The sequence below is a fragment of the Poeciliopsis prolifica genome, unplaced genomic scaffold (assembly GCF_027474105.1).
Source record: "Poeciliopsis prolifica strain line A6 unplaced genomic scaffold, Auburn_PproV2 SCAFFOLD162, whole genome shotgun sequence".
Taxonomy (NCBI): Eukaryota; Metazoa; Chordata; class Actinopteri; order Cyprinodontiformes; family Poeciliidae; genus Poeciliopsis; species Poeciliopsis prolifica.
Genome location: NW_026562537.1, coordinates 103,837 through 175,925, shown reverse-complemented (window position 1 = coordinate 175,925; position 72,089 = coordinate 103,837). Strand labels below are relative to the sequence as shown.

The 72,089-nt window shown below is 38.7% G+C and overlaps 3 pseudogenes; all 3 read left to right on the top strand.

Moving 5' to 3' along the window:
- The window catches only part of LOC129356253 (nucleolar protein 4-like), a 65,753-nt pseudogene extending 34,188 nt beyond the window's left edge, over positions 1-31,565 (top strand).
- A 7,542-nt stretch (positions 31,566-39,107) lies between these two features.
- LOC129356257 (tyrosine-protein kinase SRK3-like) lies at positions 39,108-57,596 on the top strand (annotated as a pseudogene).
- A 1,966-nt stretch (positions 57,597-59,562) lies between these two features.
- Positions 59,563-68,596, top strand: LOC129356258 (protein-tyrosine kinase 6-like; annotated as a pseudogene).
- Positions 68,597-72,089: the final 3,493 nt, after the last annotated feature.

Here is a 72,089-nt window from a genome sequence, read left to right as displayed (position 1 = left end):
CAGAACTGGATCCGGCCGTTTTACTGGGGAAATCTGGGAGCACGCACACACACACACACACACACACACACACACACACACACACACACACACACACACACACACACACACACACACACACACACACACACACACACACACACACTCTGGTTTGTTTAAATCAGAAAGCAGAGCGACGTTTTGGCTCCTTTTAAAAACGTGGTTTTGAGTTGAAAACGTGTTTTCTGATATTTTATTAAAATAAATGTAGAATTATTAGGAATTTTGACATCTGCTGGTTTAAATCAGTGATACTTCAGATCCGCTCCATCGGGGTGTCCAAACTTTTTAACCTGGGCCAAAATTATTGAGTCAAAACAACGAGTGGGCTAAGAAAACTAAAGTCAGGCAAACAAAAAAGTCAATTTTATTCTTTTTTTTTTTGTGGATGTACAAACAGGCCTGATGATGATAAATTTTGCTGCATGAGAAATTCTCCCAGAAATTATGCCAATAAATGATAATATTGTTTTGAGACCATTTTCCAATGTTATAGTAATAATGGCAGAACTGGAAAATAAATAAAACAAATAAAATGAAGTTTGAAGTCTCAGGAATAACCAGACTGAAAAGTTTTACTATTCCGTTTTTGGTAGAAAGTGAAAAACAACAAATCAAAATTAAATGTAAAAAATGGTAAAATAAATTTTAATTTACCGTTTGACTTCCTGTTTTATTGTGGCAGGCTTATGAATTTATAATGACTTCCTGTTTTATTGAGGCAGGCTTGTAGATTTATAAGCCATTATAAATCCATAACTTTGTTTTTTGTTGGAACAAATTTCAAATGTGTTTGGGTTTATTTGAACAACTTTATTCTCTGCATAGCAACAGGATTTGAGTCACTGTCTTTCAAAATGCTGCCTATTGTTTACCAAGGTTACAAAATAAAATAAAATCTGATTTTGAATGTAGGAAAGTCGACTTTTCAGAAAAACGTCTCAGTATAAACGTGAATTTGATAGATTTGTGTTGTACTTAAAATTATATTAGTGATAATTTGACCATTATTTCAAATAAAAACTCTCCACCTGCACCAACCATCTTTCATCAACTGCACTTGGGGCCCAAAGAAAAACCCTCTGAGGGCCACTAATGGCCCCTGGACCACAGTTTGGAGACCCCTGTGCTGTGTGATCATTGGTGATTATTAACATTTGAAAGCCTGAGGCAGGGGCTGCTCATGTAGATGTTACTGTGTAAATACGGTAGAGTTGGTTTTTTAAATCACTTTGTAGCTTAATGCCGTTTGAAAACTGGTTTATATTTGTCATTTTCTTGATTTTTGAACATTTAGATTTAGAGAATTGACTAACCTGCAATAATTTAAGAAATACTTTCTGTGTTGAATACGTCCTGTACAAGAACTGTTGAGTTTCTCTCTATTCTGGGAAAAAACCAACATTAATCCTCCTGAAGTCACACGCCTGCCTTGTCCCTGTCAGTAAATGTTTCAGCCGGCGGTAAAGTCGGCGGCGCCTCGGTCGCGTGCCGTAGAGACGTTTAGAGGCGGCAGCGCTGCGGCTGACCGGCGGTGAGAAGGAGCTGCTGGCTCTGCTGTTGGTAGTATTTGAGCAGGGAATTAAGAGTAGATTAGAGCGAGCTCTGATTGATCAGCTGTCAGAGTTGATTCATGCTCTCTCGGAAAAGTCTGAGAGCTGGTTAAAATGCCACACCGAGTTCCCGGGATCGCTCTCCGGCTTCCTTGCTTTCAGCCTCACAGAAAATACAAACTACAAATTAAAGCCTGACTAAAATTTGATTTTCATCTGACAAACCAACACAGAAGGCGTGAAGCTGCGCAAACCACAAAGAGCTAATCATAAACTTTAGTTCTGCTAAAGCTAAAGCGCTAAATTTAATTCAGATTATCTCTACTGTTACGTTTCACATTCTCTATAATGCATTTAGATATTTTATTTATGTTCTCATCTTTTCCTTTTCCATGTTTTAGTTTGTTTCTGTTTGTTTCTTATTTAACGTAAGAATCAGCTCTGCAGATACTGTTTCGCCAAAGCACTGAAACGCCAAATGAAAATGTAGCTGCGCCAGTAGCGCATTAGTGGACGTTTCCCCACCAACGATGATCACAAACTGCAATAAATTTTTTAAATTTTTTTTCTGTTTTTTACATTATAAATCTCAAAAACTTGTTTTCATTTGAGTTTTCCACCCTAAAAATACAGGCAGAGATAAAATGTATTTGATAAAAGCATATCCATGTGTTAAAATGGCCTAGCCAAAGTTCGGACCAACATTCAATAGAGTTTGTGTCAAGACATCAGATGCACACAGGGTTTCATTCCAATGTAACCGAGATTGAGATAATTTACACAAAATATAAACTTTAGTTTAATTCTCCAGATGTTCAAAAGCTAAGCTTTATTTCTGATTTTTATTTTACTTTAGTATTTTTCTTCTACTTCGCTGCTTTGTGTTTGATATGAAATTTAAGCAGCTTCTTACATGAAAAACCTCCTGTGTGAGTAATACTTACTTTTTCCTGTTTCTGTAAATACAATCAGACAAAAGAACAAATGAGTCCTTTGTGTCACAAAGAGCGAGGTGAGAAATTTAAATCACAAACCGATCCACCTCTCACCTGAGGATGTCACACTGGAATGATCCGTTTCCTCCGAAGCTCAGTGAGAAGCAGATATAGCATCGTTTCTTTAACACGTCCTTGTTTTCTGAAAACGCTCCGCCGCTGGTAGAGCAGAAGTTTTCCTCTGAATGAAGGCGATTTGAAGCGACAGTTCGCTGATATCCTGTCTGCTGGTTCAGCCATGTTGGCTGATTCACCGACAATCAGAGGAAGTCCTGTTCACCACAACTGAGTCACTGCTGAATCAGCGCAGGTAGAAGGACGAACCTGCTCAAACTCCTCCAACGTCTGATGTTTGTGTTCAGAATATGAGATCATCTACAAGTGTTTGAATCTTTTTATGAATTACAAAATATTTTTGTTTTCCCTTAGGATTAATAAAGTAATTTTGATTTTGAATTTTGCTTGAATTCAAATTAAATTGACTTGAACTTTTTTTGTTTTTCTGTAACAGAAAACTGGGAATAAAAATGAAAATAAATGTTTGATATTTTTTGCTTCTGTGAAACATTCAGTTTTCTGAATGTTCCCATTCAGTAAAAGTTGGACTCAACACCTCACAGCTTCTTTTTCCAGGCTTAGCATCCAACTGTGACTGAAGTAAAACATTTATAAATACCTGTTTCAATTCTTCCTGAGCTGCATGGAGTCTCAGCGTCTTTTTTCTGTGTTAATGAGTTTCTGCAGCTTCACTGAGAGGAGTCAGAAATCTCACTCTGTCGTATTAGCTAACTCATGTTTTGGGTAAAAGCTTTCGTCTGGTTCTGAGTTGCATAAAGTGATGGAAAATTGCTTCACATCCTTCCCAGAAATCCCCTTTTCCCCATAAAACGGTTTAATTTTGTTTTTCCCGACAGCAGTGAAAGTATTTCCCTGGAATCTGGGTTCAATTAAAGTCGCTTCCATCGATTCTGTTAAAGTGATTTTAATCCAAATTATAGTGGGGATCATTTCTGAAGTGTTTGTTTGGCAATAATATGAACACAGAGTCCGACTGGTTTCAAACAACGTTACCATTTACCACAATTCATTTAATATTTATTTTTTAATTTATTACATTTTTCTTTGGGATCAATAAAGTATTTTTGAATTAACATCCTTTGGCGTACATCCTTAACAAAATTAAGAAAATATTGTGTTTCATTTAAAAGTTTACATTTATGAGTGTAACATTTCACAAAAAGAATTGACACATTTTTTTACCTAAAAAAATTTGCATCCTTTCTGGGAATTATAAAAAGAAAACATTTTCCTGAAATAACCTTCATAATACAGTTTTTAATAAACCTGCTAATGTTCTTTCAGCACTAAAATAAATATTTGTCACCAATACTGCAATCAATATTAATGTTCCTTTATTTCCTGTTGTCTTCTTTGTCGTTTCCTCCAGTAGTAACTTCCTGTTGTTGGTCATGTGACTCGTGATGTGGAATTTTTTTTTCCATTGCAGTTTTGTGAAATACACTAAACCACTACATTATTGCATAAAAAGCTTTCATCAAAAGACTTGCTTCATCAAAATTATCGTGTTTCCTTTCAACAAATGTATTTTTTAAAGGCAGCTATAGAAGCTGATGCTTGAATGAAGCTAAAATGAGAAGAAAACGTGTTGATTCTGAGCGTTTGTTTTCTCCGTTTGTTTTTCAGGATGACAGTTCACTGAGCAGTGAGGAGGAGGCAGAGATGAGCGAGCCCGCGTGGCTAGCAGCTGATCTGGGCACGGTGTCGGACCTGAGCCCGGCCAGCCGCATGGAGAGGATCCGCCACAGCCCCCAGAACATCCACAGCAAGGACGACGACGGTAGGAACCGCAGAGAATATGGATTTAATTCAGCAAAATTAAAAGATTTGATTGATAGGAGCTGGAAGTGCAGATGTGTGTTGGTGTTTCTGGTGGTTTTTGAGTTAAAATGTTTAGAGTTGACTAGAATTTTCCAAATTTCCAAGTTAGTGTTGGAGTTCAGGTAATAATCCTGGTCAGGTTTATTACCTGACTGATGCAATGAATGTGAGAAAAACTACTGAATTCAATGTTTGGACAGTTTGTGTGCATCTTTATTTTATTATTATTGCCTTCAACTGTTCAAAATGTATTTCCTTTCAATCTGAAATGGATTCACATACAGTAGCTACGTTTTTACTACAGCTGGCACTGGAACAGAACAGCAACGGACTGCATGCAAAGGCAAAACAACAAACGATTTTTCCCCCAAATTAGAGGTTCATCAATAAACCTGCCCTGATTTTCTTAATTTTGGGAGATTGTTACATGTTTTGGGAGATTGTTACATGTTTTGGGACTGGCCGATTCTTACATGTGTGTTATTTATATAGACATGAAGTTTGTCAGAATTTATTTGTTCTTTGATTTTGTTTTGTTTAGTCAAAACGTTATTTTCTCCAGATAATTTACAGGTGTATCAACTTCTGCTCTGCTGTTGGTGGTTACCAAGCAACCAGTAACTGACAGCTCCTCCCCCTTTTCCTGTTGCCGTCGGTAACCAGGTGGCTAATGTTAGCTACCAACTTGGATATTTTATATAGCACAGCAGACGGTGCATGCACACATTCACCAGCATGGTACTGTAAACCTGATGACCTCCTGTTTTCAGCAGAACAATGATAAATGAGCAAGAATGTCGGTTCAGTCAGACTGACGATTTGAAGACGTCGGTGTTGAAGGTTGCCTGAGATGAAACCGTCTGTGAAATCAATCAGGAACTCGCATTGCTTTTTAGATAAATCAGAGTGAGAGGAACGTCCTGGTTCTCCTTGGATGGCTTCACCAAACTGGACAGGAAGTTTGTTGTGCTAGCACTTAGCATTCGTCAACAAGGCTCATCACAGTAATACATTTTGGTGGTCAATAAATTATTCCAGAAATTATTGCCATAGGACAATTTTTTTGTTTTCTGAGAATATCATGGCATTAATAAATCAATTAATCAGATGGTAAAATAAAGCGAGCTTAATTATTTCTATTTGCATTATTTATTGCTTTTCTCTTTCTACCAAAAATGGATGATAAAAGTCTCCAGTCTGGCGCTTTGGTCTCAACTAACCTTTTTTGAAGGACAATTTTAAAAAAATGGTCCTTCTGTCTTACAAAGACTTTATAATTCATATTGTCTGTTGTTTTATTTATTTCTTTTGGACATTTAAAATGGCTTTCAGTGTAAAACTTTTCCTGATGTTGTAATCTACCGTATTTTCAGGGACTATAACTCACAGTATTTTTCACAGTTTGGTCGGGGGAGCGACTTATAATCCAGAAAATACGGTAGTTGTCATACCGTTGAAAATTGGTAGCAAAGCACTGGGTACCTTTAATGTTTACATATTATACATACATTTAATATTTAGCACTATGTTGATAACTTGACAGCTAAAACCAATGCTAGTCGTTGTCAGTGAACCGTATTTTCACATCCAGCTCAAATTATGCTAGCTTGACTATGACAACCATAATATGTAGATGTGCTGTGGAATACTGTGAGTCGGTTGAGTCGGTCCAGTTAAAAAAAGAAAGGCAACCTAAACAGCAACTCTGACAGATCATCCGTGGAGCAGGTGTTTAAATTAGCTAATAGCTATTAGCAACAGCAGCTAATCTACCACAGCGATCACTTATTCATAATCTCCAAATAAACATCGAGCCTGAAAATGTAGCACTGCGATGGACTGAATGTTTCGTTCTTTGTGTGGAAAATGTTTGAGTGTTTTTTGTGTTGAATCCTGAAACATAAAGTGGCGTTGTTGTCAGTTGCTATGGCAACGGGTCTGCATGTAGTGACACAAAATGAGAAAAATGAAGAAATGAGTGGTTTTCAGTTATTTTTCAATGTTTTTTCTGGATTTTTTATCCTTTGCTGTGGCGCACTAAGTTAATGCCGACGTCTCCAGGTTTAATTTTGCTAACAGATAGTTTTGTAGTAGCAGCCTGGCTGTAATGGAGGCAAGTAAGAGTCGTGTTTTTGTTCTCCGGCGTTGAACTCAGGCGTTAAACAGTGACATGCAGGGGTCTTTGTGTTTTCATGCTTTTCTTGATTTGAACCCCGCCAGAGGAAAAGTGACTTTAATAATTGAGCTGCCGGCTCCACATGCTCTGAGGTTGAGATGCTTCTCTATCTTCAGGACTTCCTTAATTATTAACACCCTCCTTCACTGAGCCGGACCTGTAGTCCGGTGTGTGTGTTGGTGTGTGTTCATGGGAGTTCGGTCTTTAGGAGCAATTAGCCGCCTCCCTTGCAGTGGAGTGGTCCGTTCTCCTGCCTGACTGTAATGATGTCTGGAGCAGCCGGAGCTTCAGACCTCTGCACCTTTTACAACATTCAGCTAAACGCAACCAGCTCTGAAATCAGCAGGAGCTCAGCCCTTTAAATGCTCTCCAGTGCAGTGGCAGAATAAAATGAGGCGCAGGGCAGAGTTTTTCCCTGTTGTTCTGCAATATGAAGCTTTTTGTGGAAAATGACCTAATGGAGTTTGCAGCAGCTGCAATTTTCTCAACCCATTATTATCACTCTTGCTCTCTCGGCCTGAGAGCAATGAGTTCAGGTCACTTATCAGTGGATTCTGGGAAACGGAGAAGCTGCTATTTATAGTTCACGATAGATGATGATGGAAGTTAAATATTGCTGCTGAACAAAATCTGTGTCGTCCTTTGGAGTCAAATTACTGGGGTCTTTGAGATCTTTGCATGTGAATTTAGGTTCTGGTCACTTTGGCGTCTGCTGGACATGCAACACTTTCAGAAACCAGTTTTTTATTCAAATGGCTTAAAGATTCTGTTTCGATGATAAGACTGACAGGAGGAGGAGAAAATGGAAACAAATAGAAAATTTATGTAGAAACAAAAGAAAAAATTTCAATCTAAGTTTTCTCTGAACTCATTTATTGAAGCGTTTCATGTTGTTTATATTTGGAAATTTTGCACATGTGCACAAGAAACCGCAGTTCTTTTTCTTGATTCCTGCAGTGGAAGAATTTCATTAAAAGGAAACCTGGAGCTGAAGGTATTATTAATTTAGAGCAATGTGCCACAGAAAAGGGAAAATAAAGCAGAAAAAAACATTAAAGAATAACTCAAAAACACTCATATTCTTCTTATTTCTCACGCTCTGCGTCTGCAACGCTTCATGCAAACCCGCTGCCACAGCAACGCACTGACAACGTCACCATATGTATCAATAGTCATTGTTGTTGAGTCGTTTTTTTCATGATCTTGTGTTGCGCTGCGTCTTCTTTATAGATTTATATAAACATTAACGTATTTTCATGTTCATCCTTATTATTTAGTTTATTTTATATTTAGTCATATTAAAATTACTTACAATACCACACTTGTACATAGATTTTTTTATACACATATTTTATGGTTATATTTGTTTTTACTAATATTTGACACTTCGGATAAAGTATCTTGTAAACAAATGAACATTTTATTCAATAAATAAATGTCGCCACTCCAGAGTGAAAGGAGCTCTGATGAAGAAAATGCTAAAACAAGATTTGAGCTGGTTGTAAACTCCCTCCTCTGTTTCTGTTCAACACGCCCAGTTGGTGTGTTTTCATTGAGACTTTGGGAGTGTGTGTACATTTCCACGGAGAGGTTCTGAGACCTTGGCAGGTCTGTGTGTTTTATTGCTTTATGGTTTTGGATGATTGAAGGTGTGCAAAGGTTGGCTCCATAAAAAGGGCTTCAGCCTGAAATTTGTACCCTTGGTTGTTGACTTCCACCTCCACTGGGACACAACGTCCCACACCAGTAGCAGGTCCGTTAAAAATCACCAAAGTTCCTCAGAATGGGTCACAAAACAGTTTGTCACAAAAAAACACCAACATTGTTCTTTTTACTTTTCGTTTGGTTTTGTAAAAATCTCTGGCAATGTTTCTTTTTAGTGTTAGTGTTTCGGACCAGATTGTCTGACTTCTTACTTCTTGAATTTTACCTTGGGACACCTTGTCAGTTTCGTTGACTTTCAGTTGAATAAAGTTCAACATCTGTGTTGAAGTTTGTTTTTCTTCAAATAGTAAAAGGTTTATATCCATGCTCTTATTTGAAGTCGGGGAAGAAAGTTTCCTCTCTTCACATTCTCTTTGGTTTCCCAAAAATTTGACCAACAAAAGCAAAATAAAAGACAGACAGGAGAAGACCAAATATAAACATAAATGCAATAAGTAAAGGCATTATAGAGCATAGAAATCACTCTGCAAAAAGTAGATTGGTGCTTGAGGGTTGTGAATTTTCAATGGTAGATTTAATGTTTAGCTGAGCTAAGTGCGCTAAATGTTTTCAAAGTTAGCTTCACCATTAGCATATTAGCAGCTACTTCACTGCTAAAATCTTCTTCATAATAACTAAAACTCTTTATTTAGAACTACAGAAGGTAATTTTTAAAAAGAATATATATTTTTTTAAACTCACCATGTTGTGACTGTTTGAGTTAATCTGTGAATTGATCGATCAGAACCAGGAGGAGGGGCTTAGTGCTGCCAATCAAACTCATGTACTCGTTGCTAAATGTGCTAATGGTGGAGTAGCATCGATGGCTTTCCCAACTAGCCTGAGCTTTCACAACAGGCTATGCGAGCGCCAGGGGAGCAGAAACCAAGTGTGATTGACAGCGCTAAAACCCGCCTCCTGGCTCTGATGGGTTGTTTCAAAAAGCTGGGATCAATGAAGAAGAGCTCAATTTTTTCACAGATTATCAGTCATGACTTAATGACAATTTCAACAAATATATAAAAATCTATTTTTTATAAAAGGTATAAACTGCAGCCTTCAGGTAATTTATGATCCAGGAAATGTTTTTTCATTTCCAATGTTTTGTGTGGATTGAAGTTTCTGTCTGTCCAGTTATTCAGGTTCAGCTCTGAAATTTTAGCCATGGATATAAAACATGTTTGAAAGAAAATGAGTTGACAACTGAGTGAAAACAAACATATCAGAATTAGAACAACTGTAATAAAAAAAAGGGCAAAACCATTAAGAACAGAGATTTCCCCTGAAGGAGATGGAGATCAGACAGATGTTCATCCCAAACAACCCAGATGCTTTATCTCCAACAGTCCTCCATGTTTGTCTCCCTCCACTGCACTCACTTCCTGTCTCCTCCATGTCCTCGGGTGTTTCTCTGCCCTTTCCTTTCCTTTGAATACGCAGCGTTTTGATCTCCTACTATTTAAGTCTCGTTTTATTGGAGATACCTGGAACTGTTTGGATCTAAATTCAGAATACAATAAAGAGTCACAGCAGACACACCCAGAGGACAGCCGTTTGGTTTTACAACAGTCCGTGGCCTTGTCTCTGTGGACAAATAGGAGGGACGTACTTTCATAACCTCGAATGAATGAGTGTCTTTCTACACCAACTAACAACAGATCCTGCTGTTGAGCCTTTTTACGTTCTGAATGGTTTCTGTTATCAAAGTTTGTCTGAAGAGTACGATCTATTGGACAGAAAAACAATCCGACTGTAGCACAGCGTCATCACTAGCTGCGGATAATTGCGCAAATTGAAATTACAAAAATAAATTCCCTTAATGTAAAGACGGCAGTTTTGAAAAAACTTGTTTTTTGACAAAAGTTTCGCCGCTTTGATGTTACTACTGGTGGAAACCACAAAGAAGAAGACAACAGGATTATGGTTTATCACGTGAACAAACTTATTATCTGATTTTAATTTCCTTCCTTATTTAATGGAAACACTGCCATTACAAAATTGTTTATTCAACATCATCAGATTATTTTAGATTTATGCACATTTGTAGCGCAGCTAGAAATGTAAACACTTATATGAGATATGTTGATAATTCAGCCATGGTACTAGCGCTCACCATCTACCAGCCAATCAGAAGAGACACCGTCTTAGTCAGGTGTTGGAGAAACAAGCCCCGCCTACTTGGGAAATTGTTGTCGGCCATTTTAAGAGTTGTGGATTCAACACGTTTGAATGATATAAACTTTTTATGAACTGAGAGAACTCTGGTGGAGCCAGCTGCACATTGTTGGACAACAAACAAAAATAAACCACAATGAAGACCACATCCTGTCATTGTCGTCTTTGGCGTTTTCGTCAGTAGTAATCCACCTGTTGATCACATGATTCGTGATCAATGGAAAACACCCTCGCATCCCAGCGCTAAATGTTTATAGAAAAACTGGACTTTTCTAAAATGGCTGAGTTTCAATCAAGCAAATTTATTTCCATATTTTCAATTTGCGCAATTTTATGGTCAGTGGAAACCCAGCTGGTTGACAACATGCAGGAAAGTAAGGAAGCTAGAAACAGCCAGGAGTACTTTCTATGCAAAACAAAACAAAGAGAGAATAAAAGGTTAATGATCCTATAACTGCAATTCATCTGCACATGGTAACAGAGTGAGGAAACGATGGCTGATACATAATTATCACTTAATCTATAAACACTTTATAAACCATTGTTTATTATTCATTAAGTAAGTAAACGTTAGATAAAAAGCATAGTTGAACAGATTTGGCTCAATATCTGAAAGAATCCAGTAGATTTAGGCGCCTTCTCACAGTTATTAATGATTTATAAAGTGTTTAGAGATTAATTAATAACATATCTATTGACTATTTATTATAAGGGTTACTTCCCTTATAATAAATAGTTATGGTCACCCTGCAGCAAACTAACAGTAAAGTATTAAAAGTGGGCATGGGTCAAATCTGGGAGATTTTTCTGTATCTTCCTCATTTTCAATGTGAGAAATTTTGTATTTTCTACCGACTGTTGGGTTTTTCAACAAGGTTTGACAAATTATTGTTTTAAGACTGAAGGTGGAAGAGTTTATTGCTGGTGTGTGGGCGGATGTAAATGAAGCTGCGATCCTTTCTGCTAAACTCAACGCATCTGCTGCTAAAAAACAAACTAAAGCAAAAAAAGAGGCTGTTTTTCATTTTTATTTGCTGTTTTTGTTCTTATTGTTCAGAACATTTCAGTTAAAAGGTGTAAAATGTGTTTTTTTACATAAACCTCATGAGCAGCTGGTATTAATCCAACACCACGAGAGTCAAATGTCTTGCAGCCATTAGTCTGTAGTTAAGAGGCTGAAATATACCATGTATAATGTCTGTCTTTGTTCTGCGAAATGTTCTCAGTTCCCTTCATATGGTTGTCAAGGAAACCTTTCCTTCCTCCTTCACTCCTCTACATGAAAATGATGTGTAATTATTCATATTCAGGTAAAGTGTATAGTTTCCTGCAGGTTGATACTCTGATCAATGTCCTGTAGTTTGAGATTAATGTGAAAACGTCTCGGATACTGCTGAGATGACATCGGATCTCTGGACTGATTCTCCAGTCTGAACTGTTCGTTCGACAGCAAAAAACGGGAATTTCTTTGTTTCAGCTTCTCATTGGAGTGAACAGAAGTCGCACCGGGTACCGCAAGGCTCAGTCCTCGGACCCCACAGTATATTACATTTACAATTCCAGCAGATACATCTCTGAGTTTCAAGTGTTGAACATTTTCAACTTGTTGAGCTTAGAAAATTCCAAAAATTGTAAGTTTTCAATATTTTTTATAGAAAATATCTGAGATTAATCCCAATTTTTACATTTGATGAAAATTTACTCTTTTTCCAAACTCAGAAATTTCAACGTTTTTGTTTTGTTTTGTTTGTTTTGTAGAAATTTATTTCTGTTATCTACAATGGTCCTAATGCACTATCATAGAAAAGCGTCTGGTTTTCTAGTTTGAACTTGATTGAAAACTTTATCATCAGCAACAAGAACAGGATTTCAATCTTTCAAAACGTTTTCTAAATAAATTAAATAACAGCTGATTTGGTTGCATCATTTCAGTCTCTGAATAAACAGGATTTTACCTTTTGCCTCCATCTGTGGGTCAAACTGCAACTCATGAAGTTGAGTTGCAGTTGAGGGCCGCACAAAATCAGTGCGGGGCCACTAATGGCCCCCGCACTGCACTTTGGTCACCCTGTTTAAGTTTTTTTTCTTTTTTTCTTTTTTTGACCTTCCGACTCAATTTTGGCCCAAGTGACAAAAAGTTTGTACACCCCTGCTGTTGTAGATCTAGTTAGCTGTTAGCATGTTAGCTAGCTGCTGGTTCTGGACTCAGATTCAGATGATGCAGAGATGCCGCCGCATCATAAGTCAGAGCTGACATTGAGAGGGAGAGTGCGTGTGTGCTCCAGCAGAGTTGGGTTTTATGCAAATGCGCGTGTGTGTAGGAGTGGTGCATGGAGCGAGGTCGAGGGAGAGAGCCGCTCCATAGTCTGGGTCTTTGTGCTCCTCAAGCAGTCTGTGTGAGTGGGAGGCTGGCAGGGAGGGGCTGCCAGCATTATCTTTCACCTCTCAAGGCCGCAGACGGAGCCGCAAGAGATAAAACACACACACACACACACACACACACACACACACACACACACCCACACACACACCCACACACACACACAGACACACACACACACACACACAGACACACACACACACACACACAGACGGTTCAGCAAGGGGCTGAGATGGACTGGAAAGAGCAAAGTGAGAGGTGGGGGAGAAAGGTGTGAGGAAGAGGAGCTGAGATGAATGGATGCTGGAAGAGGAAAACCAGCAGAAACAGAAACTTATTCTCCATGTTTCAGCCTCTGGTTCTGCTCCTAAGAGCTGCTTTTCCATTCATTTCTGTCTATATTATTCTAATGTGGAAAAAGACACAATTTTGCGACAACGGAGTTTAAATTAAACAAGAAATTAAATAAAAATCTCATGTGAATAAGCAAGTTTAATAAGTTATTAAAAATCACAGCAGCGACGGATGCATACGAGATTTGTTCATACGTCCGCCGTGATCATCAGCGTTATAGTAGTAGTTTTCATTTTTCCATACATTGGTTGCTTTATTGATGCAGGATTAAACATAAGTGAAATTATAGTGTTTCTGTAAACACCGATTCATTACTGGATACTCAACAGAAAACATAATTTACTGTTGAACAACCAACTGACTCGCCGTCTCATTCAGTTGGGAAAAAGACGCCAAGCGTTGTAAATCTAACAGCGAGAGATATGGAAAGCCATCCAGCTCAAATATAAGTGAATTTTAACATGTAGAACAATTTGCCTGCTCGTTTTTAAATTAAATAAGAAATTAAATATCTTCAGCTGTGAGTAAGTGGAAAGTATCACTTTGCAGCTGACACACATTCTGCCTGAGGAAAATTCACTTGTTTTATCCGCAGGCATAAAACCTGAAATTATTAATGTTCTTCAGTTACTGAAATATTTACACTGTTTCAAAGCACCATGATGTTTGTTTCATTTTAATGGGAGCTTTCAGTCTGTTAACCTCTGCTGTGTTTTGTTTAATCATCATGGTTTATTTAGGACGATGTGGTTTTGTCAGTTTTATGAATCAAACTGAATATCTGGTGGTGTCAGCTGAGATTGTTTCTGGAGTTTAATTCAGAAGATCTGACGAGTTGAAGAGAGAATCCAGCTGCAGGGTGGAGGGAAAATCTCAGCTCTGAGACATGAAAACAGAGGCTGAACAGGAGCAATCTGAGGGGAATATTAGAGAAAACTGCAGGTCAGCAGGAAACGCACCAGGAATCCCTGCAAACTGAGTTAGCATAGCGCTAGTTTCACTAAAACAGTTGTTCTATTTTCAGATCTGAACATCCTGGGAAAAATCTCTAAAATAAATCGTGAATCTTAACTTCAAACTTGATTCAATTGAAAAATTTACTGCATGTTAGGAATTACTTGAGTTTTGGGGGGATTCCAGTAAAACACCTTGTTGCCATCATGGTGCGCATCACTAGCAGTGGAGGAGATGCTCATGCTAATCTGTTGATAGCGGAGCTGATTTATTGTTCAGAGGAAGCGCACTCAGCTTCCCCTGAATGAATTTTTTCTGATCAATTCAAACGCTAACATGGCTGTTTTGTAAACTTTCAGTTGACAAAAGTTAAACGTTGAAGTTTTTGTTATCGACCATTAAGAATCCTTTAAGTCGTTATATGTTTATATTCAGGATCTTATTTTGAAGTCTGTTTTCACAGCAGTTCTGGTTCCTGTTTACATTTTCCTAATAATTTCAAATTTCAGAAACCAATTAAACATGGACAGTAGAGAACATAAACATAAATATGTTATCTAAAGATATAATAGATTATGAAAATTCTAAAATAAAATGAAATTAATGCTTGAAGGGCAGATATAAAATGAAATCACTAGTAGTGCTTTAGTCTCATCTTCTGCTAAATGGTTTAGTGCTTTTACATTAATTGAACTGATGTTTATGTTTATTTCTTTAGGGTTAGCATTGCTAACTCTTTAGCTAGCAGTACCCACCATTGGTTACTAGTATTACTAATTGAGCTGCATATTGTTTTGTCTGTTTTGTTTTTAAACCTGAAGGAAGGGGTAGTTTTTGTGTTTCTCTACTTTTACATCGGCGTCTCCTCTCCAAGTCAGTGAGATGTGCAGAACAGATGGCACTTTATCTGAATATCCCTGTGAAAACCACACACACCCTGCGTCCCCTGCAGTGTGTGCAAAGTAGGTCACAAGGCCAACGCTGACCATTACTGCCTCTGGACTGCGATGAGCAGCTTAGCTCACTGCAGCGACTCGCAGACAAACCAACAGGAAGTCAAGGAGATCATGAGGGAATCGGTACGCAGATCGGCATGATATCAGCGCTGACACGCCTTCACTGCATTCACACAGGAATATACAGAAACCAACCCGCTCTGTCCAAAAGGCACAGAGAGAAAATATCAGCGAGTCTGGGGGAAAATACTCCTGAATAAAATGAAGGAAAATGGGTAAGTGGCTGGAGAAACGAAGCAGAGCCAGAAGGCAGAGGGGAACAAGAGGAGCATAAAAAATTGGACGACTGCAGGAAGAAGGAGTGTCTTTATGCTCTTGTGAGACATCATGTGATTCCTCCCACCCTAAAGATGTCCAAAAAGCCCCTAAAAATTACCCTCATTCTGCATGAGCTGCCTTCTCTCACTGCTGCTCAGCAAAGCGTTCATTCAGAGTTGATCTAATTCATTTAAATATATTAAGTAATGCAGTTTTTTGTTGAAGAGCCTTAATAAAAGCAGAAAATGCCTTCAGTTTGGGTAAATGATGTGATACTCGTGTATTAACAGTCGTCTTCCTGCAGAAACTCAGATGCCTCTGACATAATGTTATCTGATGAGTACAGTGCACAACAATGAGTCAAGGCTTTTAGCAGGGAAAGCTACACCCACTGAGCCCTGCCCCCTCTGCATCACTGCATGCACCGCTCCAACCTTCCCCCTCCTCATCCTCACTCACGTTTTGGTTTCTTTTGTCCCGCTTCTTCCTCTGGCTCTCATCTCTGGTCCTCCGTCAGTAAACGCCAGGTTCCTCTCCGCTCCCTTCCTCTAAAACTGTAAATCTGACACAGATTCTCTCACAAGTTGGTAACATTTACTAGGAGTGGGAATATTGTATCATTAGGAAGATGATAAAATATCATTCTGCCAATGATATTTTAGCATTTAATCAAATTACTGTTTATTGGATTGAAATTTGTTCCATTCAATTAATTAATAAAGTTCTTCTCGTGTTGTAGTTTGGCCTCCGTCCAGCAGAGGCCGCCAGTAGTCATTCTTAAGCAGAACCAGTTGCTAAGTAAATTAAAGATGACCATCTGAATCCCAGAACAAGAAAGAGAAACATGTGGGTGAAAAATTCACTTTATGCTGTTTTATGTTTTGTACGATGCAAAATTTGGGTCGTTGTTGGTAGAAAGAAAAATGAAAAGGAGGAATAAATGTCCGACAAAATAACTAGAAAAAATTTTGGAAATTTCTGAGTGTCACTACTCTAGAAATCAAAGATTAGGGAGAAAAAAACCCAGAAATTTCAAAATTAATCCACAAAATTTTCTAGAAAACAAACAAAAAATAGTGACAACTGTTCTTTGCTCTCAGCTGGGTTGCATTGTTTCTAAAAATATAAACTTAATGCCAGTTATTAAAACAACAAAATACTAAAATCTTGACTGAAATTAATTAAAAGTGAGGAGACCTGCTATCTGCATACAGTGACAGTTGGTTTTTCTGTGCTCTGTTGGGTTGCACAGTAAACATGTAACATTTTACACACTGCTTCCCAAAATTATCCGGCGTAAAATACAAATAACTGTAGAAAAAAAAAAGTTGAACATTTTGATTTTTGTTCTTTAGTTGTTTTTTTTGAAAGAAATGTGAAATGTTTAGATGTCTGCCTCCTTCGTCTTGCAGATTTTACTTTTGTTTCTCCATGGGAGCGTCGAGCAGCAGCTCGGTGTGTCAGTCCACCTGCTGAGGCCTAAACATGATGGACAGCAGGAAATCAGGAAGAGATGTGGGTGAAAGGCCAGAGTGGGATGGAGTGTGAGGGAGAAACATTAACGCTAAGAGCCAGAGAGTGTGGCGTGAGACGAAACTGTAAATGACAGATGAGTGTGTGTGTGTGTGTGTGTGTGTGGTGTGTGTGTGTGTGTGTGTGTGTGTGTGTGTGTGTGTGTGTGTGTGTTGTCCCGTTGGCATAATGACGCTCGCGTTGTGCTCGTCTCTTCCTACTAGCTCGTTGATTGACTGCATTGCTCTGTTATCTCTGTATTCAAGCATGACTCAACCTCCTCGACAGTGAAAAACAAATAAAATAAACTCCTAAGAAACGATGCAGGAATCCCGTCTGGTCCGACCCCTGACCCTCGCTGGGGTTCAGTTAGTAGCCAAGGTTGTTCTGTCATTTGTCATCCAAAACTTTGGGTGAAACCAAAAATCGTCCTGAATTCATATTCTGAAACGTATTAGATGATTAACTGCTTGGACTCCAAATATTGGAAATATTGATGTAACCATTTATGTATGTTACTGGAACGGACGTCGCATGACAACTGTGTTCCTGCTTGCTTCGCATTGAGTCTGGAAAATGACACAATTATGGAAATAATCTGAGAATAAACACAATGATTTATTGCTGTCAACATTACACAACTAGATAATAAGATGCAAGTTGTCACATTTCAATGGTTAATGTTTTTGTTTTTAAATTGGCAAAGAAGAGGAAAGTAGCTCAGTTATGCTAGCTTGACTTTGACAACCTTAACATTTAGATGTTCTGTGGAATTCAGTGAGTTTCGGTTCACTTAAAAAAAGGAAGTCAATAGATCAGAGTTCAAATTATTTAATCAACCTCCACTGAGTTCAGGCGATCGCCTTTTAATAATCAATAAATAAACATCAAGCCTGAAAGCATAAAACACGCAAAGGACCGAATGTTCTGTTCTTTGTGTGGGAAACATTTGCGAGTGTTTTGATGTTGATGTTCCTGATAATGAACGTAATCTGTTGCCACAGCAACGGATAAAGCCGACGCAGACGGCGCTAAAAAAGCAGAAAATGAGTAGTTTTGAGTTTTCTTTCACCTGCTGTTTCATGGTATTTTGACTCTGGTTGTGGTGCAACGCAGCCTGTAATTTCTGAAAGTTCAATAAACGGGAAAAACGGACAAGTTGCTTCATTCGTTCATAAAACGTCACGATGCTCAGAACAGTCCTCAAACTGGATGAAATATTTCCTGGAGTGTATTGCAAAGTATGGCTGCCACAGCTGCAGTTCATTAAATTAATCAACTGTTGATTAAATTAATAACTGTGTAAAAAACAAACAAACTCATAATTACTTCAAAAATGTTACTAGATTTTTCACCAACTGCAGTTGCAGTCCGGTTACCCATGAGATATCTGCTGATCCACTGTTTACTATATTAGCTGGGCACCATTAGCAGGCGCTAACACCGTCGGCAGGAGTTCATACCCAATCAAAACATTATCGGGAGATAATGAAGCGCCACATGTTTTCATTTAAATTGATAAAAAACCAACAGTATTTTTACTGTGTTGATTCATCTGAAATAAATGTTTCTCAAATAAAGTCTGTTGTTGCTAATTGAGAATTCCTTCAGTGTTCGGACACAAACTGGGGTTTAGTTTGGCTTTGACTCGATGGGCCCAAACATTCAGCGCGCGCGTGTGTGTGAGTGTGTGTGTGTGTGTGTGTGTGTGTGTGTGTGTGTGTTGTGTGTGTGTGTGTGTGTGTGTGTGTGTGTGTGTGTGTGTGTGTGTGTGTGTGTGTGTGTGTGTGTGCGGTACCTACAGGGAAGTGTTGTCTTGGGAACAAAGCTTACTGAGCTCAGGGCTAATTTGAATATGTGTGTGGGGGGTTCAGGGTGAGCAGGCAGTGGCAGTCTGTGACAGCAGCGTCTTTGTTGACTGTACCATCTTCCTATTTGACCTTCTACTCAACCCATCCCCTAACACTGAACAAGTCCTGTCCCCGCACACACACACACACACACACATAAAACCTACAGAGACCTTGTTTGTTCTCAGATGTTCTGGACCTCCCATCTTTCAGACATGTTTTATTAACTTGTCACAAAGAATTGTCCTTAAATGTTTTATATAATTAACTCTCCTAATTTCCATTTTGAGATCGGAATTTAGAAAGAGTCCAATTTTATTCAATGGGAAATTGGAATTAATTCTGATATTTTCATAAAAACTGCAACAAAAACAGGAACCTCTGCAGTTTTACTGGCATCATGGTGCATAATGAGTCTCTTCAGCATCATCTTCACCGGTTCTTTAGCTCTTGGTTTGGAGTTGCTAGCAAAATCATGTTCGGTCTCCCAACTGAACATGATGGATGTTCAGTTCCCAGAGTGCTAACACGAGATGAATGTTGCAGCTTCAACCATGTTCAAACTGTCTTGGCTGATTTATTTGGTTTTTTTCTCTCACTAGCGCGAGGCGTAGCTAGACCATCTGTGGTCCTACAAACCTCAGTTTGGTTGAAGTGAACTGTGGTGCGGTTTAAATATGAAAGACAAGCGGACCACAGACAGAAAGTGGACTACAGTGCAGGGAATTCTGGGTAAATACAACCGAAACCAAACGCTTTAGCATCGCGCTAGCAGGAAAAAAAGCTCGTCATCTTTTGTCGACAGGAGAAATCCTCCAACTGCTAAAATCCGATGCCCCTCCATTTTTGTTTACATTTTGTTAGGAATGAAGTTGTGCTCAGTGTCTTCGTCTGAGATGTTAATGTCATTTTCGTCAGTGGTTTTTGGTACAGCGCCCCTGCAGGTGAGGAGGGGAACAGGTTGCTCAAAGTGTTTGGTTGGTTTGACTCTGAAAATGAAATAATTGTTGCAACTTTGATTCCCAATTCAACCGAATCTGCGGGACCACCGTAGGTGAAAACACGGTCAGTTCAGTTGTTGCTGTGTGAGGCGTTTCCTCCTCCTGTTGATGATGATGAGCAACTCAAACATCAGCGTGTGAATGTTGGACATCCGTAGACCGGGATGCGTCTGGTTCTGTTGGTGCCAGCTGGTCCTGTCAGACAGGGGCTCGCCGTCGGGAGGAGGAGGGGCAACGCGCTCACTGTGTGGGGGGTGATCGTGGGGTTGCTCTGACGATGCCAGGAACAACTCAAGCCTTCGCTGGGTGTGGCGGCGTCCGCCGTGACCCATCAACACAATCAGTGGTCAACGCTGCCCAGCTAGCCGCTCCCTCACATGGTGGTGAGGACGTTAGCATCTGCTGCGGCTAGCTGCGGTTAGCCTCACACTGCCTGCAGATAGCAGAGCTTCAGTTGAAATATGATGGAGGACAAGCCATTCGCGCTCCCTCACCTCCATCCAGCCCTGAACCGCTCTTCTTCCTGCCACTTTCTGAATCACTTTTCCCTTTTGTTTTCCTCACGTTTTTTTTGAGTCTGTTTGGACTCTTTTCATTTCCTCCACTTCTTTCTTCTGCATCTCTATTATCTGCTCAGATTGATCTGTCCTCCATTTTCCTCTCATTGCCCACAGGGCTGGACAATAAATCAACAAAATGTTCTGCTAATCAGTGTTAATAGATAATATAATAGATAATATATCCATAATTTAACTGATCCAGAACCACACAGCATTCTGGAACATGCAGCCTTGCAACAACCTGCTGGGCGAACCAGCAGTTTCAAGCTTCACAACCAGAGTTTCCCCCGGTGTATTATAGGCCTGGCGGCCCGCCATGCTGCACTCGCCCCACCGCCAGGCGAAGCCTTTCTTGTTCGTTTTGCTTGAAAAAAAAAAGAAAAATTGTTAATTTTTTTTTCTTTTCTTTTTAAGCCAGATTGCAAGCATCTGTTGCTCTAAGCGTTTTCACCGACTAAGGAAAGGAGATCGGGCTTTTTCTGTTGTTGCTCCTAATTTATGGAACAATTTGCCTTTTCAGATTAGATCTGCTAGCAGCCTGGATCATTTTAAATCGCTTCTCAAAGCTCATTTTTATTCGTTGGCTTTTAACTGAAGCAATTTTTTGATATTCTGTTTTATCTACTTGTGTTACTGTTGTTCCTGTGCAGCACTTTGGTGCAGTTTTATACCTGTTTTAAAGTGCTATATAAATAAATTTGACATTGACATTGACATTGACATTTATAGGCGGACCAATCACACCGCTGCGCTGCGCGCCTCCTTTCACTCAAACTGGACGCAGTGACCTCTATGGACATTTACATCGACCCGATGAGGAATTATGTTTCTTTCCAGAGTTCTAGGTCGCGGTAGGAGTTCAAACCCCACTGCATTAGCTCCGGCTGTGCAGCTCTACGTGAACTCCTGGAAAACTTGTAGTCGCGCCTTTGACTCCATCTGACTCCACCCAAATCTGTCCAAAGTCTCTACCAGAAGCTTGTCACCTTAAAATTCTTCGAACTGCTGATGGACTTATAAGTAAAACATTTAATCAGTGTAAATTATTTTTAAACCTCATATTTCCCCTTCTTCTTGTGGCAGTGAAATAGAGTCGTTGAATTATTTGTTTACGTTTGTGTGTATTTTGACTTCAGCTGATAGAAAATGGCTGGTTTTCGAGTGTTTCCTGCTGCAGATCAGCTGTTTGCTGTTATTCTTACACCAGAGATGGAAAAGGCTTCCAGCATGTTCAGCTGATTCATGTTTTATCTGCTGATATCTGAGAGCGAAGAGGCCAAGGTAACATGAAGAAAAGCCGACTAATAACACACCGACCTACATTGTTTATCCGTAATTGCCTCACATATTTTGCTGTGGCTCGGCGGGAGGCGGGATGTTCTGTTTTCTGAGCCACAAAGGGACGTGGGATTGCTGTGGCGTCGGAGGTCAGAGAGAAGCAGAGCGCCAACAGAGGCAGGTCGCTGAAGGTTGATGGCTTATAGAAAGTGAAAGGAGAGGAAGCGCCACACCCGTCCAGAAACGCACCGCGTAGACGCAGCACAGAATACGTCCTGGTGCAGTCTGAGTCCTGAGGGGACGTTTGAATCAACTTAGCAGGAATTAGACAGGCCCCGTTTCTTCAACACTGCTTCTCTCTCAGAGCCAGATAAATAATCGTAAATAAGCACCAGCATGATGAAGATGCTGAGTCTCCCTCATGTCGTTTTAGGTTCTCTGCTCCCTTCCCCTTCTTCCTCTTCATCCTCTTCCTCCAACCCGCCAGCCATGACCCCCCATCCTCTTCATCCTCCTCCTCCTCCTCCCACCCTTCTGATGACCTCTTTTCTTCTGCCTCAGTACCTTCCGTACTTCTACTTCCCTTCACTAATAAACAAAACCAATTTATTTCACAAAGCTAAAAAAGCAGTGAAGAAATAATAAGACTTTTATTCTAATTAATCTCCAACATAAGTTAGTCTCATGTGACGTCACACTTCCCTGAACTTTGTAACGGACAGCCATCTTGGTAGGCAGTGAAGGACTGTAGAACTGGGTGGGGTAGAACTGGGTGGGGTAAAACTGGGTGGTGTAGAACTGGGTGGGGTAGAACTGGGTGGTGTAGAACTGGGTGGGGTAGAACTGGGTGGTGTAGAACTGGGTGGGTAAAACTGGGTGGGGTAAAACTGGGTGGGGTAAAACTGGGTGGTGTAGAACTGGGTGGGGTAAAACTGGGTGGGGTAAAACTGGCTGGGGTAGAACTGGGTGGTGTTCTCTGTCTTCTTGGTATTAGTCAGAACTTCAGCAGCAGCGTTCTAGATCAGTAATCGATGCGTCTAAATTAAATGCATGGATGAGTTTCTCTGAGACTTTAGTCCTCAAATCTTGGAAATGTTCTTCAGGTGACAGAAGGCCGACTTTGTAACTGTCTTTATGTGAATCTGAAGGTTAAGATCCAGTTTTCGGGCCTGATAACTGAGTTTAGATCATTCCTCTTTAGGTTCAAAGATAATAACCTCAGCTTTGTTTCTGTTCATCTGGAGAAAGTTGCGTCTCATCCACACATTACTGGAACTAGAACTGATGTCCAGCATGTGTGGGGTCTGCAGAGATGTCAGCTGTCCTTTTTCTGATGGACATTTAGATTTTGGGAAGTTCTTTTATCTTGTAATGGGAAACTCAGCAGCTGAAAATGTAGCAAATGTTGTGATTTTTGGTTGCCAATCGAACCGGGTCTGCCGCACCTTTAAGATGCCATTGGAGAGTTTTATGTCTTTTTTTTGCTCCTCTAAGTTGAATTTCCGACTCTGTTTCCACCTTCAGATGATTCATCGTCAGAAAGCGGCAGCGGTAACGGCCTACCTGCCCTGACTCCGCCCTGCTCTGCTGTGACGGACGGCGCCATCGTTAGGGAAACCGAGGTCGTTAACGGCGGCGGCTCGGCGCCGCTGGACTTCAGCAGGCCGACCTCTTCTTCCTCGTCGTCAGAGGACCAGCAGGCGGGGAACCTGAGCGAACGCCTGCCGCTGCCTACCTCACACCTTCCCATCACTGTGTCGGCCGCCGCCGCCGCGCTGCTCGGCGCGCTGCACCCCAACGCGCCCGAGGAGCTGCGCAGGAAGTACCCGCTGGCCGCCAAGCCGCCGCATCCGGCGCTGCCGCACGCGCACAGCACACACACACCGACACACGCCGCCGAGCTGCGACTGGACCGGGACGGCCGGGACTACGGCAACAAGGTGAGACCACAAACCTGACCTGCTGGGAGCCGAGGGAGGAGTTAGCTCTGAACGCAGCACACAAAATGATTTAGATGGAGCTACAAAAAAGAATTCACTTACAAATCTTTTTTCAAACTTTTTTTAGTTTCAGTTTTTTTATTTTAGAACAAACTTTATGGCCTCAGTTTAGCTCCGTACCTCTGGCTCATCTACATGTAAAAGTAATGTTAACTCCTGTGTGTCTGTATCTATCATGTTGCTGCACAAAAGCTTTTTGGTGTTTTCAGAGATTATCAAAATTTTTTCTTCAGGATATTACAGTCAGAATTAAAAAAATAAAAATGAAAATCAGTGGCCCTAATCTTCTTCCATACAGGAAAAACTATGATTCTTTATTGTTTTAAAGATTTTTTGTTTACAATCATTTCTACTGGGAATTTTTATAACTAGAAAAAAATTAATTCTAATTAATAATAATAGTAGTAATAATCATAATAAAATAATAATAACTAATAATTTTCTTGAGCAGCTTTTTGCATATTCCCACTGCTCTTTTGATAATTTCTTTTGTGATAAAATTTAAATATTTGGGGTTTGAAAGCCTCCAAACCATCACCCTCATCTTCTGCCCTTTTCAAAGATTTCTAATCTGAGATAAAAAATTATTTCAATTATCAATTATTCAGATGAATTTTTAAAAATTGAAAAATTCTGCAGATTTTTCATTTAGCCACCTAAACTTTTTTGACATAATACTAAAAGTAAATACTAAACCTGAGCTAAGATTTTGTTATTTCCATCTTGTTGCTGTTTCCTGGAGATGAAATGGTTGGAAAATCTCATATTATTTTTCACTATATTTATTCTTACTGAAAAATACAACACATTACAGCAACTGCAGCTTTTTCTAAGAAAAGACAGACATTGTAGTACAAAAGCATAAAAATAAAGTAAAAGAGTTTTTTCTGTTTTTATACAATTTAATTTGTTTTTTTGCTCTCTGCGGTGAACAGAAGAGAATCTCTTTGAAAGAAAGTCATTTCTCCTTTATTCAGACTGGAAAAGCCGTAATCTGTCGGAGCTTTTTGCCGGTTAATTAATAAGGACACCCACGTTGCCTCGTTCTCTATTAAAACCCAGAATTATCCCAGAGAAATAAAAAGCAGGAGCTTCTCGGCTTTGTACTGCAGCTGAAAGCCGAACAATGAACTCCGGCCTTGGAGGCGCAGAGTTTCTCCGGGCCCGGTTCGGACCCAGTTCGGACCCGGTTAAGACCCGGTTCAGACCCGGTTCAGACCCGGTTCAGACCAGGTTCAGACCCGGTTCAGACCCGGTTCAGACCCGGTTCAGACCCGGTTCAGACCCGGTTCGGACCCGGTTCAGACCCTGTTCAGACCCGGTTCAGACCCGGTTCAGACCCTGTTCAGACCCGGTTCAGACCCGGTTCAGAACAGGTTCTGACCCAGTTCGGACCCGGTTCAGACCAGGTTCAGACCAGGTTCAGACCCGGTTCAGACCCGGTTCAGACCCGGTTCAGACCCTGTTCAGACCCAGTTCAGACCAGGTTCAGACCAGGTTCAGACCCGGTTCAGACCAGGTTCGGATGCAGTGCAGCGGCTTCACGTTTCTCTCATTTAGAGCCGCCGCTACGGAGCAACAACACGTTTCGCTGCGTTGTGGAGGCGTTAAGTTCACTTTTAGTGTTGCTCTGTTTTTCTCCTGACTTTAAATTTGTTTATGACTTTATATTCACTAAACATCAGGGGGGTTCAAAGTGTGGCGCATGGGCTATTTGTTTCACCTGATCTAATTTTTTCTAGGGCCCCAGAATTTAAAGGGAAAATATTTTATAAAATCAACTTTTTTTTCAACTTTACATTGTGTTATAAAACAAACCTTTGATTCTTATATGCATGTTTGAGAAATCCTGTAATCTCCATGGCAACCGAGCCCCGCCTTCAAGGCGCAGCTCCTCTCCCACTTAGCTCCTACAGACTAGCCAGCAGCAATTAGCAAACTGCTGGTGGAACTGCTGAGCTCATCATAGAAGCTACTGTTCAGTAAGAAGCTGGTAAAAACATTAAAGGGTTACTAGAGGAGCCATGTTGTGATGACTTCAGAAAGAGCAGGAGCTTCTTAAAGATACAGACCCCCAATTTCAAGGTATTAAACTACAAAATCACATTTCTTTGAAGTCATATTGTTTGGCATTTTTTAAGAACTGAAGGGAACACAGTCACTTGATTGTGCTATAAAATGGCTGCTATGTGCCTGAAAAACATTTTTATGTGTTTCTTGAAAATAGACAAAATATTTATGAAGTTATTGCTCTTTTTTGAGAGATTGGTGTCAATTTGTGTTAGAAACAAAGATCAAACTAAAAATAACTCATTCTAACTCTGTCTGTCTGCAGACCGTTGACATATTCTGTGTAATAATACTCTTATTGTTATTTTATATTATTATTACTGTTAATATAGTCATTGCTATATTTGAGAACATTTTTTTATATATTTTTAGTTCAATATTTTCAAATATATTTTTAATATTTAATTATTTTTTGCTTACCTCACAAAAAATAATAAAGAAAATAAATGTATGGGTTTGAATAATTATGATTTTAGACTTTTCAATTCAACTAAAATGTTTAATTTTTATTTCCAAGTTTTGTGTTTTGCGTCTCTAAGCCTAGAAACCCGTCAGTAAAGAGTTTGTACTGTTTGCTTCTTGAATTATTGTTAAAAATAGGAAAAATCCATCAAAACAAAATAATACAATTAAAACAGGCAGGTCTGAAGACGACAGGACATATTTTTGACTGAAAGCTGTTTTGCGACTTTAGGAGCAGGAAAAGAGCAAAGTATCCGTTTCCATGTTAACAGGCCTCGACACATCGGTGAATGTTTGCAGCTGTGAAACTAATTTATACCTTTTGCAAAGATACACTTTCTGCTGTTTGAGTGGAAAACTGTCAGGTCGAATAATTTTTCTTTTTAAAGGAAAATCCAAACTGACTAAATAAAAATAAGAATTTAATAGCATAAATGTTTGAAATCACAGATTTCAAACCGACTGATGTTTTAGCAATTTTATGTCTCTGAGTTATGATCACGTAACTCAGAGACATTGGAGGAAACACATTTCCACTAATGTGCCAATAGTGGAGCTAGATTTCCATCCAGAGCTTTAGCTAGCTTTGAAAACATTTAGCGTGATTTGTGTTTTAGCATTAGCTTCCACTAAATACTGTGTTGATGTGGCACTTTAGCATTAGCTTCCACTACATACTGTGTTCATGTAGCGCTTTAGCATTAGCTTCCACTAAATACTGTGTTGATGTAGCGCTTTAGCATTAGCTTCCACTAAATACTGTGTTGATGTAGCGCTTTAGCATTAGCTTCCACTAAATACTGTGTTGATGTAGTACTTTAGCATTAGCTTCCACTAAATACTGTGTTGATGTAGCACTTTAGCATTAGCTTCCACTAAATACTGTGTTGATGTAGCGCTTTAGCTTTAGCTTCCACTACATACTGTGTTCATGTAGCGCTTTAGCATTAGCTTCCACTAAATACTGTGTTGATGTAGCGCTTTAGCTTTAGCTTCCACTAAATACTGTGTTGATGTAGTGCTTTAGCATTAGCTTCCACTAAATACTGTGTTGATGTAGCACTTTAGCATTAGCTTCCACTAAATACTGTGTTGATGTAGTGATTTACAGTTAGCAGAACTAGTCATTATAAGAGCTAACATTAACACTGTGTTGTTGAAGCACTTTAGCTTGTGTGGAACTGATGTTTATGATTTGTGCCTTGGGTTTATCATAGCTAACTATTCAGCTAGTGGTATCCACCACTGATTATGATGATTTTCCTCCTATAGCTCACTTAACATGTAAGATTAGAATATTACATCAGACCAAAAGTAAATTTTAATACAGAAAAATGGGCTTATTGAAAACGTTCGATCAGGACCAGGATTAACGTTTCACAGCAAATGACCAAACTTCAGTCTAAACACGTTGGAACAGTGAAATCGGTTCAGCGCAGACCGTCTGTGTCCAGTCCCCTCAGTACAGCTCGGGGGGAAGCTACGACAGCATCAAGACCGAGCTGAGCGCAGAGGACCTCACCACGGGGCGCCACGGTAACCAGGTCGCCCCCGACGACGACGACGACGACCACGACGACCACGACGACAACGACAAGATCAACGACACGGAGGGCGTCGACCCTGAGAGGTTAAAGGCCTTCAATGTAAGTCAGGAGGAAATTCATCAGTTTCAACTAAAGTTTCTCAGTTTTAGGGTAAAAAACAAAATCTGAAATTCTGTAAAAATCCACAAAACATTTAGAGCAATTACATCAATGTTTCAATCCTAGCTTGCTGCATGGTGGGCATCAAAATGTTATTAGCACTTTAGCATTAGCTTCATGTTGGTGTGCTGTTAGTGGAACAGATGTTTATGATGAGCGGTTTTATCAGCAGCCGTGCTGTTTCAGATGTTTGTTCGCCTCTTTGTGGATGAGAACTTGGACCGAATGGTTCCCATCCAAGCAGCCCAAGGAGAAGATCCAAGCCATCATCGAGTCCTGCAGCAGACAATTCCCAGAATTCCAGGAACGCGCTCGCAAGCGCATTCGCACCTACCTCAAGTCCTGCCGGCGCATGAAGAAGAACGGCATGGAGGTGGGCTAATAAGAAAATCAAAAAAGTTTTAAAAGTGTTGGTTTCACTACTCAGGTTTTTTTTTTTTTTGGGTCTTTTAGCTTCGATAGCATTAAGTATTTACTAATATGTTGTAAATACTATGTCATTAAAATACATATTTTCATTTGCTTATTCTAGAAGTTTAATGTTTTTTCTGTTTTGAAACATCAAAAAACAACAATGACAAGTCTGTGGTTTTTTAAATTTCACACAACAAAAACAAACAAGCTTTACATGCCAGGTTTTATTTAACTAATTAATCTACATTTATTTAATAAATTTAAACACATTATTTTTATATTACTCCCATTTATTTTTAATAAATACATATTTAAGGGTCATTTAGGTTTTTTCAATTAGGAGATTAAAGGGTAAAAACGCCATAAACCTGAACTGACGAAGCTTCAATTATAATGTCTCTACTGCCCCCCTGTGGTCGAATGTCACATTACTTCCAAAGACAGAAAATAAAACAGGACAGAATTGACATAATTAGTGAATGAAAGTCTCTCTAACGCCGTGTTGCTTCCAGACCCGCCCGACTCCTCCTCACCTGACCTCAGCCATGGCTGAAAACATCCTGGCCGCCGCCTGCGAGAGCGAATCCCGCAACGCCGCCAAGAGGATGCGCCTCGAAGCTTTCCACGTAAGCGACGCTCCGGATTCGCCAGACAGAGAGAAATATCTGCTGGCTAAAACAAAACGTGTTCATGTCGAGTTAACTGAGTTTACATAAAAATGTCTACAAATAAAGTAACTCAGTAGCAAAATAGACAAGTTTTATTTACTGGGAATTAATTAAAAACTACAAATAAATTTGAAATTCTACAAATTCAAGTTGATTTAAAGTAATTTATTTTCAAATATTTTATCTTGTTCTATTTTTGTTTTTATTTAATAATTAATAGAAATGTTTCTACTTAAGATAGTTATTTTTAAATATTTTTTACATCTTACCCAAATATTATTTATTAGATCAAAAAAGGTATTATGGTTTCTAGTTGATATAGTTTTTTATTAATTATTATTGTTATTAACATTATTTTTATTTAAAAACTACTTTTTTGTTTTCCATACTTCTTATTATTGATTCTTCTTCTTATTATAGTTTCATTATTTATGTAAAGTTATTTATTTTTAAATCTGGACTTGAAATAAATTTAACATTATTAGTAAAAAGATCCAATATTCTTTTTTTTTGTGTATCTTTAGCAAAAATAATAAAAATAATTTAATGAAGCAAAACTTTGATCCCCAAGGGAAATTATTTATTTTATTTTATGTGATTTTATATTTAAAATATTATTATAATAATTACCATTGCTGCTGTTATTATTAAAAGTTTTTTATTGTTTCTAGTTAATATCAAGTTAATTATTTCCACACTTTATCCTGTTTTTATTATTAAAGGGTTTTGTGGACTGTCAACATTTTTACTGTTTAATTAATTTCATATAATTATTCCCTTTTTGACCTTTAATAAAGTCAAATGTATAAATATTATCAGTTGTTATCTGCCACTAGATGGCGCTCCGCTGTGTTCCTGTTTGCAGTAGAGGCTGTTCTTCCCCCTGTTTGGACCTGAACCGGGTCTCTGTCTGCATCCTGCTTCGGTTTCATTAATGAACTCCCATATTTCCCATAATTCCAGGATGAGCAGGTATCCCTGGAAAAGCCGTCCGGCGGCGGCGGCGGCGGCGCCCTGAGGGACCCCGCGTCCCTGGCTCACTCTGCCTACTCCTTGGCTGCATCAGCCTTCCCCTCCCAGGACTCGCAGCTCTACATCAACGGGGCCGGACTCAGCTACGGTTACCGTGGTTACCCGGGCCTGAGCGCCGCCGTTCAGCACCCCGTCTCCCTGACGACCGGCGCCACCACTCAGAGCAACGGTGAGCGAGGGATGAAGCTGGGAGGATGATGAGGATGATGAGGATGATGAGGATGATGAGGATGATGGGATTTCATGTCTGGGTTACACATGGCCGTGCTGTCGGGCTGAAACGATCGATCGTTTATTGATCGTTTATTGATTATTATTACTCTGGGTTTTTAGAGCCAGCTCCTCTCTTGACCCAAATAATCCAGAATCACCTGTTGGAGCAACGAAGAGAACTGCATGATGATAAAGTGGAAGAAAAACAGCTGACTCATCACTATGCTTCAGGGTTGAAACGATTAATCGGATTAATCGAGTAATAATTGATGAATAATTAACTGGAGTCGTATCTTCCTGAAGGACCGGTGCAGAGACGTCCCACTAATATGTCCTGCACCTTTTTCCTTTATGTACCTGATTCTCTGTAAATCTGCTTTTTTGATGCTTTTTAAAATTCCTTTGGAAAACGTAGACGGCAGGTCAGCTCAGCAATCTGGTGGAGTAATTAAAGAATAATCAATTAATCGTTAATTGGAAAAAAACAGACTAAAAAAAAGACCATTTGCTAAAGGAGCAATAGACTCAGAGCAGTAACTGAATCATAACTGTCCAAAAATATTACATTTTCCATTTAAAATAAAAAAAAACTTTCCTGTACATTTTCCTAGCAGAACTCCTCAAGTGGAGGTTTTAGCTTCACGTGGTTCAAACCATGTTTCTTCTGATCAGAGCTTTTTCCCTCCATGTTTGCTGCTATAAGGAAAACTGCAGTTTTTCAGCAATAACTGATCAAACTTATGGAGTTAGCAACAGATTGTTCCAACAGGCAGCGAATTTAATGGAGCTCATTGAAATAATTTCCCTGTTTTCAGCAAAGAAGGAGAATGTATTACTGCCACCTTGTGGTAGCAGCCTTGCATTACAATCTGAAGCGTCCAGCTGCCAGACTTGTTCTTATTTTTGGGCCCTGCAGTAAAACAGATATGAGCTCAACATCACAGAGTTATTTTTTACTGTGTCACTGATTCTTCGGTGTTCGTCTCACCGTCTCCTCCAGGTCCCACAGACCTCAGCATGAAGTCGCTCTCCTCCACCAACATCACCAACTGCTCCTCTTCCACCACCACCAACAACCTCAGCGGGCGCGGCGGCGGCGGAGGGGGCGGGGCGTCCACACAGCTCAGCCAACCAGAGATCACGGCCGTGCGCCAGCTGATCGCCGGTTACCGGGAGTCGGCGGCCTTCCTGCTTCGCTCGGCGGACGAGCTGGAAAACCTCATCCTGCAGCAGAACTGAGGAAAACACGACACACACACCCACACACACACACACACACCACACACACACACACACACACACACACACACACACACACACACACACCCACGCACACACACACCCACACACACACACACACACACACACCTCACGAAATGCTTGTTTAGTGTCTGCTTCGCCTGTGATGAACTCCAGACCTCCTCTACTGTCTGTGATTCGGATTCGGTGGAATAAAAACAGAAACTATCTCCCCACATCTAAACGGACCGACTCTGCATGTGGGAAATAATTTTTTTTATTAATTTTTGTTTCGTTTTGAGGTAAACCTGGAGCAGAAAATCCCCTCCTCTCCTGTGTGGAAGCGCCTCACAATCAGCTGGAGAGGAAAACTGATGGTACTTAAAAAACTGCCCAGATTAAATAGAAAAGTGTTGTTTTTATTATTATTATTATTTTCCAGTGAATTTGTTGAATACTGAATAATTTAAACTAATATCTGATGAGTCCCAGATGGACTTTTGATTTAGTTTTGTTTCTTTGCTTCACTGCAAAAACCCAAAATCTTACAAAGTATTTCAGTCCAGTTTCTTGTATATTAATACACTTAAAATAAAGCAAATCTAACTTTCAACATTAAATAGCAGCTTGTTTTAAGTGAATATTTCTTTAGTATTGATAAACTAATTTGCTCCACTGGCAGATTTTCTCCCTATAACAGGAAATTGTTTCCATGTTATGAGTGAAACTATCAGCCAATAGAATTACAATTTGGTTGCTAGGTGACGGGTTGTGCTTGGCTGGCGTTGCTAGGCAACAGGGCCCTTTGATTTTATAATAAGTGAAATAATTTGTCAATTTTTTTATGAATATGAAGGAATTATGATTTACAAGCTCCTACATCTTGCTGAGAAGTTACTTCTAAGTTAGTTTTGTCTTATTTAAAGTGCTCCAAGATATGTGGATTAAAAACTAGATAGAAATCTTTGGTAAGATTTTATGTATTTGCAGTGTTGTTTAATTGACCGATTTAAAAACGCGGCACTAAAACTGGAGAAGTCTTTAATTTAAAGGAGAAACGACAGATTTTTGTTGTTTTGCTAGCTTGTACATACCTGCTCTCTGTGTCCTGCAGCACTTTTCTCTCCTCAAACCTCCCGACTCTCACTGTTTTTTACCCAGGAAGCAACTCGCTGCTCACTTTATGCATCCATTTTTCTTTGAGCACCAGGAATTACCTCAGATCACACCTGCCGACTCCGCTTTCGTGTCCTCGTCATTCCCAAACGGAAACCAGTTTACTCCGACTCCCCCACTGCAGAAATGAAGCATTTCAACGACTCGCTGACCTCTGAACTTTTCCTTTTCTCCGCGCGGGTTTGTTGGCGTCCTGCTGTAAATAACCAGTTTATCTTGAAAACTTGAAGAATCGGAGCTGAAGCCGGCGGGAGTGTGATAGTTTTGTTCTTAAATTGCGTGTGTATGTGCGTGTGTGTGCAGGGGGGTGGAGTGGGAGGTGGGTCTCCTCTTTACAAACGTACACCTCAGCATCTTCGGGTAAATATACCTCCTCCTTCCCATCCTCTCCATCTCATGGACCTAAACGTCCTCCTCTTGGTCTCCAGATGAGGATTCCTCTCTCTTTCTGTGTTTTGTCTTTTTAAACTCTGAAATGGCCATTACTATTGTTGTTACTGTTATTATTATTGTTATTATTATTACTACTATGATAATTATATGAACTTTCATGTCGCTGCTGCTATTGAGAAACCGGACCTTCTGCCACAGACCTGAAACCTCAACCTGGCCGGGCGTGGCGACCCGGCCGAATGACCGACCAACTTCCTGCTGCCTCTACCGCGAACCATAACCAAACCACCGGGACTCTGTTAGCTTTTCTCCTCCGTCTCACAACGGCTGGTCGCCTCTCTGTTGCTTCATAGGGCTTTCTCCTTGTTGTCTTTGTGACTTTCTAACTGTGAATCTCAGTTGTTTTGCCTTGTTTTCTTATTATTCAGTATTTCCATCCTCCAGGGGTGCGGTAAGGGATGTGTTAGAGCGGATTCCTGACAATCAAAACATTGATTATAAACTACTCAGCACCTGGGTGGAAAGGTCTGATTTGGACATAAATGGATCACAGAGAGATCAGAGATGGGGATAAAGAAATTGGTTTGATTTTTAACTAGTAGGAACATCTAATGTAGACAAAACTCACAGTGGAAAACATGTGAAGAAAAGTGTTGGGGGCTTGTCCGGGATGTGATCCTTTCTCAAAAAATATGCAAAAGCATCATCTTGAATCATCAAGAGTGTAGGATTCTGGTTGAGGCTTTTTAGGATTCACATTGGTTGCAACATCTGGTAACTATCAAGGTCTGGATTCCCACCAAACCAGTACTAGTGTTTTCTTTAAATCAGTCTTTGTCTGATTCTGCCAATAAGAAACTAGTTCTGATGATGTTTTGATTTTAAAATGCTTGTTGGGATTGTAAAAAAACATTTATAAATGCAAAGAAGGGACATAATAACATAGCTATGAGTCTCTGTTGCACAAAACAAATGTTTACCTTGGTCTAAGCCAAAATCTGTGAAGTCTGCAAAGCTTCTAGTCATTCCTCTCAAGATGGCGCCGCTTCTGCCCTCATGATCTGAGATCATGGTGCATGATCTCAGATCCCCATCGCTGGGCTGCAAATGGACCAATGATGTCTAATTTGGACCATTCCTGGGTGTTGATAGCAGCTTTTTGTCAATGAGTTTGATTGTCTTTAAGGCTGCAGCTGCTTGGTGTAGCTAAAATGGGAAACAGGCTCTTATTCAAAACATCTAAGGCTAATTGATTTACTCATGTTTGATTAAGCCATAAAAGAGTTGCTGTTTCAGCTTGTTCTGCCCAAAAATACTAGGTCATGTCATCTAAAAAGGATTCTTTTGGAGTAATTTGCAACATTAGCACCAAGCCACTTAAGTTTTTCATATGCAAACTTGAGTTCATTTTTTGGTTTAGACGTTGGAGATTGTTCAATTCAGCAAGAGATGCTTTCAGCTGCAGCTGAACTTTTCACTCAATTTTTACACAGAGAGCCAAAAATTAGTGATCTGTGGTGTTCAAGGGAAGGCCTATGATTGCGTGAGGACATGCATGTTGTTTTTGAAATGCATTTGATAATCAGAATATGTTTGCCATTTTTTCCATTCATGTGACAGGCTGCAAGCAGCGACAGCAGAAACTTAATTTAGACCTCCTTTATGTAGAATTTCAAAGGATTATTTTCACAAGAGAGGAGGAATCTGTTTTAGTGCTCTTATTTCTGAATGGAAAACAGTTGGGGGCTCGTCCGGGATGTGGACCTTTCTCGAAAAATATGCAAAGTAAGATCAGGTAGGAAGAATAGAGAGCAAGAAAGAAGCATACCTTTAGTTCATTCATGTTGCACTGCAAATGTTTTTCATTAGGTTTGCAGAAGATGTGAACAGCTACATTTCAGTGCGTTTGAGTAAAATGAGCATTTTTGAAGGATTTTTGCGTAACTTGATGTTCACACTTAGAATAGAGTAGTTGGATAAATATTTTTGCTACTTCTTTGTACTGGAATTCAATACTGAAGAAATGTTGGACATTAGATGGAGGTCTCCATGGTAGAAGATCTGCCCACATGATGCTACTGCCATCATGGGTTTTCAAACCGTTTCAGGTTGTTTCCATAACAAACTTGTTTTTTGTGTTTGAAAGGTGAATAAAGTTCAGCTGAACTGGCCTGGTATTTATTGACACATGGTTGGGAATTGGTCTTTGCTTTAGGTGGAAAGATATTTGTTTTGTTTTAGTCCATTGGACTAAATTCCTTAGACAGATGTTTGTAGTGTCTTGGTAAAGTCTGAGTCCAAATGATGGTTAGGATAAAGTTCTCCTACAACTGCATGTCCCCATCCTCAATCAAAGGTCCTGATATTCTGCTGCCATGGCCATAAACCACCAGAAGTTTGCAGGAGCTTAGAACCCTTCAGAAACTCTCACCAGGAGAGCAATGCAGGTCGAGAACCAAGCAGCCGCCTGTTAGCAGCTTATAATCGTGTGTAAGCCATTCAAGTAGGTTTACCGCAAACCTGGACATCCAGAGTACTGCACTCCCACCTCTGCAATCAGAAATGATCATATAAATAATAATTAAAACACCAACAAACTGTGTTAAATACAACATAACTAATAGCAAAGGACAATCGATAGAAAGGTGGAGCCATAATCAAAGCATTTCCTCCAGGTGTTTCTGACTCCGGTGGCAAACAGCCAACACATTTCTATTGGATTTTTACTTTTTAATACAACTTTTGTTATAAAGGTTTCTATTCTTTAAGTATATTTTGTAGGGTGGTACAAGGTATTTTATCCCCCAACTCTCAGATCCAACACAGTACATTCCAAACACGGACCGGACCGGCATCATGTCTTTTATCAGAGCTCAAAATAACTCCAGCCAAACTGCGTGACTTTGCTCTGCATGAACTTCTTAGCCTGTTCAAAATGAATGAAGCAGAATTTGGAAAATCAGGCAACCAAGACCTTTTCTATTGTCTGTGTCCTACCCAGTTAGTCCTTAATATTCACCAAACGATTGCGCCAGAACATTGCTAAAACCCTAAAATCCTCAAGAAGAGGCTGAAGATCTCAATAGGACTTTACCAAAACCTTAAAGACCTTTCTTAAACCCCAAAGACATTGCCAAGACCTTACGAAGAACCTTAAGACCTCAAACATGTGCAACGCATCTCTGTAAGACTTTAAAGACGTTGCTAAGACCAAGAAGACCTTACAAACACCCCGCTCAGACCCTAAAGTCCTGAACAAGATGCTAAAACCCGGAGGAAGACTTCATCAACACCCTGCTAAGATCTGGCAAACACTTCTTGAAGGTATTTTGTCCAAGTATGATCGTCAACCAGTGTAAAGAAAGTCTGAGAAAACATACAGTAGTAAAAATTTGCTTGCTAGCAACTTATGTGACTCTAAATGCACAGCTTCTATTATCCAGGGAAACCCAACAATCAGCATTTGCAAAACTGATCAATTAAGAAATACTTTCCAATTAATGATGAAACTTTTGGTTCTGATTATTAGAAATAATGAATCTAAAGTGGGATTCAGTGTTAGAGATGAACCAAACACGTCCTTTTGGACCGGGATAAAGAACGTGATGCCGGTTCAGTTCTGTCAGATGGTCAACAGGCAAAACTTTAAAGAATCCTGGAGGCTGTACGTTTTTCTTTCTCCTCCTGACTTTGTACCGGCAAACAGCCAACTCATTTCTATTGACTTGCTTTCTTCTGCCAGGCCTTCGTACCTCCAGTAAAACCAATGTGAAACTTGCATTCCCCTCATTTGACTCAGTGGAAGTGTGATGTTTACATGTACAGATTTTTGCAGATCTCCCTTGCTTGATCTTTTGTGTGTGTTTTGTTTGCTTCCCTCCTCCTCCGTTCATCTCTGTCCGTCCTTTACAGCGAAAGGAAAGGCGTCTGTTTTTGAATCGCCGCCGTTAGCGTTTTAAGCGGTGGAAGCTGATGTCGGCGCGGCGTCGCGGTTCTGGCTGGGGTTGAAACGTGGGTTGGTTTGTCTCCGATTGTGGGCACAGAATCACAGTGACCCTCCGCTGGCGTAACCGAGTCCAGAGGAGAGGACGAGTTCCTCAGGCGAATGATAAGCCATTACAGACCGCGAGTGTCGGGTCTTTTAGTCTATTAGTGTATTTAGCAGAACTTAAAGAAAAACTCAACCTCAGGAAAACATGTTTTTGTAAAAACAAACCCCTCTGAAGGCCCATTTCCCTGCCTCTTCTTTGATACCATATAAATTATATCAAAAGTTTTTTTATATTTATTGTTTATTATATTTACCAGTGGAAATCTTTTTTTTTCCAGTCCATGCGCTTGAATTTTGGTCTTAACATACAAGAAGGGGAAAAAAGACAAAAAAAAACCTGGGTGTTTTTTTTCTGTTAGCTGCCTGGGAGAGGTTCGTTTTACCCAGAAATGAGAACATATCACTCTGGTCCATGATGGGGAAAAAAGATCAGTGGTTTAAAAAAAGAAACTTTACTTTGTGTGATGTCACTCCTGAAGCTGAAATGTTTCTGGACTTGAAAGATTTGTAACTATTTAAGTTTGTTGATTTGTTTTCTGTTTCCTCCTGAGCTGTACGTCACAAAGCTAAATATACTAATAAAACAGTGTGCTAATTATGGAAACAGGTCCGCCTTCTTCGTTCCTTTCATAACATTTCTTACCAATAGTGCCAATATTTAGACTTATTCAGTACATTTTTCACACATCTTTGTATAGGTTGGCAACAGAAGTGGTGAAAATGAACGTGGCCACCTGGTGATAAATTTGTGTTTAAAAGGCTCTCCATTCATTCTATGGAACTCACAAAGAGCCGACAATCGCATCCCTGTATGGAAAGCCCTCTAGTTCAAAAATCTGTCTTCTAATGGGTAGAAAATACATTGACAACATATTGACATGTTTTCTATGTGTTAATGTATTGTTAATGTCAAATCATCTTATAAACAACACCTTGACAACGTTTAGATAACATGTTATTGACGTGTTATCTACGATCCTTGTGTGTTGAACCCATCACTCATGACAAACAGAAAAAGAACTAGCAAACAATCTTTGTTTTGGGCTTGTGATGCAACATAAGAAAATTGAAAAAAGTTTGCCCCTTTTGTTGCCATGAGGTGATAACTTTTGCCTGTTGTTTTCCATGTGGCAAGTCCACTACCTATGATAGACACAAAAAAGCTAGCGAGCAAGGATGTGTTAATTCATTTTGATTAAAATGTACAAAATGTTAATGTGTTGTCTATTTGTGAGAAGAGACATATTTTTGAACTGGATCGCCTTCCATACACTCCTTAAGCCAAGCGACTGTTGATATTCATGCATTTGACATTTTGTCCCAAGTCAGTCACTTACAATCTGCACAAAAAAAGCTAGCTAGGTAACAAGGGTATTAATTTTAATTAAAATGTATTTTTGAACTGGATGGATTTCCATACACCCTCCTGCAGCAATGCAACCAATGACATTCTGCTTGTGAGATTTGTCCCTACATGAAACTGCCAATAAATTAAAACTGTAATGTTTTAGAAATCTGGAAATCAATCCTGAAATATTTCATTTTCTTTTTTAATATGTCTAGCAAATGTTTTACTTTATATTAAACCGTCTTATTTATCACACAATATTAAAATATTTGAAAATGAAGTCATTTCTTTGGAAACAATATGGACCCTGATTAAATAAATCAGTTTATTCCCACTGATATATGAATTTAATTTGTCACTGCTAAGATATTTTTCTGTAGTTAAATTAATTTCTCACTAAAAGGTGTTGGATCGTCTAAAAGCTTCAGATGATTCAGCTGCTTCTTGTTTTGCATCCAAGTTAAACCACTGAATAAATCTGGTGTTAAATGGACACATGAATCCGTGATGACGTCATTAAGTAAAGACTCCTGTGTTTGTTAAGTGATGAAAACTTTCTGCCCCTCCCGCCCTGTTTGCCGCACCTTCCTCCCTCCTCCTCCTCCTCCTCGGATGTTGTGCGGAGCGCCAAACCCGAACCTCTTTACGCACCGTCCCGCCTCACCTTCAGCGTCACCTCTGCGCCTCCTCAGCCGCGCTGAATGGATTAACCTCCGGGAGCCATGCGGTACCGGCTCCGAGCCCCCGCAGAGACCCGAGCCGCTTCGGATGGAGGACAGTCCGGTTTCCGCATTCCCGCAGCCGCCGTGCGCACTGCAGGCGCGGAGCGAAGATCCATGATCTCAACAGAAAAGGAAACCGGTTGGTCCGGCTCGGCGGGCCGCCCCGCGCTGCGGATTCATTGTTATGTTCCCGGCGGACGGAGAGGCTGCTGACTGTGTATCCCAGGCCCGGTTCGGAGCTCCTTCATGACCCGGGATGGAGAACTGCTGCCGCGCCTGCTGCCCCTGCTTCTCCGGCTCTGGAACTGGATCTGGCCGGCTCCCCGCTACCCTCCCGTCCCGAACCTGGTCATCGCCAACCGGGGGCCCGGTCGGCGGAGATCCGCACCGTGTCGGGGAACATCCGCCCCCCGTCGCCCAAGAAGCGGCCGGTGCAGCTTTACGCGGCGCTGTACGACTTCCAGGCCCGGAGCGACGACGAGCTGACGGTGAAGGAGGGCGACAAGCTGTCGGTGATCGAGAAGCGGGGCGACTATGTGCTGGCCAAGAAGCTGACCGGGGAGCCGCAGGCCGGGCTCATCCCGGCCAACTACGTGGCTCTGCTGCAGGACGAGTTCGCCAAGCATAAGTGAGTCCGACCGAACCTGATTGGACCTGATCAGAAACTGATCTGGACCTGATCAGAAACTGATCTGGACCTGATCAAACTGATCTGGACCTGATCTGGACCTGATCTGGACCCGATCAGAAACTGATCTGGACCTGATCAGAAACTGATCTGGACCTGTTCAGAACCTGTTTTCCGTAAAAACATCTAAAAATAAGTCTTAATATTTTCTGAATTTTTTTAAAAAAACGTTTGAACTTTGTTAGTTGAGAACATTTGCTAAAAAAAATTAGATTAAAATAAACAATGAAATTTAGAGTTTGAAAAAGTCTTAGATTTGACATAAGAAATGAGACATTTTAGATTTTTCTGAAAATGAGAAAAAATTGGGATATTTCTGAGTTTTTTCTAGATATTTGTGACTTTTCAAACTCTGAAAGTGTGTTGTTGTTGTTGTTGTTATATTTCTGGGATTAATATAAAAAACTTTAGATTATATACTCTGAAATTTCCTAATTTTTTCTCAATACATCTTATTAAAAGTTGTGAATTTGCAACAAAACAAAACAACAACAACAAAAACCTCAGAAAATGTTCTGCTGAGGTTTCCCAGTTTTTTCTTAAGAATTTCCAAAATTAATCCTAAATTTGCTTTTACTCTTTTTTGTTCTATAAACTCTGAAATTCTTGAGAAAAAACATGAAAATTTCAGTTTTAAAACTTGCAAATTTGCTAGGAAAAAAAACATTTCTAGATGGAAGCTGGAAGATCTAAAAACTTTACAACTCAGTTTTTCTTTCTCTTAGATGAATAATTCCTGAGTTTTTGGCAGAAGTTTACTCCTTTTTTCCCCAAATATAAAAATCTACATTCAAATGCACCAATAAACCGACTGAGTGGAAAAAAACATTTCCCTGAGGAATTTTATTATTTTTAGTCTAAAATCTTCAATTTTACGCATAAAAACACGTCGATGTGGAGAATTTTGGAGAATTTTCCTCGCAATCAAATCGTGGCTAGTTTTTAGTTCCCTGGTTATTAATCTTGCTGCTCAGCGAGCGTCTAAACTCCCTTCTAGATTCATAGCAAAATGTCGTTTCCCTCCTGATAGTCAGTAGTTTCTGTTCCATTGGGGGAAAAAAGCAACATTTGTCTGTGCAGCTGGAGAGATGCATGGATCTCAAGCAAGACGTTCATTTAAGGATGAAAATGTACTTTTTTGCCAGCAGGCTATTGCATTATTAGTTATTTTTAAAATGTTTTCTTCTCAGAGATTTTTTGTTTTTTAGTTGAATTGAGCATTATATATAAAGTGAGACGTTAGGGAAGTTTTATAATAACTAATCCTTTGTGAGAAATTAAGGTAAGCGGAAAAATAAGGCAAAAAGTCACCAAACGTTAAGTCAGTTTTGCCTGATATGATTATATGAAACATGAAATGTTTTCATGTTTGGTAGTTGTTTATACCGTTATGTTATTATCACACCACAACTGAAGCCTTAGGGTCAGAGGTCACAGTGACCAGCAGCATCTTTCGCTGCAGCGGGACTCGTTTCTTCTTCTGCAACTGAGAGAAAACGTGTGTGAAACGCCCTGCAGCTGCAACTCCTCCATTATTTATCCAGCCTGCATGGAGTCATCATGTTTCAGCAGAACGCCCTGTGTTAGACGACTTATGTTCACACCTAACACACACACCTAACACACACACACACACACACACACGCACACACACGCACACACACACACGCACGCGCTCACACACACACACACACCCACACACACACACACACGCACACACACACCTAACACACACGCGCACACACACCAGTTAGCAAACACAACCATTCCTACTGTGGAAAACATGAAACATGATGTTTGTGTCAGACACTGGACCACAAATAAATTTAAAAAACAACTAAAAATACCAAATAAACAGTTTTGTTGAACCCGCACGACAATAAATTAAAACAATAAAACTGCCAGTTTTATTTTTTGTTATTTTCTTTTATTTCATTTTACTTATTTTTTGGAAACGATTGACCAAATCATTGTCCATCCAAAACCTAAAGAGGGGTTTAAAGCAAAAAACATCCAATTTTCTGAAGAAAAGAACAGGAGTTTGGTCTTTCTTTTTAAAGACTTGCTGTTTATGGCAATATTTAATATATACATTTTGAACAGTAACTAATTAATAAATGAGTTAAAAGCAGATTTGCACCAAAGATGTCAGAGTTGTTACTTCTTTATCTATAATCCTTTAGAGCTTTCTAACAATCAGAACAGACCCAGCTACTCCAGTTGAAAACATCGACACTGCATTTATATATTTATTTATTATTGAAAGCTTTTGTGTGCACAACCTGCCTGAGGTTTTTTTTCTGTCTGTGACGCTTTAAAATTGACCCATAAATGGCGGCGGCGGCCATTGTTGCTGCGTTCAGCGTTCTTCGTCCGTGTATCCGGGTCACAGCTCTGATTGCATATAACAAGAACCACCTGTGTGAACTCTCCCTCTGTGGAAACCAGATTGGGCTCTGAACTGCGTTGGTGTTGTTTTGGTTGTATTTACCCAGAATGCCTTGCACTGTAGTCCACTTCCTGTTTTTGGAGCAGTTTGCTGTTCGCTCGGGGTTCACTTCGCTTGGGGTTCACTTCGGTTGAAGTGAACCAGAGTTCACCAGACCGAGGTTTGGAGGTGGACCAGTTAGCTTAGCGTTCAGAGTTAGCTTAGCGTTCAGAGTTAGCTTAGCGTTCAGAGTTAGCTTGGCGTTCAGAGTTAGCTTGGCGTTCAGAGTTAGCTTAGCGTTCAGAGTTAGCTTAGCTTAGCGTTCAGAGTTAGCTTAGCGTTCAGAGTTAGCTTAGCGTTCACACCAACCCAACCCAACTGGACTTTCCAGGCAAACGGACTGGAGTCGGTTAAAGCGGATTAAACATGGCTGCTGTGAACGCGCCTGTTCTTCTCTCTGACTTGGTGCTTTAAATATCGACTCTCAGCTCATTTTCGGTCGATGAAGCGCGCGGCGCAGTCGGAATCAGCTGCGTCATCAAAAACGTTTCCTGTTTGAAGTTTCCCAGCATCTTACCTGAGATCTGCGCTTCGTGTTGTTAGTTTCTGTGAAACCCGAGCGGCACAGAGAGCGGAGCCCGGATAACTGCAGGTAAACACAGATTCTGAGATCTGAGCAAACAGACCGGACCCGACCGACTGGAACCGACCGGACCCGACTGGACCAGACCGACCAGACCCGACCGACTGGAACCTACCGGACCCGACTGGACCAGACCGACCAGACCCGACCGACCGACCGGACCCGACCAGACCCGACCGGACCGCTGCTGCGTTTTGTTACTGACTCACTCTGGAGGAGGAAGTCCAGAAAAACAGTTTCATGAAAAAGTTTCTGTTTGCAGCTCAGTTGCTTCAGTTTTCACTCTGTCCACTAAACTTGTCAATTAATAATCAATCAATAATCAATAAGCGCCCTGTAAATCAAACTAACTTCCATTTTCATGGTTTATGTTTTTTCTCTTCTTACCAAAAACTGGATGATAAAAGGACCAACAGCTGCTGAAATAAGAGGATTATAAATCATTTTTACTCAAAAGAAATCAATCAGTTAGGAGTAAAAAAGGTGTTTGATAAAAAAGATATTCAAGTAATAATAATAATAATTATTATTATTATAAAACTTCCTTTAATTGCACTTTTTAAAGCAAATGTTACAAAATACTTCACACAACAATAAAAATATTATTTAAACATCAAAATTACACAGAAATTTAAAATTCAGAGTAACTTATTTTTAAAAAATCAGTCATATAATATTTAAAAATTACAACATTAATCGCACCAAAATACAAATATATTTTAAATTTTTTGGACCAAAAGGAAAAATTATTCCTATGAACAAAATAATTAAAAAAAATGAATTTCTTTCAGTATGACACTAATAAAAACTGCAGGTGTGTTTCTGTTTTTGACATTTTGGTAAAAACATGTTTGATTTTCATTCAGTGAAATTACTCAACAAATAAAATCACTTAAGTAAAACTGAAATGTACAGTGTACTAAACATCCTACCAAAGGTTTTCTTGTGGTAATTAATATATTTACTCTAATTCTGCTCAGGTCTGATGTTCGTCTTTTTCTTTGGATCAAACTAACTTTGTTTTATTACCATGACATTAAACAGTCTCATCATGTTTTTAGTTCCTGTAAGGAAACATTTCTGTTGACCGCCTGTCCCTCCACTTCCTGTCTCTCAATTTCCTGTCCTTCCACTTCATGTTTCTCAACTTCCTGTTTCTCCACTTCCTGTCCCTCCATTTCCGGTTTCTCCACTTCCTGTCCCTCCATTTCCTGTTTCTCCACTTCCTGTCCCTCCATTTCCTGTTTCTCCACTTCCTGTCCCTCCATTTCCTGTTTATCCACTTCCTGTCCCTCCACTTCCTGTTTCTCCACTTCCTGTCTCTCAATTCCTGTCAGGTGGTACTACGGGAACATAAACCGCGTGAAAGCAGAGAAGCTGCTGCTCGCTTCCCAAAACAAAGATGGCGCCTTCCTGGTTCGCATCAGTGAGAGTCACAGCGATGAGTACACGGTGTCTGGTGAGTGGCTGACTCAGCACTTTTTCCTTCGGGCGATGACTCAGCAGATTTACATTTTATCTTCATAATTCCTTCAATTTCAAATCGCAGGTTAGAAATTATTGATACTTTTTGTTGCTGGGTCACATTCACCACAATAAAAGCTTTTAGGTTTTAGATTCATTTTTTCATGTTTCATATTAAATTATTTGGATTTCATTTAATATTTTTCATATTTGTTTTATTTTACTAAATTTACATAATTTTATTAAATATATTCAATTTATTTGCATTTACTTTATTTCAGTTTTGTAGCCAGTTTGTTAGCATTAATAAAGTATTAAAAATAAAATATTTATCACTTTATTGCTGAATAAAGTGATAAAAAAATTAAAGTATTTTTGAATTTGAAAATTCCTGAGATTAATCTCAAAACTTCACAATTTTTTCTTGATAATTTCAAATCTTTCAGACATTTTTAGAAAATTTCTTAGATTAATGTCAGAATTTGAGTTTTTATAGCAAATGTAAAAGTTTTCAAACTCAGAAATATCCTTGTTCTTTTTTTAATTGATCTAAAATTTTTATTTTGACAGAAATTGACTCCTGTTTTATTGCTCCGTTCTTTAAGCGTCGATCTCGACTGAAGACGTTTGTTTGGTTTACTGACCTTTGTTCATGTGAGCTTCCTAACCGTGACCTTTGACCCTGCTGCTGTCTTGCAGCGCGGAGCGAGGGGAAGGTTTTGCACTTCCGGGTGCAGCGCTCGGTGATCGGGGCGTTCTTCGTGACAGATACGCTGTCGTTCGCCACGCTGGGCGAGTTGATCTCCTACTACCAGAAGAACCCGCAGAGCCTCGGGGTCAACCTGGCGGAGCCGTGCGCCCAGCAGGTAGGATACTGCTTACCGTTCAATACCCGAGATAACCCTTGTTTTGTTTTATTTCATTTATTTTATTGGGTTTATTTTGTTTAGTTTGATTTATTTTATTTTTATCTCATGACTATTTTTATTTTATTATACATGAAAATATAATTAGTTATCTTTAAATACAATTCATTTAACGAGGCTTATTTTGTTTGATAACAGATTTGTAAATAAAAGTAATTTTATTTGAAAAAATGTATTTTTGTTCTGTCACACTGACTTTGTAGGATTTATTTATTTAGTTATTGTGCTAGCCTGAATTTCATTTTTACTTTTCAGTTTCTTACCTTTTTCATATTTTGTTTTATAGAACAAACTTTATAAATCAAATTTATTTAATTATATATAAAACTTTTATTTTTATTAACATGTTAACCTTTTACTCTTATTGCATTTTACTACAATTATTTATTTTTGATTTTCATTTTTTTATTGGTCCTGTTTCAGTTTACTTTTCTTGATTTATTTATGTATTTTGTTCCAATTTTTTAATCATTTTTTAGGAATTAGATGCAACAATTTAGGACAGAAATAATTTACAGAACGTAGAGATAAATACATTTTCTGCTTTAGACTCAGATCAATAAATCCCGAGTTATTTATTTGAATAATAAATCTGGTCGTTTGAAAACTTTACCAATAATTTCCGTTTCTGATTTGTTTTGTGACCGGAAACTGAACTCAAACCTAAAATCATTTTTAATCCTGTATTTTTAGTCTGGGGTAAAAATGTCAAAAATCTGCTGCATTCACAGCGTCTGTGCTGCTTAAAAAACAAAGAAACAGAAATTTACATGTTTCTGTTCTACAGTTTATCATTTAAAAAGTTCCTTAATCAGTTTAGTTTGTTTCATTTCCAAGCTAATCGTTCAGATTATTGGCAAATGAAAACATTTAAGATGGACGTCACACATATGACGCATACGGGTGCCGCGCTAGAGCGGGCGCCAAAACGATGGCGGAAAAATCTTTACTGTTCATCATTTCCTGCACATATGATCAATAACTGATGAGACGTTCTCTTTTTATCCACAACTCTTACAGACACATAGCATGCTATTATTTACATCAACATGCACACCAAGCTGGAGGGTGAAGGGATGATTGTTTTAGCGGCGCTGCTGCAGAGGGACGATCCCTTTAACTAAACAAAACCTGGAGCTTTTATTACCGCAGCGCCACAGCGAAGGGAAAAACAACAGAAAAACCCGTTGAAGAACAACTCAGAAACATTTAATTCTCGGTGTCGGCTACGCTACATGTAGACTCGTCACCATAGCAACTGACTGACAACAGCTCCACCAGTGTGTCAACACCAAAAACACCTCAACGTTTCCCACATAAACAGATCATTCAGTCCGTTACAGTTTTATGTTTTCAGGCTTCATGTTTATTTTGTGATTATTAATAAGTGATTAATGTGGTAGATTAGCTTCCGCTGCTACTAGCTAAGCTAACACAGCTGTGATTGATTAGCTCATCTAAACACCTGCTCTACTGATGATCTCAGAGTTGGTGGTTAGATTCCCTTTTTGATTTTAACTGAACCAAAACATCAAATTCTGCAGCACATCTTCATGTTAAGGTTCTCATAGTCAAGCTAGCATAACTGACTGACTGACCTCTCCCCGGTCATGTTTTTGAAATTTGAAGCCAATTTAAACAGAAATTATTAGTAGCAAAGCACTGCGGCCCCTTTTAAAATATGTCAGGTGTACATTTGATGTTTATGTTGACAACAGAACCGATGCTAGTCATTGTCAGCTAACAGGAAGCTGGCAGGAAGGATCTTGTACGGTTGACAAAAATAGTCCTTTATATATGTTTTTGTGCATTTTTTGCTCAGTAACTGCTATGAGAGGTGTTTATTCAGAAAATGTCATATTTTAGAGTTAATATAGTCTGATTAAAGTTGATTGTAAAGGAGTTGACGATTATTTAATTAATCGGTTAATCACAGGGGTCTTTTCTGCATTGGACATTTTTGTTTCTGTTTGTGTTTTATGTGTGATTCTGATCTGGGAATCACTAAAAAATAAATGTTAATTTAAAAAATCCTGTGATTAATCTTTTCGGTCATGTATGTTTGTTTGGTCCATGAAGAAGAAAAGAACCCTGGTATGAACTCCAGGCATGGTGCTGGAGGAGTCATGCTGTGGGACTGTCTCTTTTCACGTTGACTGAACCCTGAACTCCTCTGCATCCCGCCGTGTATTTAGTTTTTCTTTGCTTTCTGGCTTTCTTAGCTGCGTTGGGACCAGTAGATTTAAAAAAGAGCCGGTTTAAGTGTCGGCTCTGTGATTACGCAGCTATTTTTAACTCCCACCAAGCAGCTTTCCGTTTCCACGTCTCATCAGTTTGGGAGCCAACTGCTCAGATTTCTGCTGAAAAACAGAAAACTCGCTCACAATCATTTGACTTAAAACACCGAGGATGAATGAAAATGTGCAGTGAAGGTCAGCCGGTGATTCCTCCTCTTCTCTCTTCCCTTCCAGCGGAAGCTGTGAGTCTGAGGCGGCGACACGAAGCAAAATGTCTTTAAATGCGAACGCGGAGGCGCAGACAGAGGAAAACACGTTTAGTAGGTGTGAGGAGAGGCAGAGCTTCTCCGGTTGTCCTTCACGCTTTGCTGCATGTCGGCTGCGAGTGCCGAGCCGGTTTGTCTGCTTTTCCCATGCAGACTGGGAATGTTGACCCCGCAGCGTTCCTGTTTCCTGCAGCTCAAACCAAAACACATCGGAAATGTTTCATCATTTAAAGTCATTCCTCACCGTCTGTCACCAAACAACCAGAGAAAAATAACTAGTTTGATACGAACCAGTACATTGTTTTATTTTCAGATTGCTCCCTCTAGAGGAGAATCACATTTAGCGTGTTTTTAAACTTTCATTTTAGTTTCTCTTGCCTCTAAAAACCGACTGAAAAAAACATTTAGAAGCTTTTATCTAAAAGCGTCTGAATGTTTTTTACTGTCTGGAAAATGTAGCGAACTCTGCCCGTTACCTAGCAACCACAGCGAACTCTGCCCGTTACCTAGCAACCACAGCGAACTCTGCCCGTTACCTAGCGACCACAGCGGAACTCTGCCCGTTACCTAGCAACCACAGCGGAACTCTGCCCGTTACCTAGCGACCAAAGCGGAATTTAATTTAATAAGTTAATATTCATGACCCAGTTTTAGATAAACTGATCTCATTTTACTGATTTTATTGTGACAAACTTGTTTCTTCAGTTATGTAGCATCATTTCCAGAGGAATATTTCCTGATATTTTTCCCTCCACTTTGTGTTTATTTACCTCCTAATTAATGTTCTGTTGCACTTCAATAATCTAAGTTGATTATTTGACTTGAATCATAAAATCAGGGTTAAAGTTTTGCGGTTTAACTGAACTTTAACACGTTGATTCTTGTTTCATTTCTGTTGAGATTTTTGTTCATTTATCGAAACATTCATCGAACTGTGACTGAAATGTATGAGGATGAAAATAATTGTCCTTAATTTAAATTTAAATGTATGTTTTTTCTTGATTTGTTTTTAACTTTAATTTTTCATCATATGAATCAAATCAATATCCTTTGTTTTATTTATAATTTATAATCATTTGTTGAATCATTTCATTTTGTAGCATCAGATTTTTAACAATAAATTTTTGTTTCTCATTAAAGCCTGATTAATGTTTTATTTTTATTCATTCTTCCCATTAATATCTTAAACATGTTGGTGGATTATCAGAAAATTCTTGTCAGCAACAGTAAAAAACAAAACTGTGAAGCAAAATCTGCATTTTCCTGTGAACATCTTAGATTTGCTTTACCAAAAAATAAAATCTGCAAATATTAGATTTTTCTGCAAATAATTTGGTGAGACACAAATAATCCAGTCGAGGTTTGGATCCAATATTCAGGTCTTATGGAAACACGAGGCTCGGTTTGTCATAAGAAGAAGAAGAAGAAAAAAATGTGTTTGTCCTTTCTGGAGCTCCATACGTCATTTTCCAGCATCGTTATTTATAGAAAATAAATTTCTTTATTTTTGCACAATGAGAAGGAAATTCACACAAAGAACATAAATATTTAAAAACTGAATATGGAATAAAAAACTGGACAGTAACTGCAAAACTTCAACATAAATACTGTCCAGTTATTTTAAAAAACAAATTCTGGTAAAAAGGAACGCGAGTTACTTTACAAACTGATCAGAATATTTGCATTTCTAGAAGAAAACAGACTTTTATTGGAGAAGAGTAAAACACACAGATTGATTATTTTGTTTCTGCATCAAACAGAAAAAATTCTGCAGATTCACCAAAAAACAACTAAACAGGAAGTATAGTTTTCCGCATGGAACCTTCAAAATAAAGTTCATAAAAGAGACACAGAGCTGAGACAGAAATCTGGAGGAACTAACAATTAGCAAATTATTAGAAAATTTCCAAGAAGAAACTCAAAATTTTAAATTAATCCTAAAATGTTCCTGGAAAAACAAGAAATATTCTGAATTTCAAACATTTTTTGGAAATTTTCCACTTTTGAGTTTTGGAGTTTCAAAGTTTTTCTTTTTTTAAAGTTTTTGAGATTAATCAGAAAAATTCTGTTTTTTTAGGAGATTTTTGACGTTTCAAACTGATAAATTTCCCCGTGTTTTGTAGGAAATGTGATATTTTTGTCAGAAATGTGCTGATGCTTTGCTGCTGGCTCCGAGTCGCTCGGCGCTCTGGCGACTCGCAGACCTTCAGCTCCTGAAACAAACTGGATGAAGCTTTGAAACGTCTGCTTGTGTGTTTGCGCAGCGGGAACTGTTCGACATGGAGCCTTGGGAGAGACCGAGGGAAGAGTTCAAACTCCTGTGCAAACTGGGAGAAGGAAACTTTGGACAAGTATGGGAAGCCATTTGGACCAAAGAGAAGCGGAAAGTGGCCATAAAGATGCTGAAACAAGGTACAGGAAGATTTCGACTAGTTGAAATTATTCTCTATTGTTTGACCAGAATAAAATCTCTGCATTCAGAATTACTTTCATGAGACGTTAATATTTTACATCTTAATGAAGCTGCTGCAGGATTTAATGTTAAAAGTTGATCTGTGGCAAATGTCAGACAAACTGTAATTCAATGAATCATTAGTTAGAAATGCAGAAGTGATTACTGTAAAAATGCAACGTTTATTGGTTACTATATTGTGTTTTAATGGTGTAAAGCATAAAAAATATGTTTTATAATTTTATTTCTGTAGTTATTTTGGGTTTTTGCAGCAGAGTTTATTTTGCATTTTCTCTGGCTTGAGGAGAAAAACATAATAAAATCATGAAATAACATTTAAAACAATTATTTTAACTTGATATCAAAAAAGTTATTAAAGAAGAGAAAACAACAATTCTGATGATGAAAATTTATAAGAAATTTATGGATTTTTTAAAATCATCGTCCCTCCAATGTGGTGATTCCCTTCAGCGCCCTCTGGCGGCCAGCAAGGATATTGGTTTAGTTTCTAGAGAAATATTTTAGATTTTAAAGAAGAAAAATTAACTTTTCAGTGAGAAATAAAAGTCAGTAATTTCTTAATATTGGTTCCATCAAATTCACTTTTTACTGGACTTTCCTCCCATGTTACCAGTAAAACGAGTGAAATCAGAGTTTTGAGGAAAAAGCTGAAAATATGCTAGAAAAAAACTCCTTATGTTCTTGAAAAATGTTGCTAAAATATATCTGAATTTGCCAGAATCTTTGTGAAAAAAAAATCAGAGTCAGAAAATTTGAAAATTTGCTTGAAAAAATCAGAAATGTTTAATCTCAGAAATCTTGATTTTTAAAAAACAAACATTTCTGAGTTTCAAAAGTCAAATCTTGTTTTTTAAAACAAGTTTTTTCTGCCCTGGTTTCTCGAAGTGTTTCCTGAATGTTTTGGATGTTTTTCTGCACAACGTGCATCTTTACCATGGAACATGAAAAGCATCATATGAGAACATGAACTGAAATGAATCAGTAAAAATGGCGGCGCTCTGGTTGTGGGTTTTGTTGTTTTCGTCAGAGGACACGAAGCAGGACGAGTTTGTGAAGGAGGTGCAGGCGCTGAAGAGCCTCCACCACCCGAAGCTGATCCAGCTGCTGGCCATGTGCTCCAGAGGAGAACCCGTCTACATTGTCACCGAACTCATGAGCAAAGGAAGCCTCAAGTCCTACCTGGGCTGTGAGTACACCTGCACGCCAGGGCGCACAAACTTTATGTTCTCAAAAAACAACAAAACAACTAAAGTAAAATAAAATAGTTCTTTTGTTTTCAATTTAAAAAAATCATGTTGGTAATAATTTCACCCTGATTACAAATTAAAGTCTCCATGTGGATCTAATTTGTATCAGACTTGAATTGAAGTTGGGGACCGCACAAATTCAGACCCAGGGCCACAACTGGCCCCTGCGCCTCACTTTGGACACCCCTGCTTTAACACCAGGTTACATCCATGAACCTGAACATTTATATTTCTATGTTGCTGCCTGTTTATATCTCAGCCTTTAGCTGGGCTAATGTTTCAGTTAGCGCTTTAGCTAACTGAAAATGTTAGCGCACTTAGCTTCCCATGTTTTAGTTTTCTGGATAAATCCTAAAGCCATAATTTACTTGGATGTTTTTTAAACTCTGTTGTTATTGGTTCTCAAAGTAGTTAGCTGTTTGTATTCATGCTTTTATTTTGAAGTGGGCGAAAACTGTTTATGTAGCAGCTAACAAGAAACAAGCAGGAACAAAATAAAACCGACAAAAAACAAAAACATCAAAATAAATTCAACACCAAAAGGCTTCATGAAACATGGTTTTCAATAATTTAGCGCTTTAGCATTAGCTTCCAAGCATTAGCATCAGAGGAATTGATGCTTATTTTAATTTAACTTTTATTTAACCAGGTCAGTTGATTGACAACAAATTCTCATTTTCAGCAATTTGTTCAGAAAACATTTATGATTAATGCTTTAGGGTAGCATAGCTAACTTGTTAGCTAACTGACTAATAAGCTAATCATGCTAGAAACCATAATCTCCACCAGAACATGGAAAGAAACAAACATGTTATGCTACCATTGTGAAAAATGATCTTCAAACCGTCCATCTGTGGGATTTATTTGCTCCGGCGTTGGCAGCAGTTTGGTCTGATTCTGTGTTTGCAGCTGAAGAAGGAAAGCTGCTGAAAACGGCTCATCTCATCTACATGAGCGGCCAGATCGCAGACGGCATGGGCTACCTGGAGGACAGACACATCGTCCACAGAGACCTGGCCGCCAGAAACATCCTGGTGGGAGACGACCTGATCTGCAAGGTGGCGGACTTCGGACTGGCCCGGATCATTAGGGTACAGCAGGTTCTATCGGACTCAAACACGCAGCTCAGGTTCTGAAGGGCTTTTTTCTGAAGGTTTAATGTCCCTTGATTGAAAATTTAACAACACTTAAAGGGGAGAAGCTATGAAAAATTTGCATTTTGGACATTTTTGTGTTTTTATTTTGGTTTCTGCGGCTTCTGAAAACAAAACAAGTGCATAAAAAAAAAAAATCATCTTTTTGAGACAAATTAATGTAAGAGATATGAATGGAGAATGAAGATGTTTCTAAAAGCTCCAGAATGTGATGTCACAAATCAACAGGGTATACCCCGTTACCTAGCAACCCGAGCGGAACCCTGCCCGTTACCTAGCAACCCAAAGAGAGTTCCAGCACGTTTGGTCAGCTGGTTTTATGAATCTTACCAAGTATTTTTGGTTTAGTTGTTAGTGTAAATATCTTTGTACACTGGAAATAAGGCAAAACTAACTTACAAGTAGATTTTCAACAAGATATTGAAGATAAATTTAAGTTAAAAAAAACAACAACCTCTAATACTCATGAAAAGTATGAATATTAAACTTTCTCATCTAGTTCCACTGGCAGATTATTTCACTAATGAGATATTTTCCCCTGTAAGAAGTGAAATAATCTGACAGAAATAATACTTTTTCATTAATATTAAGGAATTATTGACTTAAAATGACTTTTATATCTTGCTGAGAAGTTAGTTTTGTCTTATTTCAAGTGTCGTAGGATATTTGCGCTATAAACTAGAACAAAACCTCTCGGTAAGATTTTGTGTTTTTGCAACAAGATCTAGAGAAACTTGTTTTTAGTTGCATTGATCACTGCAACAGCGTGTTCAAAGGTCTGACTTGAACTAATCGTTAGTTAGTTAGTTAGTTAGTTAGTTAGTTAGTTAGTTAGTTAGTTAGTTAGTTAGTTAGTTCTTGCTCTTGATCTGAACTTGTTGAAGTAAGAATTGTTTGTCTGTGATATAAATGGTTCTGATGTCACTCATGTTTGCTGCAGGACAGCGTTTACACTGCCAGCAGAAACACCAAGATCCCGGTCCGGTGGACGGCGCCTGAGGCGGCGCTGCATCAACGCTTCTCTGTCAAATCAGACGTCTGGTCGTTTGGCGTGCTTCTCTACGAGATGATGTCACGCGGGAAAATGCCGTACGAAGGTACGGCAGTCGTTTGATCCACAAACCTCTGTGGATTTCATTGGTATTTTAAGTGATAGACGAAGTAATGCATAATTATAAAGCTTAAAAGAAAATGAATCACGATTCTGAATTTTCTTTTCCAATTAAAGATGTGATTTGTGTTTGCATTTATCAAACTTCCTGAAATGTGTAGATTTGCTGGGATTTGTGAGCAGAAATCATCTCCTCTGCTGCAGTTCAGCTAACTGTTAGCCAGAGGGAAGCAAAGATAAAATCACATTCAGTCCACAGAATGCTGCAGCGGTTCATGCAAATGGGCTCTGATCAACCTTTAAACCGCCATATTTGCATTAGAAAACCTCTGATGCCTCTGAGCTTCATCAGTGCAGCGAACAGTGGAAACTAAAACCTGCTGAAAACCACAGACCAGATAAAAATGAGTTATTGTGATAAGTGATGCACCTTGATTAGCGTTGTAATTTTAATAATACCCTGTGAGGAGAAGTATGGCAAGCTGTTTCATCATATAGTTCAGCAGGATCTTTAATCAGAGATCGATAAATCGTGAAAAAAATTATTTCAGATATTCAAACATCTCAAACTTGTTTAGCTTTAATATCTAAACAAGATATTTAGTTTCTTACTAGTTATAAATTTAACTTATAACTAGTATTTTTTGATCAATATTATCAAATTAAACTAAAAATAAGTTTCTGTTTCGTGCTGAAAAGTTGCCTGTAAGTTAGTTCAGTCTAATTTCAAGTAAATTGAGAAACCAAAGTCCTTGGTGAGGTTTTGTGGTTTTGCAGTGTTGTTGTTGATTTGCTTCATTCTTGTTGATTGTGCAGGAGACTCCGCTTCTGCTTTTCAATCGTGTGGTTGTACATGAGTGTAAGGGTTGAGTTGGGGCGTGGCCAGCAGCAGTTTATCTGATTTAAAGTGACAGACCTTAAAAATGAGCAGACTGAAATCTCAATAACTAAGAATGATTTTATGCAACAACAACAAAAAAGATTTGTTTTGACTGTGGAATTAAACCAACCTGTTAATAATAAGTCACCTGTAGTTGTTAAAATAGCTCAGTGTAAATGGATGAACTGGTTCTTCTGTTGTTACTCATTTAAAAACTAGTTTGGTGTCTTTGTATTGCTAAATTCACTTAATCAAAACACAGCAATTAAAAAACTCGTTTTGCTGCTAGAATGAAATTTTTCCTTTCTTTTCTGCTCCTGATCAATGACAGGATGTTACTGCTGGAGGAAACGACAAAGAAGATGAACAGGAAGTGGTTTTAAAAACATATCGCCTGAACAAACTTATTCACATGTGAATTTTAATCACGTTCTTATGTAGGAATGAATTTACAAAGCTTGTTTTTCAACATTAGTAGAATATCAACAAAGGTTTGAAGACATTTGTAGTGGAAACACGGCTGGTGAAATCCTCTCGACGCGTTTTATATGCACAGAAATTGATTTAGAAAAATTACAACAGTTTGTAATTCTTTGATTTATTTATTGGTCTTTAAAATACCAAATTTCCAATTAACTTTATATTTCGATCTGTCTGATGATGTTTTTTCCGAAGCTTTTTGTACCAAAAACTTTACTTTTATTTGACTTTGTGTTATTTAATGTTCCACACATGGCGGTGATGATTTATTTCCACCTGATCTCTGATCTCTTCACGTCTCACTTTGTTTAGGAAAAAGCAATCAGGAGGTGATGGACATTTTGAAGTCGGGGCATCGGCTGGGCTGTCCCGACCGCTGCCCTCCAACATTTACCGGATCATGAAGGACTGCTGGCACACCGACCCGACCCAAAGGCCGTCCTTCCACGCCCTACAGAACCAGCTGGACACCATTTATCAACGCATTTATTACAAAACCGTGGAGGTTTAGAGGTGGAGCGGTGCGGATCCTTCCTCTCCGTGTTTCTGTTTGGGAAAATGAAGCAGAGCGGCGACCCAAACCAACATGGAGGACAAACTGGACAGAAACCCAGCGGTATTCTAGAGTGGAGCCTGTAAATAGAAACTCCTCAAACTGTTTTTAAACTCCACTCTTGTGTAATAATGGAAATGGTTGGTCTGTGCCACGCTGAGCCTGAAGGTTATGGTTTCACTTCTGTTCCGAGACAAAACAAGTCATGAAAATGGAGATTTTGTGCAAATTTAACGAAAGCTGAATTTTTAGCCACATTAGACGAGAGAAAGGGAAATGATTTAGCTTGACTCTTCCTGCTCTGGAGCTAAATATCTTGAAGAAAAGCTTTGGTTTGCTGGTTAAATGACTTTGTTTTCATCAAACCTCATCCAGACTGAAACCTGCGTCTCCTTCACGTTAAAGAGATCAGCAGCAAACTGTACAGAACGTAACGAATCTTCCTCTAACAGTTTGGTTTAAGGTTAATTTTTGTTTAGCTTAGCTTGGCTAGCAGCCTAAGGTATGTAGCTATAGTTAGCCTCCCCGCTAGCCCTAACCTAGCTCCAATGCTAGGCAACGTTCCTATAGCGCATGTGGAGAAACTCAGTAGCTGCGTTTCCATCACAAATATGCGCAAAACTCTGTCAAGAATCAATAATGCTGAAAAAAACGCAATTGTGGTTTTTGTCACTAAATCAGATCAGAATTAAAATCACATGTGAATAAGTTTGTTCCTGTGATAATTCAGTTAATTCTACTTCCTGTTTGTCTTCTCCACAGTTTCTGCCAGTGGTAACATCTGGTTGTTGATCATGTGACATTGTGGAACAAATTTAAACACAGCTGAAAAAAATCACCTCATCGTCGCAACAACACGTTTATAACTCCCCGTCTCTGCTGAGCAAATTCATTTTAGAAATATCAAATTGTGCGTTTATGTGGTGAATGGAAACGCAGCTACAGTTTGAGTTTCAGCTTGAATTTCTGCTTGTTGGCTTGGGACTCTGTTTGCTAAAGTCTAATATCTGCAGTTATTTGCAGTAATGGGATGAGATTCAGCGGCTGAATCTTCCAGGTGGGACCAGGGTTTTTATTTAACATGCACAGAATGTTACTGAGTCATTGTGTTGAAGATAGTGAGCATGCCAGCTTGCTCTGTGGTTTGTGTAATCCTTAGCACAGTTACTGTAGCCTGCTGCATTTAGACTGATTATCTGACATGGGCTAACATATTTAATGTTCAGAAAGATGACTTGTGCTCCAGTGCTGCTCTCAGGACAGACTGTAAGAAGATCTATTTTTGTATTTTTGTTTGTGCACTTTCTCTGCGCTTCCTGGCTTTTAAACTGTTTACCTGTTGCAGGCATTTCTGGAGGCTAGGCTACATTTTACAGATCTAAAGCATCCAAACAGGAGCATTTCTAAAATGCTTTTTTTTAATCAGCACAAGATGAACTTGAAGCACTTAAAAAGCCACTGCAGCAGCACGGTGCCAACAGTCCAGGCCTTAAGCTCTTCTGACGGGCCAAACTGATGTCCAGTAACAACCAGTGCCTACGTTTACACACAAGCTAACCGACGACACACGAGCTTCAGGACGGACATCTGGACTCGCAGCACTTTCTTTCTGTGGGGTTTTCTTCATTTGAAGCACATAAAACTGTAAACAAATCTTGCAACTTGCAATGCAATTTGTGAATGAACCAATTTTGTGTGTTTTTATGCATGACGTTTGCAACAGACGGAGCCAAGTTCAGGAAACTTGAGCCATAATCACCAAATTATGAGAATGTTTGTTTTTATGGCTTTTTGTGTTCTGGTACCAAACACAAGTGATGCAAAAAAATAAAATATTTTAAGTATTGTTAAAAAAACAATGCAGCTGTATTTTACTATTTTTTTATATGTTCACTCATTCATAGAGGAAAATTTCACATAAATACATTTTTAAAATGACCTAAAGTTAAGACTGCAAACTAAATGCTTAGCTTGTAAACCAAACATTTAGTTTGAAAACTAAATATTTTTGTTCCAACCTAAATATTTTGTTTGCAAACTAAATATTAAAATGTCTAGTTTGCATTTTTAATTTGGAGCTAAATATTTCACTTGTGATATGAGCTAAAAATTTAACATTTAGCTAAATATTTAGCTTGCTAAATATTTATTTTTCACCAAACTAAATGTAGTCAGCAAGCTAAATATTTATATTTTAAATTTGCATATTTAGTTTGATGGACAAATATGCAAAATATTGAGCTAGAAAGCTAAATACTTACAAGCTACATGATGTAAATATTGAGTTTGTGAATATTTAGCTTCCAAAGACAATATTTTGTTCCAACTTAAATATTCAATCAGCAACCAAAATTTTTTTATTTCACATAATTAGTTTGTACAATAACCTCAATAGCTTGCTAACAAAAATGCAGCTTGAAGCTAAATTTAATTGGTTTGCTAAATATCCTGCTCAAAAAAATAAAGGGAACACTCAAATAACACAATATAACTCCAAGTAAATAAAACTTCTGTGAAATCAAACTGCGCACTTAGAAACTGATTGACAATCAATATCACCTGCTGTTGTGCAAATGGAATAGACAACAGGTGGAAAATATTTTCATATTTATTTCATTAATTCAGATCTAGGATGTGTTATTTGAGTGTTCCCTTTATTTTTTTGAGCAGTGTATTTAGCTTGCTATTTAAATATTTTTTTGAAACTGTGACTTCCCCTCCAGAGGCTGCGACTTTTATAGGAGAATGAAAAACATGTTGAAAGAAATAAACCGAATAATTTCTGTTAATTTTCGACAGTCAGTTCATCCACAGATTGAAACTTCAGCATCAGAAGTCAGTCGGTTTGTAAAACAAGATAATAATCTAAAAATAGTTTGTGTAAACAAACTGTCCCGGAGGAGGAAGACATGCAAACAGCAGGGAAATAAAAGGCAAACAAAATGTTTTGTTGAGCAGATTATGGTTCATGTGCAGCAGGAGGAAGAATCTCGTCAGATGGATTGCTTCTGTTTTTCATTTTCCCCAAATCATAAAACAGCGTTTTTAAAACTATTTCATTTTGTACCTAAAATTTGATCTTTTATGGTGTTTATTGGGGGAAAATTTCACCTTTAGTTGTTAAAAAAAGTAACTGTATGACTCAGCATTTACTTTAATTAGGCCCATGGGCCACATTTTGGAAACCCTGATCCAGATCCATGTTCATTGTTTGATGACCTAGCCAAAGCCCAGATGGCCTATTCAAAGCCCGGACATGACCAGATGAAGATGAGACAACTGGGTTTTGTTTCCATGGTGATAAACATTTAACCTGCCAACTAAATATTTATTTAGAAGCAAAATATTTTAATGTAAAACTAAATATGTAGCTTGATAAGCAACTTTTATTTACAACTAAATAAATAATTTGGTGGAAATAAAAAATAAACCCCATTTTCTCCTCTGATGAATTGATAAACCAAACTATTACTGTTCATTTTTAACAGTGTATCTTTCCAAACATTCAAAAGAAAATCACTTCATTAAGTTATTATTGCCTATCAATAATGATCAATAATAACTGCCTTATTAATGGTAATGAATCTGAAATAAAAGCTGCAGCTTCTCACAGCGGGATCTATTTATTTATTTCTGACTCCGCCTGTCTTCATAGGCGGGTTTCACTCTGCTGCCCTTAAAGGAAGTTCTCAGAATCACTCAGGACCGACCAAACCGGCACAGCGACGCATTCCGAGGAGTTTCTGTTTACCTGTCCGCCAGGTGCGCAGCGTCACGGGGCGCCGAGCGGCTCCGGGCCGGTTCCTCTGCAGCGATGTGTGACTGTCTGCCGGCGTGTCTGCGGCGGCTCCTCCCGGTGAAACCGAACCAGGGAGACGGGAAGGACAGGGCGGATGCTGACGGGAGGAGACCCGAGGTCAGCCCGCCGCCGCCGCCGGACCGGCCGGACCGGCCGTCGGAAAGCGCCATCTACACCGGGATCTGGCCGTTCGAGGCCCGGCACCGGGACGAGCTGTCCTTCCAGGTGGGGACCTGCTGGAGGTCCTGAGCCGCAGCGGGGACTGGTGGACGGCCAGGAAGATCGAGAGGAACGGGCGCATCCTGGGAACCGGCATCGTTCCGCACAACTACCTGGCCAGAGCGGAGTCCCTGCAGATGGAGCCGTGAGTACTTTCCACATCCCGCGGGACGTTTACAGCTGAGTTGGACCGGAACAAACTGCAGCTGTCCAACAAATGGTCCCGGTAAAAACTTCACTCAGGTCAATTCAGCGACTTTCTGATGGTTTCATCTGCTGATAAATACATAAAATACCTTTTAGGAAAAACATCCTACTTTTTTCTGGCGCCCCCTCTGAAACGGCGCCCAAACGGCGCCTAATTCACTGCAAACTGACCAGAACGTCAGGATTTTGATATCTAACAATTACAGAAAAAATCAAATGTTATGTGGACATTTGGTATTTTAGACAACAAAAAATAATTCACATAAATGACATAATTGCAAAAGAAACATTTCCAAATCAATTTCTTCAGTTAAAAATTAATTAATCTGAACAAAAACAGCCAGAATGTGTCTTAAAATTAATAATCAGGGACCAAATATAAAGAGCAGAAATACTTCAAAATAAAATGACTCTAGTGAAAGTATGAGTATAAGTTAAGGTCATTTTATTTAAGTCGCTCATTTTCAGCAACAAGGCAGAATCAGAAGGAAATACAAACAAAACAACAAAAAGGTCAAAGGTCAGCACAGTAAAATACGTTTCCAAAAAAGTAACTCGTCTCACCCAACTCTCCCTTTAGCATTCAGGATAATAACAATGGATTTTCTTTATTATCTGTTCAAAACAAGCCTAATTAATCTGATCATAATTCATCATCAGATTAAAAAATCTGGAACTGAGCTGAAACCTGCAAAGCAGTAATTTAATTGAGCATCGATATGTGGATCCTTTCCTATTAATCTAAAGCGGCTTCACTTCAGGTTTCATAACGTTCATAACATTCATTCATTCATTCATTCATTCATCATTCATTCGTTCATTTAGAGGGAAACAACTTTACAGCTCAGAAATATTTATTCTAGTCGTTCCTCTGATGTTTCCTCAGAAAGTCGAAAACCTCACTTTTCAACTTTCTGAGTTTGAAAAGTTGAAGTTTGCAAAGAAAAAAACTGAGATTTTTGAGATTAATTTCAGGAATATTCTGGAAAGAAAATCCAAGAAAATGTCTGAATTTCAAAAGTCAAAAACTTATTTTTTCAGAAAAGAAAAGAAAGGATTAGTTTGGCTTTTAAACTCAGAAATGTTCTTGTTTTTTTCTAATTTTTTATGTTAATCTCAAAACTTCAGAATTTTATAGTAAACTTTTGACTTTTCAAAGTCTGAAAATTCTTTCTAGAAAAACAAGAACATTTCTGACTTTCAAAAGTAAAAAATTTGCTTGAAAAAAACTTGAGGGAAATTTCAAATAACAGTTTGAAATTTTCTGAGTTTCAAAAGAATTTGTTTGACTTTTGACGTTTTCTTGTTTTTCTAGAAAATTTCTAAGATTAATATAAAAATTTCAGATTATTTGCGGACATTTTCTCCTCTGTTTTTCCACATCCTGCCTCTTTGCGAAGAGAAAACATCCAGGCCTGAATGAATCTGAGGAAAAGTTTTAAGTCCTTTCTAGTGTCACGTCGCTGTCACCTTCTCTCCCAGAGCAAAGCATGATGGGACTGCAAGGCAGTTAATTAATAACCAGCACCCTGTACCAAAGGCAAAGTCCTGAAACTGATCTGGCTCCTAGTTCCCTATCATAAAATGAGAGATTCCTGTAATAAGGAAGTAGTTTAGCTGTGTGATTCAGACAACGAAGGCAACTGAAATCAGAATGTTTGGATTCTGATTGATCAAATCTAACCTAAAATGTCCAAAACTACTTTCAAAACTGATAGTTTTGGACACTCTCTTTTTTTACTCACTTTTTCCTTCCACTCAACTTTCCCGTGGCTACAGCTCTCCAACCTGACAATCAGAAAGTGTTTTCATGTTCAACATTATTTTTGGTGCTTAATTAACTTTAAATCATAATTGCTTGCTAATTTGGCCTTTTCAGAACCTTGCAGTGTTTCAGAGCTGATTAAAATGTGACCTAAATGTTTCAGACATTAGAGCAGAAACTTTAACTGAACCTCCTGTTGAAACTGTAAAAAATGCCTGTCATGCCTTTCATACCAGTGTGATTCCAGTCTGATGAGTGACGGACACCGGGTTTGTTTCACGTCGGTATCGCTCGTCTCCGTTTACGGCTCCAGAATTGACCCGATTGTAATCAGCGTTCCTGGAAAAGGTTCAGAAACTTTGTGAACTGGTTGTTAATGTTTAGTTTGTGCTAAAAACGTGTTTCAGATGATTGAAAGAATCTTCAAGCCGGCAGAAATTTTACAGTTTAACATTTTAATTAACGATAAAAAAAAAAATTGCATTTAGAAAATATCAGCTCTACAGAAAAACTAAAAGTTTTAGTTAGTGGACAGATGTTTCTGATAATGTTTATTCTGCAGCTGAACGATTAATCAGACTAATCTTGACAAGGCGATTGTCAGTAACCCTGTCACAATAAGACATAAATCAATTAATCTCATGATAAATTAAATAAATGCATGATTTTTTTAAACCAACAGCTGCAGGATAAAAGTTTTCAGTCTGGTGTTTTGGTCTCAGCCAGCTGTTTACAGAGACTTCATAATTAATTTATTTGTTTTTTCTGTTTTTGTTCCTTTATTTTGGATATTTAACATGATCTCCAAGTCCAGTGTTAAATCAGCCCCACACTGTTTAGTTAGCATCAGAAAGTTAGCATCATTAAGTTAGCATCATTAAGTTAGAATCAGAAAGTTAGCATCAATAAACTGACTGAAACTAATGTTTAGCTGCAGATAAACATTGGCAGTAATTATTGCGATAATAAAATTGTTGCTTTGACACCATTTTCGTGCCAATAATACATTTTAATGTAGTGAAGAACTCTGAACCCGGTTTCGTCTCCATCCAGATGGTTCTTCGGGACGATGAGTCGCTTCGAAGCCCAAAACATCCTGATGGAGCCAGCGAACCAGGACGCCTCTTTCCTGGTTCGGAAAAGCGAGAGGGACAGCATCGGATACGTTCTTCAGGCAAGAAAGAAAAGCCGGGCTTTTAGTTTTTACAGCTGACTTCCTGTTTTATGTTGGGTTAGCAATTGAACATTAGCTTAGCTGCTATCTGGTTGATGCTCTTTCCAGATAAATTAAAAGTGCTGATTTACTTGGATGCTTTCTAAGCTTTCAGTTGAATCAATTATTAGTTTTGATTATCAACCTTTCACAATTCTGATGATAGAAATGTTTTTGATTAATGCTTTAGTACTTTTGTTAACATTAGCATTAGCACATTTAGCTTCCCCTGAATTACTTTTCTGAATAAATTCTAAAGTTTTGTGAAACTTTCAGTTGAGTAAAGTTCAACATCTGTGTTGAAGTTTTGGATATCAACTATCAAGCAATTAGATGCTTATATGCTCTTATTTTGAAGTGGGTACAGATGTTTCCTCTCTTCTTGTCCTCTCTCTTTTCTCCCTAATAACTTTATTTCAAACTAACATACAGACAGTAAAGAGCAACATAAACATAAAATTACATATTTAAGGAAGTTATTATGTCAAAATGAAATTGGTGCTCAAAGGTTGATATTAGCATTAGCTTCTGGTAAATATCATGTTGGTGTAGTGCTTTAGCATTAGTGGAACTAATGTTTACAATTAGTGCTTATGGTTAGCGCAGCTAGCTCTTAAGTTAGCGCCGCTCACACACTGCACTGCGGCCTCATCTGACCTTTTTTAGACCAGACTTGTAGTTTTCACATCCTGTTTTTCAGACTTTTCGACTCTTTCCACTTCTGCTTCAGTCTCATCGTGTGTAAATTCTTCTGCAGTGAAATCCAACAATGCAGTCCGCCACTTCGCATCCCACATAACGATGGGAGTTTTTATGTGGAGCAGACTCACAGGTTCAGCTCTCTGGCTGACCTGGTGACCTATTACTGCCAACACAGCCTCAACGACATCGACTCTCTGGGGAGTCCGTGCAACAAGGTAAAAAGGAGAAACGAAAGCATTCCCCCGCAGACATAAATGTCTCCTAAAAACATCTGTTTCCGGTGCCAGAAAAAGCCAAACATTGAGGATATCAAACCACCTGCTGGATGATTGGGTTCTCCCGAAAAAGCGAGTTCACCATCGAGAACCAACTCGGCAACGGCTGCTTCTCGCAGGTGTTCCGCGGTCGCTGGAAGAACCACATCAACGTCGCCATAAAGGTCCTGAAAAATGGGTACGTCGTCACCCAAACCTGGAGACTGAAGGCTGCTTTCAGGAAAAGGTGGTGAAGGGATTCAAAGGGCCTCTGAAATCGGTTAGGCTGCGTTCACAACAACAGCACCAAAATCACTACTTTTGCCCAAATGTGACTTTTCACCCAGAAATTGACCAACTCTGATCAATTCTCCTCCCAAATCAATAAAATCAGATCCAGATTATTTTTGATACTTGTTTGATTTCACAGCCATTTTTCTGAGGGACGAGCCCAGAAAGGCAAATTGCCAGTTCACCGACTTTAATATCAATATTTAGTGTTTTGAATCACAATGACGGATCATCTAAGTGCTGGTGTGAGATAATCACCTTCCACTCAAATCCAAATAATCCCACATCCAGAGAGATTATTAGACAGATATGCAACGTAAGGGAAGAGACCAAGTATTGATCCTTGTGGAATCCCTTTTCTGATTAATGTTGATGATAAACATGAATTATAAATGCAAAATTATTGCAAAAATTATAGAAAAAGATCCAAGTTCTTGTTTTGCTGTTGAAACTAAAAAAACCAGGGGGTTTAGAAAATAGAAACAAAATGGCTAAAAATAATCTGTTTATTTGGTTTTTCAAAAAACATTTCAAAATGAAAATAGTTTTGCAAAATAACTAAAATATTTTTTTTGTGTTTTTCTGCTTTTAATACTTGAATGAAAAAAAACATAAAAATAATAAGAAATTTGCAGTTTGAGCTTTGATTTAACTATTAAACCTAAAATAAAATGTTTTTTAATAGAAGCGATACCAGAAGTGATGGAAGAGATTATTTCACTTTATAAATAGAACTATAAATTTTAATTTATGAAAAAATACAAACTGTGTAGTTTTGGCATTTCTATTTTCTAATTAGTTTTAAAACAAAAAAAACATCAGATTTTTCATTTTTATGGTTTCATTTTGAAGCGAAAGAAACAAAAAAAAAAAAAAAGTCAGCTACTTTTAATATGAAGCAAAACCAGAAATGACAGAAACTCAGAGAGAAAGTTACTGGTTTGTGTTAAATGATGCTAAAAGTTTTTTATTTATGTATTAATAAACAAACAAAGGAGGCATTTTGCAAGTTTTTGACATGGCAACAGATTGTTTTAACTTCCAGGAAGAACAAAACTAAATCCAGAGGATAGTTTTGCTCTCTGGCTGTTTATATCTGTTTTCCACCAGACTCTGTAGACAACACAGAGTTTCACAGGGAAGTTGAAATCTGAAGAGGCTGCAGCATCGCCACCTGATCTCCCTGTTCGCCATTTGCACCGAATCGTCGCCGTTTAACATCATCAGAGCTGATGGAGAAAGGCAGCCTGCTGCAGTTCCTTAGAGGTGAGCCTGTCTGGGATCCAGGAACTTTATTTTAAAGAGTTGAAGGTTCCTGGGATCTCTGGAAGAGTATCAAACCCAGATTACCAACCTTTGGTTTCAGGGAAAGAAGGACAAAATCAAGACGCTGCGTCTCTGATTGACATGGCCACCCAGGTGGCTGATGGGATGTCGTACCTGGAAGAGCAGAAGAGCATCCACAGAGACCTGGCAGCTCGAAATGTTTAGTAGGAGAAGACTACATCTGCAAGGTGGCCGACTTTGGGCTGGCACGACTCGTCAAGGTGCGTTGGTCGACAGGAAGTTCTGTTTTGTTGGTTGGTTTGAATTGAACCAACCAAATGTTTTTGGTCCAGGAGCCGTTTTACATCTCGGAAGAGAAGAAGATTCCCTACAAATGGTCGGCGCCTGAAGCCATCAGCCACGGGAAGTTCTCCATCAAGTCAGACGTTTGGTCTTTTGGGGTTTTGCTCTATGAGATCATGACCTATGGAAGTGTCCCATACCCAGGTCAGTTCAGCAACATGCTTTTCATATCTACGGACATAAATATGCCACTCCGTCTTTGTAAGCGCAAGGAAGTTGCGCTTACATGAGCATGGTTGACAGCGCTGATTGGTTGTTTCTAACCAGGAGCGGAGTATTTCTGCAGATGGCAGTAGAACCACAGCGTGGTTTTTTTTCCACAGATCATCCGTCTCGTGTCCTGCTGTCAGGACAAAGTGACAGTTTGAACAACGACATAAAACATTTATTTAAAAGTTACTTAGAACAAATTTAAAACCTAAATCATCTGACAAAGTTTTTCCAGCTACAAATAAAAAAAACTTATGAGCGTTTTAGACTCTTAGCTTAATTGACTAATAAAAATCTTTGCTAAAAGGAAGGAGTTAGCTGTGTCTCCTGTCATGATTAAATTATGTTTTACAGAAAATATCTGTTATTTTTAGCTGTTTTGTTTATTTATTTTGGGTATTTAAAATGTTTTTCAGTCTCAGTTTAAATCTTCAGAAGTTGAAGTTTCACTGATCTTTAAAGGATTAACTTTGATTATTATGCAAATGGTTTCAAAATGTAAATCTTTCCATTTTTCACAATAATTTAGTCATTGTTCTCTATGTGGCTGTAATTCTGTTTGAATATGTTCTGCTGTTTATCTTCTCATTCGTCACTCACAGCTCACACCAAACCCTGAAAAGTTTTCTGAAACTCAGACCTCTGCACTAATTTACTGCTTTTTATTCTGGTAAATCATTTTCCTCTGGCAGTTTGTGGTGCAGTCCTCTGAAGCTTTAAAATGAGTTTTGATGTTTCAGCAGAAGAGGGTTAGTGGAGAAACTTTGACCTCTGGGAACCTGTGGAGTTGATTTCAGCGGCTGCTGTGGTTAAAAGTTATCGCATGTTTGAGTGAAGAAATACAAGCTGCATCCGTTCTGCAGTTTCACAACTAACATTAACTCAAAATACGTGCTTGTCACATGAAATATAAAACATGGCAGGTTTCATGCAGCTTCGGTTAGAAACTAGAGATCAGGGTGAACTCTGACCCGAACATTCAGAGCCACATAAAGACAGTTCCAAAGTCGGCCTTCTGTCACCTGCAGAACATTTCCAGGATCAGAGAAACTCATCCTGGCTTTTATCTCGAGTCCCATTGATCAGTGCAGCAGCCACTTAAAGGTGTGACTGAAAGTCAGTCAGAAGATTCAGATCGCTGCTGCTGCAGGAGTTCTGACTAAAACCAGAGACTCTGCCCAGTTCTGCAGGCCTGACATGAGTTGCGTTTCCATTAACCATATAATTGCACATTTGGAAAATACATTTTCTTAATTCATTGGACAAAAAAGACTCTGAGTCAAATTTTTTGACTCAACAAAAAGAATTTAAAGAATAAATAAAATTTTGACAAACTAAATCTAGAGTATTTGAAGAAATGTCAAATTTGTGACTGTTTGGTGTTTCTGTAATGATGTGAAGCACCTTGTTGCTGCGCAAATAAACCACACTGCTGCTGTAAGAGGTTTATTTTCAGGCTCTGCTGCAATTAGACGAGCAAAAACGTCAGATATCTTCACCACTTCTGTTTTCTCCTTCCTTCTCTTTCTCGCTCTTCCTCCAGGCTTCAACAACCGCGAAGTTTACAACAAAGTCAAGAGCGGCTACCGCATGGAGGCACCGAGCAAATGCCCCGGCTTCGTCCACAGCATCATGCTGAACTGCTGGCAGGACCAGCCGGAGGACAGGCCGACCTTCAAAGACCTCAAGGACATGCTGGAGAGAAGCTACTATGAGCTGGAGTCGCCACCAGAGGGCAGCAGGGAGCAGTGATCTGCACACAAACATGGCCGCTGCTGTGACAGAGATTACTGGACAGGCCACTTTAAAGACTCTTCACATCGTCACAACAAGAACAGAATCAGAACCGGGGTGTCCAACGTGCGGCTCGGGGGCCATTTGTGGCCCTCAGAACAATTTTTGGAAACCCTTGAAGATTGAAGTTTTTACTGATGCCATGTTGTTTAAAAAGTGATACAATTAAAATCTTAAAATGGAAAATGTGAAAGTCCAACACACAGAATTCAACAGGTACAAAAACATCCAGTGGCTTTTACTAAAATTCAGATCATTTAGTAAATCTAGCAAAAACAAAACTGATTAAAATACTCAAGATGTTGTGGCCCCTGGAAGTTTCAACTTGACTTTTACGGCCCAAATGTCAACAGTTTGGAGAACCTGATCCAAACGAGGCAACTGCAGGTGCAACTTATGAGTAAACGTTTACACTACGAGTGGAGATGTTTCAAATCGTGCAATAGAGATGAATTTCTCTTTGTGTCTTTGTTCCTTCAGAGGAAACTGTAAATATTCTGGAGCTCATGTTCAAGTCTCACTGGCAGGTTTTAGTGAACATCACAACTTTCAGATTGTGAAATCAATTTGAATATCAAGACAATCTGAGTTGCAGCCAGTTTTTAATTTGTCCAAAACTTGATTTTGTGCCACTCAGAGTGAAACTCGGTGGTGAAATCTGGATCGTTCTCCAACGAACCTCAACTAAAACCTAAATCAACTTTTTATAAGACAAAATGTCTGAATTTGTCATTTATGGCTCCATATCTATGTTTCTGTGCAAATGTTGACATTTTTATGTAATAAAATAATAATAATCTAAAACCGTCTCAGTGCTGCCCTCTTTGGGTTGAATGGAGGCTACTGCAGTTTAATTTGCCTTTTAGTTGCAGCTTAATGTTTATTTACACAGTAGAAATGTTTGTGCTTTTGGAAAAAAGTTGCTAGAAGGTCTGAAAAGTTGTTAAAGCAAAAATATATATATATCTTTTCCTCATTGAATTCTGAGTTTAGAGATTATTTTCTTAAATATCTTGTTGAATCTTTTGACAGTTAGTCAAAATTTGCTCCTTTTTAATTTCGGCAAACAGTTTCTAGTTTTAGTTGTTTCACTGCTGCAGTGATCAGGCAAGTAAACAAAGAAATGTGCATAAAATAACATTTTGTCACAGAAAAAGTTGTTTTCTGTGACAAAATTAAAATGTTATTTTCATTTTGAAATGAACATTTTCTGTGACAACCCAGATCTGGTTTAGATAGCTTCAGTTTTTGATTAGTTCAAATTGTGATTTTGATCAGTTTTTACATAATAATTGTTTCAATGTAGAACTTTTCATTTTTAATTAGAGTACATTTTATAGTACCTTTATATGACATTTGTGTGTAAAAGAAATGTATGAATAAGCATTGAAAATTTAATTGAAATCATTTGGTGTAATGTTTACAGTTGGCCAGAAGGGGCGTTCTAATCTCACAGTTCGATCCTCTGATTTGCTTTAACTCACCTGAATTAGGTCATCAGCAGATTGCTCTCCTGTGCTTTTAACTTTTACTTTTCTATGTTTTCACTTAAAAAAATGTGAATTTTGCAGCAGATGTGAAGTTATACAGAAAAATGTTGATAAGATGAAAAGAAACCAGACAAACTTCTCAGGGTGAGAAGATTTTTGAGAGCCAAATTTTGTTTTCCCAGGACTGGAATCTTCTGCCATGTTTTCCCGTTCAGCCAGGTTTCGCTCCAGAACAGTCCAGAAAGCATCGCTCTGAAAAATCTGCACAGGCCTGACTTTGTGCTGCATCAGCATCTTTCCAGATGTCTGGGCTCAGCGCCAGCAGAGGCTGCGACGTAAAACTGGACTCTGCTGAGTCACGACGCCCAGTTTCCCAGTATGAGCATTGAAACACGGAGCCGGTATTAATAACTCACATAGACCAACAGCAGAGACACTTCTGTATGGAAGAAGATTAGGGCCATTAAAAAAAAACAAGGAAATCTGACCTTAATCTCAGAATTGTGATTTTTGATCTCATGAGATTGAGGTCAGAATTATGCTACAAAATGTCAGAATTATGAGATTAAATTAGAATTTTAGACACGAGAAATTTTGTGCATTATGACAAAAACAAAATTGTGAAATTTAAGTCAGAATTCTGAGAAGAATTAAATGTAAATAATCTCTCAGCTTCTCGTCACGCAGCCTGTAGTTTTATGCAGGAAGTTAAAAGCAGTTGTTTGGTTGCTGGTGGCTTTTATTTAGTGTCTGTAAAGTTTCCAGGTTTGGCCGCCTGCATGTGTCCTGCGTGTCTCATCATGTGTTCTGGGAGTGAGCGGCCCGTGAGCCCGGCCAGAACTTTTTTATGTCGGCACCGCTATCCAGTATCCGGTGTCCTGAACCCGTTCGTCATCACTGCTCACCGACTCTCAGGGGAAATGACCTCTGAACTCTGAACCTGCTTCAGCTTTTCACCACAAAGTTTCATGGGCTTTAAACACATGGATTCACTGACTTTTGTTGTTTTTTACTCTAAATCGTTTCCGTTTCCATCCAAACTCTCTGCCGTTTGCTGCCAGACTTCACCATTAATCACAACATCATCTGCAAACAGAGAAATCCGAGGAAACAATGATGATACCAACTGTTAAAGATACAAACAAGATCCATCAATCTATGGGTCCATCCGTCCATTCATCATCCGGTTCTGAAAGTCCCCAGGTCATTTCAAGGTAATGCGGTTGATTCATTCATTCTGTTCCTCGACAGGTAAAATATTTTCTGTTTATAATTTCCTGAAACAACTCCACATTAAAAAATTACTATTTTGCCACATTTTGTTTTGTTTTGCTGATTTGAACCTTAATGGAAAGTATCACCGACCGTTAATAATGTTTGTGTCCATACACAGGTTGTAATTTCTAATCTCCCAGATTTGTTTGCCTCCATTCATCAGCTGGAGTTTAACATGAAAACCTTTTCTGGTTTCAACCCTCAAAACATTTCAGGAAGGATCATTTGGGCAGAATGTCGCCTCCTACTGGCCTTGTTTGGATTTCCTGTAAAGTTCCTGTGACCTTTATGCAGCGTGACCTTTGAGCAGACTAAACACATTAGCAGGACAGAGCAGCTTCATGTTGACCTGAATACTACACAGCAGTTATTCTGTAGTACTGAGCTCCGGTTAAACTCTCACTGTTTAAATGGTCCTGAGTTTTTGTTGTTCACACAATAATTTATCTTTGTTTGAAATATAACGCAACAGAAAACCAGGAAATGTTCGTTTGTTGTTGTTGTTTACACTTTGTGTGTAAAACTATCACAAAGTGATGGTTTTAACATTAATGCAGTCAGTTTGTGAAGTTAAACACTCAAAAACTAAGCAATAATTTGGTTCACTTGGGCAAAATGCTGTCTTTTCGGACAGTTATATTTTTACCATGTTTTTTATTTGTACATAAATGTCACTAAAGTATTATTTAATTAACAAGCTAAATATTTAGTTTGTAAACCAACTGTTTAGTTAGCAAACTACATATGTAGCTTCAAATTCCATCTAGCCATCCATTCATCCTGCAAATAAGCTAAATATTTAGTCCCAAACTAAACATTTAGCTACAAACTAAATACTTAGTCCCAAATTAAACATTTAGCTACAAACTAAATACTTAGTCCCAAATTAAACATTTAGCTACAAACTAAATATTTAGTCCCAAACTAAACATTTAACTACAAACTAAATATTTAGTCCCAAACTAAACATTTAGCTACAAACTAAATATTTAGTCCCAAACTAAACATTTAGCTACAAACTAAATATTTAGTCCCAAACTAAACATTTAGCTACAAACTAAATACTTAGTCCCAAATTAAACATTTAGCTACAAACTAAATATTTAGTCCCAAACTAAACATTTAGCTACAAACTAAATATTTAGTCCCAAACTAAACATTTAGCTACAAACTAAATATTTAGCCCCAAACTAAACATTTAGCTACAAACTAAATATTTAGCCCCAAACTAAACATTTAGCTACAAACTAAATATTTAGTCCCAAACTAAACATTTAGCTACAAACTAAATATTTAGTCCCAAACTAAACATTTAACTACAAACTAAATATTTAGTCCCAAACTAAACATTTAACTACAAACTAAATATTTAGTCCCAAACTAAACATTTAGCTACAAACTAAATATTTAGTTAGTAAGTTAGCTTCAAACTAAATAGCTGGTTTGAATTTAAATAGTTAACAAGCTAAATATTTACTTTGAAGGTAAATATT